Source organism: Mobula birostris, chromosome 6 (assembly GCF_030028105.1).
Source record: "Mobula birostris isolate sMobBir1 chromosome 6, sMobBir1.hap1, whole genome shotgun sequence".
Lineage (NCBI taxonomy): Eukaryota > Metazoa > Chordata > Chondrichthyes > Myliobatiformes > Myliobatidae > Mobula > Mobula birostris.
This window is the reverse complement of record NC_092375.1, coordinates 45485503-45557591: the sequence shown is the minus strand read 5'-3', so window position 1 is coordinate 45557591 and position 72089 is coordinate 45485503. Positions and strand designations below refer to the sequence as shown.

Genomic DNA, 72089 nt, shown 5'->3' with positions numbered 1-72089 from the left:
CAATAACCTGGGATCTGCAAAACAAGCTGACCTCTGGTGCCAATGTACAAATGTTAATTTATTTCTCCACTTGCTTGCTTTATTTATCACCTTTTCTCTGAAGAGTATTGACTCAGAATGAGAATCAAAATCAGGTTTAATATCACCAGCATATGTCGTGCAATTCGTTGTCAGCAGTACGATGCAATAGCTATTAAAAGTTAAAGTCTGTCCCGAGCCTTGTGGAATAATAGAGATAAAGAACCTGAATTACAGTAAATATATATTAAATAAGCAATGCAAAAATAGAAATAAATAGTGAGGTCGTACTGATGGGTTCAATGTCCATTCAGAAATCGGGTGGCAGAGGGAAAGATGTTATTCTGAATCACTGAGTGTGCATCTTCGGGTTCCTGCCTCCTGTACCTCCTTCCTGATGGTAGCAATGAGAATAGGGCATGTCCCGGGAAATGGGATGCTGTCTTTTTGAGGCTATGTCCTGGATACTCTGGAGAATAGTGCCCAGTGAAGGAGCTGACTAAGTTTACACGTTTCTGCAGCTTATCTGATCCTGTGTGGTAGCACCACCCCCTCCCCAACCCCAAATACCAGACACTAATGCAGCCAGTTAGAATGCTCTTGATGGTACATCTGTAGAAATTTGTGAGTGTCTCAGGTGACATAATGGATATGGGTTTGCAAGTGGTGTCACTGTGATTACAGTGGTAGAGAGGTGAAGATTTGAGTGTTACTTAACGCACATTATGACCTTGAAGGAGATCTTGTCTAATTGAGTCTATTGCCATCTCACAACACATTTCCATTTCTCCATTACTTTTTTATACAAATCTCTTTTACGGTCCTTTGCTTGAGAATAGGAAAAGGGACATTATGTTGCAACTGTATAAGGCATTGGCCTGGCCATAGCTGGAGAATTTGCCTCCAACCTGATGGCATGAACATCGACTTCTCTAACTTCCGCTAATGCCCCACCTCCCCCTCGTACCCCATCTGTTATTTATTTTTATACACACATTCTTTCTCTCACTCTCCTTTTTCTCCCTCTGTCCCTCTGACTATACCCCTTGCCCATCCTCTGGTTTCCCCCCCCCCCCCACTTGTCTTTCTTCCCGGACCTCCTGTCCCATGATCGTCTCATATCCCCCTTGCCAATCACCTGTCCAGCTCTTGGCTCCATCCCTCCCCCTCCTGTCTTCTCCTATCATTTTGGATCTCCCCCTCCCCCTCCCACTTTCAAATCTCTTACTAACTCTTCCTTCAGTTAGTCCTGACGAAGGGTCTCGGCCTGAAACGTCGACTGCACCTCTTCCTAGAGATGCTGCCTGGCCTGCTGCGTTCACCAGCAACTTTGATGTGTGTTGCTGGAGAATTGTGTACCGTTTTGGCCACGCACCCCATTATAGGAAAGATGTCATTCAGCTGAAAAGTGCGCAAAGAACAGTCAGAAGAGAGTTTGCCGAAGCTGAAAATCCTGAGTAACACACACGGATTGCTGGAGGAACTCAGCAGCAGAGTCAGCATGTAGAGGTTCATGAGAATTTTGCCGGAATGTGACGGTCTGAATTATAAGGAGAGTTGGACAGGCAAAGACTTTACCTTTTGGAGTAGAGGAGATTGCGGAGTGACCACCTAGAGGTGTGTAAAATAACAAGGGTGAATGGACATTGTCTCTTTCCCAGGGAAAGGAAATCAAAAACTAAAGGGTTGAAGTTTAAAAGATTTAAAAGTGAACTGAGGGGGCAACTTCTTAAAATAGATGGTGGTACGTACATGGAAAAGCTGACAAAGGAAATGGCTGAGGCAGGTACATTAATAAGATTTACAGTAAAAGACACTTGGACACCAAGTACATTAGATAGGAACAGTTTAGAGGGATAGGGTACAAACTTAGTTGGGCATCTTGGTCAGCATGGACGAGTTGGGTAGAAGGGCCTGTTTCTGTGCTGTATTACTCTATAATTTTTTGTGGATCTTTTCTTCCCCTATCTCCACCAGCCCACCCCCCCCCCCCACTGGATTCTACTGACTATTTACATACTAGGGCAACTTCCAGTGGCTATTTAACCTAACAACATCCGTATCTGTAGGACATGGGAGAAAACTGCGGCACCCTGAGGAAACCCACACAGTCATGAACAGCACCATAGCTCAGGACTGAACCTGGTTTTTTTTAAATATGAAGCTGCAGCTCCACTAGCTGAATCACTGTGCTGCCCCTTGAAGCAATGCTACTGAAACTGATGCAGTCTCCCTAGAACCCATATGTCTTCAATTTCTAGCAAGGGCCAATGAATTCAATATGCTCTGCACTGGAGAATTTCAATCTATCTGAATTAGGCCCAGAATGGATTGAAGATTCAGTCCTTAATTTATTCTGTGTGTCTATTTAGTGATACAGCACAGCCTTTCTTGCCCAAATGAGTCAACGCTGCCCAATACGCCCATGTGACCAATTAACTTACTAACCTGTACATCATTAGAACGTGGGAGGAAACCGGAGCACCCGAAGGAAATCAACGTGTTCAAGGGGAGAACGTGCAAACTCCTTTCAGACAGCAGCGGGAATTGAACTGGGGTCTATGTGGTAGTGTTACCCTAACCTGTACACTGTCATGCTGCCCCATTTGTTAACTACTTCTACAGAACTAGGCAGCTGTTGCTGCATTAACATAAACGCAATCAACTGAAAAGCTGACTCCATCGTTTTTCTACCCATGTGCCTTTCACCTGATCTGTTCGCCAAGTCTCTGGTGATTTTCATACAAATATAACTGTAACACCACCCAATCATTCTGCAGTGGCCTTCTGCAACCACAAGGCTTTCTCTTTTCCCTAGGAAACACCAGCTGATATATTTGTCACGGCACAGCCTCATTTGAGACATGTATGCAAGAGATTATCAGCCCGAATGCATTTATCAGGTAATTGATTCACTTTAAAGGTGGTGTGAGGTATTCATATCCAATAAATTTAGCAGCAAGATATGCACCTCTCATTGGTTTCTGGTATTCCCAGGCTCTATGGCCTAATGAAGTCATTCACATTACCTTGAAAGCTCTGGTAGAAAATCTCATCAACTAGTTCAAGAGCAACTGTTCTGCTCACACACACTAAATGTACAGTTCAGACTGTACTTTCCTGGAATGCTCTTCCTCCAAGGACAATGAGCTGATTTTGTGGAAATGGTTGTTTGTGCTCTAAAAATAAATGATGACACTGCATATTCACACCCTAAGTGACTTTTTTTTTTGAATTGCAGCTTGCTTTTCATGAGTCAGTTAAATGTTTTCCTACTGCTGTAAAAATTGTGTAACACCACATATGGAAATTATAATCCATGTTCACCTAAAATGGTTTAGAAATGCGAGAAACACAGAAAGTTCACTCTGCACGACTTCTGGGTCGATTTTCAGCCACGTCTGAAGAGTCTAATCCAATCAACATGAACTTATTTCTGACCTACTTCCATTGCTTTCATGTTTCATGTGTTAAACCCCGATTGTGTACTGCAAAGAATGAATAAACACATATTTCTACTTATATTAAACAATTATAGGAAGAAGCCTTTCTCCAAACATTGGTGAAGCCGTTTGACATAGTGTACAAACATAATACCTCAGGAAGTTTCTTGCATGTCAATATTTTGTGGTTAATAATTAATGATTGGAATGTACATAAAACTTGACATCCTGCATTAAAAGTCCAGCCCTTACCTACAAAGTATCCAAGTAGTTATTGTTCTGAAATTCACGTTTAACGAGTGTAAAATCAGCAATTGTTCACCTGAAGGAAAACAAAAGTTGTCTCCTATGCAATAAGATCATACATGGAACAGCCAGACATTTCTGAGTGCTGTCACTGATTTCAGTATCTGCTGCGCACTGGAAGGCAAGCAATCAGCTTTAAATTGAGTCAAACGAGACTGCAGGTGCAGTAGTCTGGAGCCCAAGCAAAACTTCTGGAGGAATGCATCAGAACGGGTAGCATCTGTGGATGAGAGGGTTGGTCAGGTTAAGACCATGATGTTTCGTGTCAAGATACTCCATTAGAACTTCATGTTGATATTTGTTCCAATGTTTTCAATCTTCTTTCGAGTTCTATTCATATATCAATAGTTCTGTGTTTCTTTACATGGGTCCTGCTTTACATTTTTGAGGACCTCAGTGTACGCTAACATATCAGACATTTTTGCAGACTAGACCATAAGACATAGGAACAGAATTATGCCATTCAGCCCATTCAGTCTGCCCCAAGCATTCGATCATGGCTGATCTATTTTCCCTCTCAGCCCAGTACTCCTGCCTTCTCTCCTTTGATAGCCTTACTAATCAAGAACCTATCAACTTCTACTTTAAACTATTACTTGGCCTCTACAGCTGTCCGTGGGAATGAATTGCAGAGTTTCACCACATGTTGACTAAAGTAATTCCTCCTCATCTCTGTTCTAAAGGGAAGTCCTTGTGCCCTCTAGTCCTAGACTCTCCGACTATAAGAAATAACCTCTCAATGTCCTCTGTGAATAGTCTTTTAGATATTCTGTAGGTTTGAAAGAAATCCCTTCTCATTCTTCCAAACTCCAGCAAGTAGAGGCCCAGAGTCATCAAACACTTCTGATACATTCTCGTATCTTTCCTGCAAAAACCATGGACTCTTATTTTGTTTGGTCGCCTTATGTGTGGCACCTTGTCAAAGGCCTTCTGAAAATCCAAGTGAACAGCATCCTCTGGAAAAAGATCTAGTGCTTTCCCGGTATACCTGACAAATAATCTCTTCTCAGGCTTCCAGCAGGGTACAAGTATTGACTATAACCAACATTTCAATGACAAAATCTGCCATCTTCATCAGGAATGATGCCTAGGTACGTCTAAGTCTAGTGGTATTTATACCCCTGTAGTCCGTCCCTTCTGATTGGTTAGACCTCATCCCACCAGGTTTCCGCTCTCGTTTGCAATTGAATTTCAGTTCTTACTTAGAACGAGACCTTCATTTTTGTCGAACTTCTTTTCCTCTAGTTTTATTCCGATGGCTTTCTTTACCAGGTGGTCCCAAAAGCCATTGGCATGGCACAGTAGTTTTGTGCCAAAGTCAACCCTATAGCCATTGCAAGTGCAGTGTTCTGCTACTGCTGATTTCTCTGAGTAACCCACACACTTCCTGTGCTCCTTGATGCAGGTTTCCACCATACGTCCCGCCTGGCCGATATATGCTGCTCCACATTCACAGAGAATCCTGTAAGCATCATCCAGCCCAAGTCCCAGGACTAACCAATTAGGGGGGATGGACTACAGCGGTATAAATACCACTGGAGCAGACATACACAGGCTTCATCCCTGAAGAAGATGGCAGAGTTTGTCAAAGATACCTGTATCTGGCTGGAAGGCCAAGAAGAGTTTATTTAAAACCCACTATATCTATACTGTCTGTTATTTCATCAAACAATTCAAACAGATTTATCAGCCAAGATTTCTGCTTAACGAAGCTATGCTGACTTTAACCTATTTTAGGGTGCCTCCAAGTACCCTAAAACCTCATTCTCAATAATGGACTCCAACATCTTCCAAACCACTGATGTCAGGCTTATTGGCTGATCTTTTTCCTCCCTTTCTTCTGAAAGAGTGGAGCCACATTTGCAATTTTCCAGTCCTTCAGAACCATTCCAGAATTTAGCAATTCTTGAAAGATCATTATTTATACCTCCACAATCTCTTCAGCTACCTTTTTCAGAACTCTGGGGTGGAGTCCATCTGGTCCAAGTGACTTATTTACCTTCAGACCTTTGAGCTTCTCCTTAGTAATACCAACTACATTCACTTCTGCCCCACGAAACTCAAATTTCTGGCATGCTGCTGGTGTCTTCCACAATGAAGACTGATACAATATTTGTTGAGTTCATCCAATATTCCTTTGTCCCCCATTACTACCTCTCCAGTGGTATTTTTCAGCAGTCCAATATCCACTCTTGCCTCTCTTTCACTCTCTATATATGTGAAAAATTATAGCAGGAAATACAGTATTTACTAACCTTCCATCTTTCGATAGTTGGGCTCAATGAGATGCTGGTTTGTTGTCAGAAATTGCTAAAAGGAGTGAAAGTGAGATGCCAGAAACACATGGCATGGCAGTGACAGTGCTTAAATTTTTACAGTTGCAAGGTTGAGACATCTGTCAGAGTTACTTGTTTCCATTGAGAAAGTGGATAGATTGATGGAACAGACTGTCAGTCACCATGCCAAACCCCTTCCAGGTCCCATGCATTGCTATGGAAGCTGGAACCTTTGCATTGAAAGTGGTACAACAACTGAGTGGAGTGAGAACAAGGATTTCCTAGGCTCTGGAAGTGGGTCTGTCTCCCCGGCTGGGGTAATTGGCAATGCACTTTATTTGTATTATTTTACTCATATGACTCTCTTCTCAAATACCAGTTAACTAGGCAGATATATTTCATTAAAGTTAGTGGGTTAAAAAAAAGTGGCCAGAAAACTTTATTTTTTTGGAGTCCTCATACAGGATTCCCTAGAGGCTGCAGGTTAAGTCGGCAGTAAGGAAGGTAAATGTAATTTTAGCATTCATTTCAAGAGGTCTAGAATATAAAATCAGGTACTTAACATTGAGGCTTTATAAGGGATTAGTCAGACCGCACGTTGAGTATTGTGAGCTGTTTTGGGCTACGTTGGCATTGGAGAGATTCCAGAAGAGGTTCAGAAGAATGATTTCAGGAAAGATAGGTTCTTGATTAGTAAGCATGTCAAAGATTCTGGAGAGAACTCAAGAGAGTGGGGTTGAGAGAAATAATAAATCAGCCATGATGGAGTGGCAGAGCAGACCCAATAGGCTGATTGGATTAATTTCCTTTCTATGTCTTAAAAATATATTTTTATGATGGTTCAAAATCATGCTCCTGCCAGATGATTGATGTGAAACTCTAGTGACTCTTCTCAGCTGGGTTCCTTTCTCGTGACGCACGTGGGGAGTGGGTGTCTAGCTCCATCCTCTCCCGGTAGACGGGTTTGGGGAGTGGGTTCACAGCTCCATCCTCCCCCAGTAGACGGGTTTGGGGAGTGGGTGTCTAGCTTCATCCTCTCCCAGTAGACGGGTTTGGGGAGTGGGTGTCTAGCTTCATCCTCTCCCAGTAGACTGGTTTGGGGAGTGGGTGTCTGGCTTCATCCTCTCCCGTTAGGCGACATAGGCAAGTAATGATATCGGAATCAGAATCACGTTTACTCTCACTAACCATAGTCATGAAATATTTTGTTTGTGACCGTAGTGCAGTGCAGTGCAGGCATAAAAAGTTACGCTAAGTTACATACAGAGAGCATAAAGAGGGATAGTGAGGAAGTGTTCATGGACTGTTGACGTTAACTGCCTATGAGACTACAGGCTCGGCGAGTCACTCCATGACCTGAATGCACCAGTGATCATTTAGGAGCCTGGGATTTGACAGGTAATCTCAACCTGTCAGCATGATTCCCATTGTTTCTCTGGTAGCACTTGCTACTATGACGTGTGTGTAAGGTGAGAAATTCAGCCCATAATCTGTGCACACAGAGTAGAGGGATCATGATTAAAGGACAATAAAGCCAAATTCAATGCTGTCTAAGCATACAGTTCCTGACAGCTGAAACTGGGCACCATGAAGAGAAACACTGAGGTCATTGACTATTTCCATTCCTGGCATTTTCCCAAAGTAGCTACAAATTAAACTAATTTAGCAGAGATCAGATCTGAAAGACCAGACTTGTTGAGTTTCTTAGTTTCTCTCAACAAGGTCCACACCATCTGGTGCACACATCTATTGAGCAAAATACAGAGAAATATCATGTGACTTCTTGAGACATCTGAGTGTAGCCACTGAACCTCATCTTACATTCCACGCCCACTTTGTGATGGTTCATTTAAGGCCTTTGTAAACTTCTCTCCAACATCTGTCCTTTGTGCAACCTACACACTAGTGCAGTGGGTGGTATGGTTGTCTCATTACTTCATTCATCACCAAGCCCCTCCACCCACTTCGATTCCTACCTCGGGTGTTCTGGCTGGAACTTGCCCTTTCTCCCTGTCACTGGCTTCCCATGGGTCTTCCTGGGTCTACTCACATCCCAGAGGTAAATGGCTGCTGCTGCAAGTAGTTATCATAGAGTCATATAAACAATGCAGCACAGAAACAGACCAATCAGACAATCTAGTCCATACCTAACCATTAATCTGCCTGCCTAGTTCTATCCACCTGCGCCCAGACCATAGACCTACATAGCCTTCCCATCCATGTACCTACCCAAATCTATCTTAAATGTTGAAATTGAACCCACATCCACCACTTGTGCTGGCAGCTCATTCCATCCTCTGAGTGAACATGTTCCCTTAAATATTTCACCTTTCACTCTTAACTCATGACCTCTATTTGCAGTCTCATTCAACTTCAGTGGAGAAAGCCTGCTCGCATTTACCCTAATCTTTGTATGACATACTGCTCACAAAGCCATGTTGACTGTACCTAATCAGTCCCTGTCTATATCCTTTCCCTTAGAATATCTTCCCACAACGTTCCCACTACTGATGCCAGGCTCACTGGCTGATAATTCCCCAGCTTACTCTTAGAGCATTTCTTAAGTAACAGAACAACGTTATCTATCCTCCAATCCTCCGGTATCTCAATCATGGCTAAGGATGTTTAAAATATCTCTGCTACAGCCCTTGCAATTTCTGCACCAGCCACTGACTGGGTCAGAGGGAACACCTTGTTAGGCCCTGGAGATTTACCTACCCTAATTTGTCTCAAGACAGCAAACACTTCCTCCTCTGAAATCTGCATAGGGTTCATTCCCTTGCTGCTGCTCTGCCTCACTTCAATAGACTGTCTTCTGAGTAAATACAGATGCAAAAAATCCATTTAACATCTCCCCCATCTCTTTTGGCTCCACATAACAGAATCACTCCGATCTTCCATTTTTGTCCCTTATTATCTTTTTGCTCAATATATCTGTGGAAGCCCTTAGGATTCTCCTTCACCTTGTCTGCCAGAGCAAGTTCATGTCTTTTTTTTTAGCCCTCCTGATTTCCTTCTGAAGTGTTCTCCCGCATTTCTTATGCTCAACTGTTCCTGCCTGCCCACACCTGCTCTGCACTTCCTTCTTTTTCTAAACCAGTGCCTCAGTATCTCTCAAAGACCAAGGTTCCCTAAACCTGCCTTTTATTCTGACAGAATGTACAAACTTTTGAAAGCCTCCCACTTACGAAGTACCCACACTTTCCAGGTCATTTCTGATACCATCAGAAAGGCTGCTCTCCAATTCAGAATCTCAACCTGAGGATCAGACTTATCCTTTTCCATAACTACCTTGAAACCAATAACATTAGGATCACTAGATGCAAAGTGTTCCCCTACACAAACTTCTGTTACCTGTCCTGTCTCATTCCCTAATTGGAGATCAAATGATTCACACTCTCTCATCATTAGGACTTCTATTTATTGATTAAGAAAACTTTCCTGTAAACATTTGACAACCTAGTCATCTTATAGCATCGGAGTCCCAGTCAATATGTGGAATGTTAAAATAACCAACCATCACAATCTTATGTTTCTTGCGACAGTCTGTGATCACTCTACAAATTTGCTCCTCTAAGTCGCACGGACTGTTGGGTGGTCTATAATAATATCCCATTAAAGTGGTCATACCTTTCTGTATCTTCATTTCTACCCATAAAGCCTCACTACACAAGCTCCCATGTCCAAGCACTGCCATGACATTTTCTCTGACTAGTAATGCCACCCTTCTCCCATTAATGCCTCCCGCTCTATCATGTCTAAAACAACTGGACCCCAAAACTGCCAGTCCTGCCCTTCCTGCAACTAAGTCTCACTAATGGCTACAATGTTACAAGTCTGTGAACTCTTTGCAATTGCAGTATCTGGTTTTCTACATTCATTACTCATAAAATGTAATCTGATCTTCATCTAAGTCACAATAATAGACAAACACAATCTGCCTAAGCTAATAACACACAAACAATTATACTTCTCATCAATACTAAGTACATCATTTAAACAATCACAGTCTAGGTTCAAAAAAAATAGTATGTGAACCTCTGGGGTAATGGTTTCTACAAAATCTATTTGGAGTCAGGTGTTCCAATCAATGAGATGAGTTTGGAGGTGTGGGGGCTGTAGAGGTGTCATGTTCTGTGAAAAAGGAACACAAAGTCAGGTTACTGACAAAGCCTGCTCCTCTCAAGAAAGATCTGTTTATGTGAACTATGCTTTGATCAAAACAACTTTCAAAGGACCTTAATAGAATTATAGAGGTGCATGAATCTGGAAAAGGCTACAAGATCATTTCCAAAGACCTGAGTGCTCATTAGAGCACTGCAAGAGAAATTGTCTACAAATGGAGGAAATTCAGTACAGTACTGTTGCTACTCTCCCTAGAAGTGGGTGTTCTGCAAAGATCACAGCCAGAGCACAACATGCAATGCTAAGGGTGGTGATAAAGAACCCAAGGGTAACAGCAAAAGACCTACAAAAATCTCTAGAACTTGCTAAAGTCTCTGTCCGTGTGTCCACTACAAGAGAAACACTGAACAAGAATGATGTTCATGGAAGGACATGGAGGAAACCACTGCCCTCCAAAAAAAAACAATGCTGCAAGTCTCAAGTTTCCAACAGACTACCTGGATATTTCACAATGCTTCTGGGAATATGTTCTGTGGTCAGGTAGGACAAGAGTTGAAATTATTGGCAGAAATGCACACCGCTACATCTGAAGGAAAAAAGGGCACTGCACATCAACACAAAAACCACATCTCAACTGTAAAGCACGGTGGAAGGATTATCATGATTTGGGGCTGCTTTGCTGTCTCAGGGCCTGGTCAGCTTGCAATCATTGAGGGAACAATGAATTCAAAATTATATCAAGACATTTTACAGGAAATTATATCAAGACATTTTCCAGTCTGTCACCAGAAGCTAAATAGAAGTTGGATGAAGTTGGAGAATAATGGAAAACACAAGAGTAAATCAGCAACAGAATGGCTTAAAAAGAAGCAAATTTGTGTTTTGGAATGGCCAAGTTGGAGTCCAGACCTTAACCCAATTGAGATTTTGTGGCATGACCTAAAGAGGGCTGTTCATGCAAGGTATCCCAGAAATATTGATGAGCTGGAGGAATGGCCCAAAACTCCTGTTTGCTATTATGCAAGTCTGATTCACAGTTGATTCCTTTCAGACTTCTGAATACAGGTAAAATTTTATGCATGTTTAAAGGCAGTAGGACACTTGAATAGGAAGGTGGCAAAGAAGCATCTTATTTTGGAAATTTTAATGGAAGGGCTAAGCTAACAGAAGATAACATATATTGTGCGCTGAGCCCATAATCTCCCAATCTTTCTAATAGTTTCTAATAGCATCTTTGGAGATGCTCCTAGTCATCCTCACCAGTAACAATGATGTCATCCAGGTAACAGTGAGTGCCTGGCCAGCCTTGCAACACCTGGTCCACAGTTTTTTTGCCAGAGTGCAGGTGATACTCCAAGAATAGGCCTATTATAGTGATAAACTCCTTTGTGAGTGTTTATGACTCTTTCACCTTCGTCTGTAGGTAGACCTCAGCTAAGTTCACTTTGTTGAAGTGTTTCCCTTCCCTTGCAAAGATACCATCTATCCTGAGCAGGGAGTATTGATTTACTTTCAGTACTGGGTTTACGGTGACCTTAAAATCACCACAGATCCTGACAGATCAATCCTTCTTGGCTACTGGGACCACTGCCATTGTTCATGGGCTCTATTGAACCTTGGAAAGAATTCCTTCAGCCTCCATGTGATCAGCTCTCTGGCTACTTTACCACGCATGGCACAAGGAACTGGACAGTGGCATTTTCATTTAACACTATTTTCCCCTTGATATGTTTTGAGTTTTCCAGTGCCACCCATACTGTGGTATCATCCAGTACCTTTCTTGATTCACTTTCAGTTGTCTACTGCAGGGAATGTGGCATACAAATGGAGGATGGATCTCCAATTAAGTTGTCGAGCCATTCATGGCCCCACAATGCTGGTCCTCCTGTTTTTACTACATACAAGTCCACTGTGGCTTGTTGGTTAAGTATTACACTGTACAGATGTCATTTCCACACAAGCTGCCTTTTCTCCAATATACAGTAACTTCTTAGTTGGCTATCTGAAGGCTTCAGTTCAGTGTCTCTGAAAAGCCATTTAAACTCATTTTGTGGTACGAGTGAGCCAGTGTCCAATCCATTTTAATTAATTTGCCATTCAAATTGGGTGTAAGTTATGTTGCTTGTCTCCTGTTATTTTTATATTGTAAACCCTCAAGGCTTCCAATCCTGTGTCACTCTCATTATCAGACTTTTTAGCATGCAGAATAGTGCTCTTTTTGGAAGTGTCAGCTATTTTTGCTTTTTTTTTAATTTATCACCACCCAGTACTCATTGTTTAGGAACCCATGAATTTTATGTTTTAAGCATGACTGTCTTTCTCCTCTTGAAAAGAAATATGTGCTGCACTTTAAAAAAAACTCAACCACCTCTCATCCATTGCAAAGAAAAAACTATGCTGAGATTTGTCTTTCCCAGTCACAAAGCAAAAAAACCTGTCAAAGAAAAACATCAAATCCCATCCCATGTGCAAACAAAACATGCAAACAGCAAGAAAAAGAGCAAAAACAGTCTTAGCATATTAAGTTTAGCTTATCTGCAGACTGCCTCAATCAAAATTGCCCAAAACAGTAAAAAGGAGCGACCATGAACCAGAAACACATCATAATGTGAACTACAAAGTCCAGTCCATAAACAATCGACATGATCTTCTCCCTTCAACAGCAACAAGAGAAATGCAGAGAGCAAAGACAACCACTCTACGTCACTTTCATTGACCTTACGAAGGCCTTCGACCTTGTGAGCAGAGACAGCCTGTTCAAAATCCTTGCCAGGATTGATTGTCCCCTGAGGCTCCTCAGGATAGTTCAGTTATTCCACACAGACATGAAGAGCATCATTCAGTTCGACGGCTCTTCTTCGGAGGCCTTCAACATCTGCAGCAGTGTGAAGCAGGGCTGTGTGCTTGTCCCCACCCTGTTTGGCATCTTCTTCGCAGTCATGCTGAAGCACGCCTTTGGAACATCAACTGATGGTGTCTACCTCCACACCAGATCGGACAAGAGGCTGTTCAGTCTGTCCCGGCTGAGGGTAAAATCCAAGGTTTGTGAAGTACTCATTAGGGACATGTTGTTTGCAGACGATGTGGCACTGGCAACACACTCTGAAGAGCAACTGCAACGCCTCATGGACAGCTTCTCAAGAGCCTGCCAGGACTTCAGCTTGACCATCAGCCTGAAGAAAACCAACATGTTGGGCCAAGGTGTTGAGCACTACCCTGCCATTACCATCAACAACTACGAGCTGGAAGTAGTTCACGACTTTACATACCTTGGCTCCACCATCATGGACAGCCTCTCCCTAGACCCCAAGCTCGACAGAGCGGATGAGCAGCCTCAACATTCGCCAGGCTGACGAAGAGAGTCTGGGAGAACAGAAAGCTGACGACGCACACCAAAGTTGCAGTCTACAGGGCCTGCATCCTCAGCACACTGCTTTACGGCAGTGAGACCAGGAACCTCTACTACAGACAAGAGTGGCGTCTCAACGCCTTCTACCTTCACAGCCTGAGACGCATCCTGGACATCATGTGGACTGACCGAGTCACCAACAACGAGGTCCTGGCCCACACCTAGATACCCAGCCTCTTCACCCTGTTCCAACAACGCCGTCTCCGCTGGCTGGGCCACATACACCGTATGTCAGACAGGAGGATCCCGAAAGACCTGCTGTATGGGGAACTGGCCTCCGGCAAGAGAGCACAAGGGCGGCCCCATCTTCGTTTCAAAGACGTTTGCAAGAGAGACATGAAGTCACTGAAAATGAACTTCGAGAGGTGGAAGGACATCGCAAACGATCGCTCTCACTGGAGGCTGGAACCACGCAGAGGTCTAAAAAGAGAAGAGAAGCTGAGGCTTGCTGCTGAAGAAAAGCGCACTTGCCGGAAAAACAGCACCAAGATAACACTGGAGGACAGTGCCTTCAAGTGCAGTCGTTGCAGCCAAGACTGTCACTCCCATGTGGGACTCTACAGCCACAACAGACGCTGCTCTAACACAGACTGAAGCAAGACTTTCCAGGCACAGATCCATGGTCTCGCGAGACTAACGGATGCCACCACCAGTCCATAAACTGCAAATAAACCTTATCCAAGACCCAGAAATTCAGCACCATCCTCCAAAATCATTGAGGGAGAGGGAGAGAGAGATTATTTGAACACAGGGACCTTCCTTCGTGAGTAGCGCGTTGAGAGACAGTTACACACCTTCCTTTGGCAGGATCGAGGAGGCTGGTAGGCAGTGCTGCATACCCCCCTGCCTTCCATACACCTCGATGATTTCAATCTTCCTTGGCACTTTAAACGGCAAGAAATGGAGTCAATCATGGCCTCACCAGGCTTCTTGGCCTTGATACCACACATCTCATCAAACCCCTTGAAAACAGCAAAGCCCAGATCGCTCAATAGGCTCGAAAACACACCACCTAAATGTAGATCACAGGCTCCAACAACAGCAAAAGCACATTTGAAATAAACAGAAGACACAAGAGGAGTGAAAGGAGTAGTTTCGTGAATTATCTGGAGGAAGTTGCCCTCCGTCGCTGGCACCATCTTCTTTTGGATATTGCACAGCAAATATAATCATTTCTCCATTAAAAATTCACAACTGCACATCTGTGAGTAAAAAATTCAGACAATGGTTTAGGAGTCTCTCTTAGCTGGAGGGGACTGAAGCCAATTACAATGCAGACGGTTTAGTAGTTACATCTAATGAAGCAATTAGATAAACATTTAGCTCTATGGCTACATTTCTATTCAACTAGGACACTCCTACACTATATATTTTGGTTTCTGCAGGGATTATTTGCATAAACGAATCATAGAATTAGATATAACAGTGGATACATTGATAGCAAATCACAATGCCAGTATAAATGCCACTACACTGTTTATATATTCTTATATGAAATGTTTCTTTGTGAGAAATGCATCAGGAGACAGGAAGTAATCAGACAATCCTTACAAAGAACTTATTCAAAGAGGCAGTGCATATGTGTGACAAGAAGAGAATGGCAGGAATATTGTTTACAGCGTGTCTGGGAAATGCATACAATCATAGTGCTTTAACAATAATATGAGTAAAGCAGATTCCTTTTGAACAATGGTGCCAGTTATAAAGAAATGCCAAGACATGTTTTCAAGGTTTCAGTGTTACATCTTTGCTCCTAGTAACTGAAAACTTCATTAAAACGACATTATTTTCTCAGATTTCAGCATTTGTAAATACTCAGTAAATTAGATGTATTAAATTAGACTTGTTATACGAATGATATCAGATCTTGGATTAACATTATTGGTAGAGATCACTGAGTGAAAACAGCATGACAAAGCATATCTCTGTAAAAAAAAGACTTGGTAGCACATATACGGATGACAACTTTCCAATACTATATTCCCTTCTCCCCACACCCAAGTTGTCTTCCTTGCAGAAATGTACTGAACTCAGATCAGCAAAGTAATTTGAGCTGCTCTGCATAAAGCTGTTTTAATCTTCTGCTTGTGTAAGACAAAGTTCCCTCAAGGGATTTTGCATGGCAGATAAATTACACAACCCCATAACTATATTTCATTGTGGTCTTCTAGAAGACAAGAATTCTGGGACTTTAGTGATGTTCCCTTAAACCTGACTGTAGAATGGTCAGCAGGTCACAGAACAGTTTTGAAAGCAGTTAATACTTCATCTTAAGGAATCTTTGTTCGAAATAGGAAAGAGAAAACAAGTTAGCTTGAAGCTGCAGAGGGTTGGAGAAGGATGTTTGCGACAAAAAAATGATTCTGATAGGATGAGGAAAGGTTCTGAAGGGTAATACTAGTTAATTCATGAAGGCAGCTATGAGAGCAAGAGATGGAACACAAGCTAACTACCCTCATCTTACAGAGTGAGAACACAAAGGAATGTGAAATACATTTGTATGATATACCAAACAGGCTGTGCTAGTGGAGGGAAAATCTGAGACATCAATGTCAAAAATGGGTAGCAAAACTGATCACTTCTGGCCTGGACAGAGAAAATGAGTCACCTAAAGAGGTCTGATTCAATAGTCCAGCAATAGCTTCGACACAAGATGAGGTATTGTCCTTTATGCCCACTCTGGGCTTATTTTTAAACAGCACACATAGTGAGGAGTAGCATGAAAAATCAAAGTGGCAAGTAATAGGAAGCCGAGCCAGACCTGCAGACAGACTGCCACGTGGTCACCTGCATTTGACCTCTCCGATGAAGTGGCAATCATATGGTGAATACAGAATTGAGTACACCTTCACACTCTGAACCCTGGCATAGATTTATGTTTACCTACTGTTCTATCCCCTAATGAATTTCTCTCCTGACAACATTTGGCAATTTCATCATTCCTAAAGCACTCAACAGTGAAGAGTCTTTAAAGCTACTAGGGTTTTCACCTTGCTTTCAAAAATCCACTGTGTATCCTCCTGCTTAACTGTGGTGCCTGGGGGGGGGGGGGGGAAGAGGAGAGGGAGCAGAGGGGAGGAGACAGGGTCACGGGGGGAAGAGGGGGAATTGCTACTAAGAATGCTCAGCTGTGACTTCCTGAGAATGATTCACATGTTATGTCGGGCACCATTCAAAATTATAATTTAATTCTCCAAGATTTGCCCAAAATTTGCAATTCCTTTTTCTCTTTTGACAGGGATACATTAAGGTATGCAGCTGAAAGATTGAAAAAAAATCTTGTATTTCATAATCATAACCAGGTTTATTATCACTGGCATATGCCCTGAAATTCATCAACTTAGCAGCAGCAGTTCAATGCAATACATAATATACCAGCCAAACACCATGTTCTTGCTTTATCTTATATATTTGATTGGTCATTCGATTTTGAAAGCATTTTTCATCTTTTGTCCCTATCAATATTCAGTGATCCATAATTAAAGAACAATAGTTGTGGAATTTAGTCTGATGCTGAACACAAAATGCAAGTTTATTCCTCCTTTCTGAGAAACTCAACCCTGGAAAGCCACTGCTCATCAATCCTTATCCAATTGCTGTTTAAGAGATTAAACTGATAGTTTAGCTTAAGACAGATCTTGATGCACTGTTTGTTCAGCCACTTAAATTTAAAACATTATCCAAGGTGAAGTGATTAAGACAGCAAGTTAAACACAATGTGAGGGACGATTTGAATCCTTTGCTTCCTATAAATTAATGACTTTAGTAAGTTTAGGCTTATTGAAGGGTTCCTTGTAAAAGTGACCCAATCAGGAATTGACCAACTGTAACATTACCATTCTCCCAGCAGAAACTAATAGCACCAAAGAAAATAAGGAATGCATAAACAGATTCTGCAGGCGCTGTAAATCTTTGGCAATACTAAATGCTGGAGGAATATATACACTTACACATACATATATAGACATTCATATAGACACATAAAGGGGAATAAAGAGATAACGTTTAGGGCTTAGACTTTTTCAGGACCAAATCAGAGGGAGATGGTCAAGTGAGAAGACAAAGGGTAATCAGAAATAGGAATGGAAAATGAGAGATGGGGGCAAAAATTACTAAAATTTAGAGAAATCAATGATCATACCATCAGATTGGAGGCTAGCCAGACAGAATGAGGTGTTCTCTTCCAATCTGAGTTTGGCTTCGTTATGGCAGAAGAGGCAGGAGGGACAGGCATGTCAAAATGGGAATGGGAAGTTGAATTGAAATGGGTAGCCACCAGGAGAAACTGCTGTTTGTAGCAGACAGAGCGAAGATGCTCGACCAAGCAGACCACTAGTCTGTGTCTGTGATGTGGGGGAGGCTGCACCAGAAGCAATAATGAACCTGACAGATTCACAGGTGAAGTGTCGCCTCACCTGGACAGACTGGGGCCCTGACTGGTGGCTGAGGGAGGTGTAGCACCTGTCATGCTTCAGGGATAAGTGCCAGGAAAGAGAAATGGACAAGAGAGTCACAGAGTGATTCCTATGGAACGCAGGGTGGGAGGACAGATATGTTTAGAGTTCTGTTGGAGAAAGCAGAAGTCATGGAGAATGATATGTGAGAAATGGGGGCTTGTGGGGTGGTAGGCAAGGACAAGGGAAACTGTATCCCAGACGGCAAGAGGCTAGAGCAAGGTCAAACGTAGAGGAAATGGAGATGTGGGCGAGGGCAGCATCAATGGTGGTGGAAGAGAAACCTCATTCTTTGGGGGGGGAAAAAAAAGACATCTCAGATCATCCTATACATGTCAGTGCATTCCTCCAAGAATGCATTAATCTTTTAAGAGGCATGATTTGACACTTGCAGAGCCTAGAAATAAATGCTTGCTAAAAGCTGCATCAAGTGCACCAACAAATAATTACTCACAAGGTGAACAAAACTTGAGACAAAGAAAAACCTGGCTCATATCTATAATCATTCAATGCTTTGGCAACCTGTATACAGGCTCAGCATTCTTTCCAAACTCCAAGTCAAATTAATTTGCTTTTATAAACCTTATTATGAGTTTTAAAATATTTTAATCACATCACCTAAAGTCTCTACTTGCCTAAAAGACAGCCAGCATTTTTTTTTATATATAAGATGAGGTATTATTCTCATAACTGTACTCTGAATTATACTGGGCCTGATGATCTTTATTTTACACTGGATCATGCGAGCCATATGTATACATCAATGATTTGCCATGGTTATGAACCTGAGTGCTTTTTCTACCTTCCAAGAAACCTGAACTAGCGTTCAACCAGTATCCTACCCACAATTAGTCTACATTTCTAAACAATGAATGTCAGGTACTAGGGTTACTTCCTCATTGTTTCTAAACCAGCTGGTACATGCAACACATTAAGCAAATACTCGAATGTGTGTAATTAAAGCTTACATTTCTATCAGGTGCTGAAATCACTTCCTGGTTGAAGTCAAAGGTGATACAAAGTTAGCTTGTAAAGCACCAATAAAAGAATGCACAAAATGTGCACAATTATTACTTTATTTGAGATACAGTGCAGAATAGGCCCTTTGAGCCACACTGCCCAGTAATTCCACCCCCCAACCCCACTTTAATACCAGCATAATCAGGGGACAGTTTACAAAGACCTATAAGCCGACCGACTTGTAGGTGTTTGGACTGTGGGAGGAAACTGGAGCACCTGCGGGAAACACACATGGTCACTGAGAATACAAACTCCTTCAGGCAGTGGCAGGAACTGAACTCGGGGTCACTGGTACTGTAAGGAGTTGCGCTAAACACTGCTACCACGCTGTCCTCATTTAGCACTGATTATTAGTGTTGGAACAGGCAAAATATTTGAGTGTAACAAGCACTGCTAGCAAATATTAAATGTAATGACATGAAATACAAAAAACAGCAGATAAATTGACAATTCAATTTATTTAAGTTATACTTGTAAAAAGTTTATATAAAACTACTGACTTTTGTTCTGTTTCTTACAAAACAGTTCATCTCCACTCACAATTAGCACTTTAGTAATGTTTAACAGTTAAGGCAGACAAACTTGTTGAAATGTATTAGCATTTGTTCTTCTAGTAATACGTTTCTTGCTCCACCCAACCTAGTAATAATAAAAAGGAAGATTAAGTTAGGCAATGTAATTTCAAAGTGTAAATTTCAAGAAAATAATCGTTTGCAAATTCCCTTCAACCAAAGTATTCTGACCCTACAGATGCTGTTTATGTTATCTTATTCCCAAAACAATACATTTCAAAGGCTATTCTATTATGGTTGAATTTAAACACGTTTTTACCCAAAACCCAAACACATTGCTATCAATGAAGCCTGCTTGGAAATCAATTGGGAGTAGGGATTCTTCTTCATTTCCAACTCCCTTGATACCGTTATCTTGTTTGATGTGTTGCTTACACCCCTACCAAAAGCAAGTTTGAGACACCCTGGTCAAATTTGGTTTGTATAGAACAGCACAAAGATACCAACTTTGTACGCCCCACACAATTTGCAGCACTGCACCTGCCAACATGACCAGCTGGAATTTAACCTTAAAAACATCAGGAGTATGAGAAGTTAAGCTCTCGGGAAAATGAGGCAGTGTAAACTGACAGGAGAAATATTGCATCCAAATACAGCAAAGCTTCTACAAAGGTCATTACAGCTTGATTACTTGTATTAATTACTTTTGGCAAAAAATGACAAAGATTACCTCCAGGGTTCCTACGGAGGAGAAATCTTCGTGCTTCATCATAAAGAAATATTATAAGACTGTATGGAAATGCACAGAACCACCAGCTGGGTCTGAAAGGAAACAATAACTGCATTACAAAATGAAAAAGACCAAAAATTAAAAAGGTGCTACAATATGAGCACTACAGAGTTGCTTACTATTAACCGTTATTCCAGGAACCAAATGCATGAACAAAAGCAGGAACCTCTTACTTGAGTGGGAACATCCTGAGTGCTACATCAGTGCCAGGAGTGTATGAAAGAAAAGCAGCAAGTGCTGTCTCTTCAAACAAACCGAAGATTAGAATCTTGTTCCTGTGAAAAAGAATCATTATTAAATGCAACTGGTCACCCAATAGACCCAACAGAATCTTTCATCTTTACATCAATCTGCTCTATGGTAGTTTTACTAGAGCCAGCAACATTCAGCAGATCTAATGACCTCCATGTATTTAGAACTCAAGGCAACAGACTGATCAATCATACAAATATGACACTATTCTGTAACTATGATCAATTCTTTGGATTTCAGGGAAGGAAGTGGTAACAATAAAACCACATGTTATGTGGTGGGGGACAGTTGGCTGATAACACTCCCAACACCAAAATGCAGAAGCCAATATTACAGCAACATGGATTACACAACTTGGCATAATCCAGGGACAATAGATGAAATGACTAAGTGCATTTAGCTACAGAATAATTGAGGACATTTACAAGATATTTAAGTTTATTCTCCCCTTATCCTGGTTCATGCTCATGGTAGGCTCACATGCACTCCATTAGGATTCCACCCCAATCAGCTAATGCAAAAAGCAAATTTTATTCTTCAGTAAATTGATTTGTTACATATCCCATAATGACTATTTTAAGTGCTTAATTGATAGACACTATTTCTTCTAAGCATAATGATAAAATATTTACTTCATTCCCTGTTGAAAGATGGAGTTTCTTCTGGTCTTACAGATGATCAAGTCAGCCCACTGCACTATCACAATGCTGACAAAGAATGATGTGTGACAGGTATACTCCACAATTTTCCGCTGATCATAAGTCTGAAAAATAACAAAAGTTTAAATTAGGCAAGGATAAATCAGCTTGAATTTAAAAAACTTCTTAGACAGCAAGAAGGAAAAAGTGCATTATGAAAGTATTAATTTTGTATTATTGAATCATAATAATGATACTCCTGTCTAACAGTGGAAATTCTGACAGAATGAATAAATATCCCAATCCCTTGAAATAAAGGAAGAAATTCACCCGTTGTAATTACTCCTTTGTGTCAAACTTTACCTTCCTCCTATTTGATTCGTAAACCTTCTCAAATTATAGTGAAACCATCAGTACTCTCTTGAAGAATGCTCCTATTAGAAGTCCATTTTAGATCGATTCATCAGCAATCAAAAGATTTCCACTTGAAAAGAGGAACTGGGTCTAGAGATGCATACATTTTTGATTGTCTGCCATTTTTTGAGTAAGCTTGGTGCAGACTTCCTCATTTATATATTACAATTCTGAAGTCAAGACTCTGGAACAAGTCTATGGTTGTACCAAAATTATCCTAAGCCAAGGTGCTGGATGTATTCTAGTTCCAGACCCTCCGTTTTATCAGGGATGCCTGGTGCATATTATTCAACTTGTTTGGATAGGGTCAACTACTTTAAATGGGAAAATACAGAGTTATTTATACCCCTGCATCTTACTTGATTGTTTTAAAAGATTTTTTCGCATTTTCAAAGGTGATTACATGACATTTTTGACTAAATCTAAAAATCTATTTGAACAATTCTCAAATGTATCTACATAGTCAAAGGCATTTAAAAGAATGTTTAAAAAGCCAGGTATCAAGAATGTTTTACGGCTAATAGTACAGTCATTGACGGGGCTTTGGGTTCTATGGCTAGGCATCTAACCATTAAATCTACTCCATGTCAAGAGTGATTTCCTAGTGAGGAACTGCATTTTCAGTCATTTTTACTTGGAAATCCAAACAACCACTCGCACTGAAGATATAAATTATACTTCAAAATAATAAGTAATTGCATTTTTCCATGAATCCAATGAAATTTATGGGCAACAAGTACTACTCAGAATTTATTTTTCTGGTAAGATATTCCAGTTGACAGTTCAAGTTGCTGTTTATTGTAAAGTTTAAATTTCCTCAAGGTGCTGAACTTTTGCAATCATCAGCTTTCTGCATCATTCCCAGTAAATATGTCTAGAAGCAACTAGGTCACAGTAAACTGAAAATAGTTTTCATCAATACACTGCATTATACATACCCATTGTTGGCCATAACTGTCTTCTACGTCATCTACCCATAGCTCATCCCAACGTTCACGTAATCCAATTAGATCAAGTGGGAGAAATCCATTCTCAGCCAAGATCACAAAATATGTGAAAAATCCAGCCAAGGCTTGGATCATTCCTGGATCAAAAGCAATTCTTAGTTTCAATTGTTGCTATTGCTTGCACAAATAACACTTCTTTCTAAATACGTAAGAGCTATTAATGCACCAGCTCACAGAATTTGAAAACTTCTGTGGAGTTTTATCTATTGCTTGCCAAAAAAGACAAGCAATAGATAAAATGAAAATTAACAGCAGCTGAAAAATGGCAACATGTACAGTATACATGAAGCGCTCAGGATAAAATTAGAATAAAAAAGAATGCAAAACCTATGTGGGTAGTCCATAAATGCACATGACAGTGAGGTTACAGCTTGAGGTGCATATATTGCAACAAGTGCAATAAAAATCTTGAAAACTAGAAGGACTAGAACATTACAACTTATAAAAGAGATCAACTTTCTACTGGGGATTAGGGACAGTGTTCTGAATCAATATTTTAGGGCCAACAAGGGAATAACGTAGTTTAAATGTTTATTATAACCCTTAGTTAACAGTCTAACTGTAAGGAAGATTATACAATTTAAGTTGAAAATCATGCATCAAAACTGTGGGCACCACAGTAGCGCAGCAGTTAGCCTGATGCTGTTATAGTTTGGAGTTCAATCCCAGCATCCTCTGTAAGGAGTCTGTATGTCCTCCCAGTGGAATGCATGGGTTTCCCTTGGGTGCTCCAATTTCTTCCTGCAGTTCAAAGACGTACAAGGTAGGTGAAATGGTTGTTGTAAATTGTCCCATGATTAGGTTAGGGTTAAATCGGAGTTGTCAGGGGTTGCTGGGACAATGCTGCTCAAAGGGCTGGAAGGATCTACTCTGCAGTGAATTGCATATGTACAGTGCTTAACAAACTGTAAGAGGCATTTGGAACACCATATTACATACACCAGAAACAAAATCACAGGCAAGGTCCCAGAAAAACTAATGCAACAAATGGAAAGCTATCTGAAATATATTAACAGGACACAAAGAAAAATTAAAAACTGTTTGAATCCATGAGAAAAAATTAAAATTGATATGGCCAAATGGAAAAAAAAAGTGCACAAATTGTGGGGAAAGGTGACAATGGAAAATCTGGTTCATTAAAAAGACAGGTAAGAGTCAATACTGATTAATAACAAAGCTTAGATTTGTATTGAATTATGCAATATTTCATTTTAAATCTTGTATGCATTATGTATAAACTGTGCTTTTCAAACATAGTGGTAAGCAAACAATAGAACAATAAGCAGTCCTCACCTATCTGTCCATATGCCATACTGATCAATCTCTCATTCACCAACTTGTCTGTCTTGGGATTACGTGGCTGTCTCTTCATTATATCACTTTCAGCCTGCTCATAAGCAAGTGAGATGGCAGGAACCTGAAAAGAATAAAATTTAGTAAATCCATGATACAGTAACAGCTTGACATTACAGAATGCTTGGGAGTTACAGTGCCAGAGTGGCAGTTCCTGGACTGTTTTTCCAGCAGTATTCCAAAATACTTTTAATTCACTTTTCTTTCACCAGGGAACTCAGTGAACTCGCAGTCTGTCCCGGTGAGCCAGATGCTGAATGATCAATTTGTCAAAGTATTATCACACCTTCTCTGAAACACCAAATCCGAAAATCTCAGTCTGAAATTTTTTTGTATGCTGACATGTCACAAATGGAAAATTTGTGTAAGGTTCCCATGCGATGCACAGGTCTCAGCACATGGCAGACAGTTCTGAGAAGTGACCTCACATTTGTAATGAAGAGAAGTTAATGAAAAATAGAAAAACAGCATAAAGTGAAAAGTGAAGATCTCAATTGTGTATTGAAAAAATGGATTTGTCAGCAGAGTGAATATACACCACTTAATGGTATGCTGATCTTGAAACAAGATTTATCACGACAATGTGAAAATTGAATGAAATTGTGAATATTTGGGTTGAGTGCAGAAATTCAAGGCACAGCATAACATTCTTGAAGATGTGTGGTGATAAAATGTCTGATCACAAAGCAATGGAGAAATTCTTTGATGAGTTTGCTAAGATCGTGGCCGTTGAAAAACTAACATCCTGAACAGCTGCATCAGTACGTGATGAACAAATGCAAGACAAAAACTGCTTACCAGCAACACAAATTGAGAGTCAGCTTGGGACCACCATTTCCACCTCATTATATATTTCAATTCAGAAAAAACCTGAAACACTTCTGGCCCCAGATTTTAGATCAGGGGTACTCAAACTGTACTAGAAAGCATCTACTAGTTCATATAAAATGAGTCGTCAAAGTTCAAAGTAAACTTGTTATCAAAGTACATATATATCACCATATGCAACCTTGAGATTCGTTTTCTTGAGGGCATATATAAAAAAAAATGAAGAAACACTACAGTCAATAAAAGGCCACATCCAACCAAACGGACAAACAACCAATGTGCAAAAGACAACACTGCAAATACAAAAGAGAAAGAATAATAAATAAATCGAGAACATGAGATAAAGGGTCCTTGAAAGTGAGTCCATAGTTCATGGGAACAGTTGAGTGACGAGGCGAGTGAAATTCAGTGAAGTTATCCCCACTGGGTCAACAGCCTGACGCTTGAAGGGTACTAACTGTTCCTGAACCTGGTGGTGGGGGTCCTGAGGCTCCTGTACCTTCTTCCTGATGGTAGCAGCAAGTATGGCCTGGCTGGTGGGGGTCCTTGACGGAAGCTGATTTCCTGCAACAGTATGTAGATGTGCTCAACGGCGGGGAAGGCTTCACCTGTGACGTACTGGGCGATATCCGCTACTTTTTGTAGGACTTTACGCTCAAGGGCAAACTGTGATGCAACCAATATATACTCTCCACCACACACCCACAGAAGTGTGTCAAAGTTTTAGGTGTCATGCTGAATCTGTGCAAACTTCCAGGTAGAGGCAGTGCTGTGCTTTCTTCAGAATTACACTTGTGCACTGGGCTCAGGATAGGTCCTCTGAAATGATAACGAGCAATTTAAATTTCCACTTCTGATCCTCTGATGGTGACTGGCTCATGGACCTCTGGTTTCCTCCTCCTAAAGTCAAGAATCAGCTCCTTGATCTTGGTGACATTAAACGAGACTTTGTTGTTATGGTATCACTCAACTCAACCTTCACCTTCCCTCACCAGCTTTGATTCAGCCAACTACAGTGACAACTTAAATATGGCATTAGAGTTCTGCCTAACCTCCTAGTCAAAAATATAAAGCAAGTGGAGCAGAGGACTAAGCATTCAGCCTTGTAGTGTATCTGTGCCTATGGAGACTAGTGGAGATGTTGGCACCAATCTGAATGGACTGGTATTACATTTTATTTAAAGAGCAAGGCAAAGAACAATGCCAAATATAGGTTTAAACCCATCAACAGTGGTAGCAAAATACCTAATGTTGCCAGTTTCAATCACAGGCTCACATTCACAGTAAGTCTGAAACAAGCTTTCATGCTACAGGAATATGCCATCAACCACTGATTTACACTAACCCTATAATAACCCCATAGTGACAATTTACAAGCTACCAATTAATTATCAAGCCAGCATAGCATTGGGACGTTGGAGGAGCTGGAGGTGCAACCATAGAGAGCACACAAACACCACGCAGACAGAAGTCAGGATTGAAATTGAGTCACTGGAGTTGAGGCAACAGCTTTCTCAGCTGCCATCAGTAAAACACCCACAATTTCAAGAGCTTTAACATTTCACCAATTTTGTAATTCAAAGAACTGCAAAGGGAACCAACTATTAACTTACCATGTCAGTACCCAGATCAATGCAGAGGATGGTAACTGTTCCAAGTGGCAGTGGGATGTTTGCGAGGATGAATACCAGGAAGGGTGTGATTTCAGGGATGTTACTGGTTAACGTGTAAGCAATTGATTTCTTAAGATTATCAAAAATCAGACGACCTAAAAACAACCAGGAAATTTGAAGTTATAAAAAAAAATTCTTAAATTTCAGTGAAGCAATGGAAGTAAAACATTTGGTTAAACGTAACATAGTATGCGATAAAAGTCTGTATTAGCATCAAAAATTGCTAATTTCCTTTCACTCTAACATTCTGCCCTCCCCCTTTTCCATATGCAATAGGTTTGCTGTGATCCATGCTTGGTCAGCATAGACAGCAGAATATCATGAGGATTACAGATGGGCATTTTTATTAAAGAGCTGCAAGCATTCTCTGATTAGAAAAAGAATGGCAACACTACCACAATTTCAATCCTGACCTTCACCCATTAAGTCTAGAAGTAATCATAAGCCAGAAAAACCAAAGCTGCTAATAGGGTAGAATTTCCTGTTTTTCATTTAAGTAATACTTAGAACAATGGACATGCATACATGTTAACAGCAAGCTAAAAATACTATTGTAATACAGAAATAAAAATCAGAAAATGCCAAACTAATTAACTTTTTCCACTGCTGGTGAAAACTAATTGTGAAAAGATTGCAGCTACCTTCTTCCACACCAGTAACAATAGAAGCAAAGTTATCATCCAGCAGTATCATGTCAGCAGCTTGCTTGGAAACATCAGAGCCAGCAATGCCCATAGCAACACCAATATCAGCCTTCTTCAGAGCAGGAGAGTCATTCACTCCATCACCTGTGACAGCTACAATGGCACCCTACATAAAAGTCAGTCAAAATGTTAGCCATAGAAAATTGTCAGTTTAATTTCTATTTAGACCTGCCTTTCACAATAGCAAGCTCCACCTCTTCACCAACCACCCCCCCCCCCCCCCCCACCAACCAATATCCTTCCCTCACAATTATTTCCCTTAATAAAGACTTAGCAATTTAGGATGTTCAGGCTGTCACCAACAAGCAGGTTCCGTGTTTTCAGACAGCCTTAAGCTGATTCTGTTCACTAGCCATAAAATCCACAAAAATCACATCATATGCATACCTCAACAATATTGCATTGAATGGCATCAATAGCACATACCGATTTAAAAGAACAATTATTTATTGCGGAGAAGCAGAAGATAGTTCTGCCATTTATAGGAAAGAATGTTAGTATGCAAGTCAAACTTCTGCATTTAATAATAATGTGGAAGCTTGTGTGTACATGCAAGTGGCCACAAGTCAAGTGATTGCAATCATATTGAACTTGGAACTATCCTTGCACAGAATGGTGCAGCAAAGTACTGTTCAGGCCTTCCTGCTTTACTAAGCAATTAATAGATACTGCGCACACAAAATGTGCCAGCATACAAGCCTGTGCAGAGCCTTATCTGCATGACAGTAAAAAGTCCTGCTGCACTCAAAATATGGCTCGGGCACAAAATGCTGCATTTACCATATAGTAAATTAATGGCAAAGTTTACATGGGGAAAATTTATGTCAAAAAGTTTAATTATCTGCACCCACAAAATCCTCTAAACTGAGCCAAAAAACTGACGAAATTAGACAATTTTTAAATGAGTAACAGGTAACAGGGGTGCAGTATTTTATTCCTTCATGGAACAGTTTCTTACCTGTCGCTGACAGCCCTCCACAATAATCAGCTTCTGCTGAGGTGAAGTTCGAGCAAAGACTATCTCAGTATGATGGCGTAAAATATCATCCAATTGCTCAGGGGTCAAATCTTTAAGTTCTGTACCATGGACTACACAGGCTTTGGCATCCCTGTGAAAAAGGGCAACAATATCATCAAAATTTGCTGTCATTCACTTCTGAACTAGGTTGATTTTTTTTTTTTAAAAAAGCCATTCAAAACATTATCAACACAAGACAAGAACAAGAAAAAGAAAATACAGGAGATAGCAGGTGGTGGTAGCATCTGGAAAGAAATGGAGGTAATGTTTCAAATCAAAGACCCTTGTCAGATTAGCCTAGAGTATATCCTCAAATTTGGAGGATCTATTGGCTAGCACTTGCAATAAAAAGTTGAGAAATTTTACATTCTGCATCATCCATCTTGCTTTAAGGGAAATATCCAATCTTAACTTCAGTCCTGTTGTTCAGAGATCAGTGAACCTCATGATTGTGTTACTATATGGGCTGAATGACTTATTAGTTATTAGGTGAGTCAAGGGAATTTTCAGATGATATAACACTTGCAGCACTCTTGTCCAGTAGCGCACAGGAATAAAAAAAAAATGGTTTCTAGCTCATCCAACACTTAGATGACCTCAAAGATAGCAAAGATATTACAATTGTTCTTAGAAGATTGATGGATTGTTTACCTGGGATTAACCTGATTGAGGGGAATGTTCAGGCGAGCAGCAATATCTTCTACAGTCTCATTTCCTTCGGAGATGATCCCGACACCCTTTGCAATGGCTTTGGCAGTGATTGGATGGTCACCTGTTACCATTATCACCTATAAAGTTCAAATTCAAAATGGGAATCAGCTGCTGCCATTTTAATACATACCATCTCAGAGGATCCTTATTACACATGTGCTCATTTAAGTCTCTAAACATATTTGACAAATCTCTTGAAAAGGTGCCACAATTATATAAACTGGGGTCCAGAAGGATTATAATAGATTTAAAGTTGATTGAGGAAATGACTGCATTCCTATAAAAAGGTAGCAGTGATAGTTATATGCAAATTAGTTACTAAGAAAGTTTTGCAGGATTGGCTTGAATATTTTAGTCTTCATTAGCAATCTAGTAATAACTAGGAAGACATGTCCAAAGTCCCCCAATGATAGATTCTTAGAACAACTAAAGTTAGGTCCTGATTTTAAGAGGAAATGGGCAGAAATTCAATTTCCTCATTAAAAAGGCACAGTATTGATCACTTCAGACCTACTCCAATACATTTTAACTGTCAGTCTCCATGACTGCATTTAACCACTTACAGACGCATCTTAGGAATCAGCTTTAATGGTTTCTATTACCACACCCCACAGCTTGAGTATAAAAAGTGCAAGAAAATACTTAAGGAAATCAGGAAGGCTAAAAGAAGACAAGAGGTTGCCTTGGCAGTCAAGGTGAAGGATAATCCAAAGAGCTTTTACAGGTATATTAAGAGTAAAAGGATTGTAAGGGATAAAATTGGTCCTCTTGAAGATCAGAGTGGTCGGCTATGTGCGGAACCAAAAGAAATGGGGGAGATCTTAAGTGGGCTTTTTGCGTCTGTATTTACTAAGGAAACTGGCATGAACTCTATGGAATTAAGGGAAACAAGTAGTGAGATCATGGAAACTGTACAGATTGAAAAGGAGGAAGTGCTTGCTATCTTGAGGCAAATTAAAGTGGTTAGGATATTTCCTCGGACCTTGAAGGAGACTAGTGTTGAAATTGCAGGGGCCCTGGCAAATACGTTTAAAATGTCGGTGTCTACGGGTCAGGTGCCGGAAGATTGGAGAATGGCTCATGTTGTTCCGTTGTTTAAAAAAGGATTGAAAAGTAATCCGGGAAATTATAGGCCGGTAAATTTGACGTCAATAGTGGGTAAATTATTGGAGAGAGTACCAAGAGACAGAATCTACAAGCATTTGGATAGACAGGGACTTATAGGGAGAGTCAACATGGCTTTGTGTGTGGCAGGTCATGTTTCACCAATCTATTGGAGTTTTTCAAGGAGGTTACCAGGAAAGTGGATGAAGGGAAGGCAGTGGATGTTGTCTACGTGGACTTCAGTAAGGCCTTTGACAAGTTCCCACATGGGAGGTTAGATAGGAAAATTCAGTCGCTAGGTATACATGGAGAGGTGGTAAATTGGATTAGACATTGGCTCAATGGAAGAAGCCAAAGAGTGGTAGTAGAGGATTGCTTCTCAGAGTGGAGGCCTGTGACTAGTGGTGTGCCACAGGGATCGGTGCTGGGTCCATTGTTATTTGTCATCTATATCAATGATCTGAATGATAATGTGGTAAATTGGATCAGCAAATTTGCTGATGATACAAAGATTGGAGGTGTAGTGGACAGTAAGGAAGGTTTTCAAAGCTTGCAGAGGGATTTGGACCAGCTGGGAAAATAGGCTGAGAAAGGGCAGATGGAGTTAATACAGACAAGTCTGAGGTATTGCACTTTGGAAGGACAAACCAAGGTAGAACATACAGGGTAAATGGTAAGGCACTGAGGAGTGCAGTAGAACAGAGGGATCTGGGAATACAGATACAAAATTCCCTAAAAGTGGAGTAACAGGTAGATAGGGTCGTAAAGAGAGCTTTTGGTACATTGGCCTTTATTAATTAAAGTATTGAGTATAAGAGCTGGAATGTTATGATGAGGTTGTAGAAGGCATTGGTGAGGCCGAATCTGGAGTACTGTAAAAAACAAGAATTCTGCAGATGCTGGAAATTCAAGCAACACACATCAAGGTTGGTGGTGAACGCAGCAGGCCAGGCAGCATCTCTAGGAAGAGGTACAGTGGACGTTTCAGGCCGAGACCCTTCGTCAGGACTAACTGAAGGAAGAGTTAGTAAGAGATTTGAAAGTGGGAGGGGGAGGGAGAGATCCAAAATTATAGGAGAAGACAGGAGGGGGAGGGATGGAGCCAAGAGCTGGACAGGTGATTGGCAAAAGGGATACGAGAGGAGCATGGGACAGGAGGTCCGGGAAGAAAGACCGGGGGGGGGGGGGGGTGACCCAGAGGATGGGCAAGGGGTATATTCAGAGGGACAGAGGGAGAAAAAGGAGAGTGAGAGAAGGAATGTGTGTATAAAAATAAATAACAGATGGGGTACGAGGGGGAGGTGGGGCATTAGCAGAAGTTAGAGAAGTCGATGTTCATGCCATCAGGTTGGAGACTACCCAGACGGAATATAAGGTGTTGTTCCTCAAACCTGAGTGTGGCTTCATCTTTACAGTAGAGGAGGTCGTGGATAGACATGTCAGAATGGGAATGGGATGTGGAATTAAAATGTATGGCCACTGGGAGATCCTGCTTTCTCTGGCGGACAGAGTGTAGGTGTTCAGCAAAGCGGTCTCCCAGTCTGCGTTGGGTCTCGCCAATATATAAAAGGCCACATTAGGAGCACCGGGCATGTTCAGTTTTGGTCACCAAATTACAGGAAAGATATTAACAAGGTTGAAAGAGTACAGAGAAGGTTTACAAGGATATTGCCGGGACTTGAGAAACTCAGTTACAGAGAAAGGTTGAATAGGTTAGGACTTTATTCCCTGGAGCGTAGAAGAATGAGGGGAGATTTGATAGAGGTATATAAAATTATGATGGGTATGGATAGAGTGAATGCAAGCAGGGTTTTTTCACAGGCAAGGGGAGAAAAAAAACCAGAGGTCATGGGTTAAGGGTGAAGGGGAAAAAGTTTAAAGGGAACATTAGGGGGGGGCTTCTTCACACAGAGAGTGGTGGGAGTATGGAATGAGCTGCCAGACAAGGTGGTAAATGCGGGTTCTTTTTTAATATTTAAGAATAAATTGGACAGATACATGGATGGGAGGTGTATGGAGGGATATGGTCCGTGTACAGGTCAGTGGGACTAGGCAGAAAATGGTTCAGCACAGCCAAGGGCCAAAAGACCTGTTTCTGTGCTGTAGTTTTTCTATGGTTTCCTTTCAGATGTTTTCCATGCATTTATCCTCGTCCTTTGAAGACAGCTCTACTTTCCACTTTTATACTGATAACGACTAGCACGATCTCACCACAACCTTCTTTGACCCATTGGTCCAAAACATCACTTGTTTACTTGTTCCATAGATGCTGCCTGGCCAGCTGAGTTCCTCCAACAAGACTGCTTGTTCAGCATGCATAATTACACTGAATTCTTCAACCCTTTTGCCCTACACTTCATTCCACTCAAGGATTTTTTTTTTAGTGCTGGTGGTCTTAGTGTCATTAGGGTTGGAATACACACATATTACACCGTTTCAAATGCTTAGGAGGCCAAATTTCCAACCTTGCCTCTTCATTTGTTAAGATCCACTTCTGAACTCTTATTACCTCTTGATTTCACCAACCCATTAAGTTTCTGTCTGGCTTCAGTATAACATCCGTCAATGTGTTATTTCTTGAAATTAGTGCCCTTATCCTAAACCATTTTGACCATCTTCCAGTAACAGTGTTCAAGCTAAGCAACATTAACTTTAAAAATTTGCACATTTGAAAGGCCACATTAAGCCCCTTAATTTTCAGAACCAGCATGTTAACAAAATTCAACCAATGACCAAAACAATGAACTGAGGCTTCACACAATGCACTTTATAGAATAAGCATTTGAATTTTATGTGGTGGAGCAATAGTGAAATTTGATAGAAATTATTCAAGGCAACAAATAACTTGAAGTTTTCTATTTTTGTCACAAGGTAATTGACTGTTGAAACAAATTATTAGTATGCCAGGGACAGTGGCCCGGAGTGCTAATATTCAAAGGGATTGAAGTTCCTGGATGTGGCCAGCTTCATGCTATCCTTTCGAATGAGTCCATTTCTTCAAGAATTTTGCAACATGCAAAATTTGAACCTGTTATCAAAGCTCTTTCACTAATGTGCAATTATCACATATCTAACCTTGAGCAGAGCAAAATGCTACAACCCCACAATTAGTGATCTTACCTTGATCCCAGCGCTCCTGCACTTGCCAACAGCATCTGGTACAGCAGCACGGGGCGGATCAATCATAGACATCAGTCCAATAAAGCAGAGATCATCTGTAGGGAAATTGAGCTCCTCCACATCAAACTGATACCCTTCAGTAAACTTGCTATCAGGTAGGTTTAAATGACAGAATCCTAGAAGGAAATAAAGGAAGTTAACATGGTCAAACGCCTTTGGATGAGCTTAAGTTATCTTCCCAGAAAAGTGGCTCATTTAAATGTATGTCTCGGAAAATGGGTACATTGCCTTCCACTCTATTAAATACCATGGTATATGCAGTGGTATGAAAATCTATTCTGCCAGCAGTTAGATGTTACATCCATTCTACTTTAGCCTAGATCTAACCACTGCCAACCCACACCAAGTTCCCTTCAATTAGCCTGCTGATCAATTATCTTCTGGTTAAGCAACAAATGTGTTCATTTATTGATATCTGTGGAGTGAATCAAACTGCTAACTGCCTTCAAGTAGGAAGGAGAAACAGAACATCTACAGATCCACTTGTTTTGAAGTTGCCAATGCTTCAAGCCTGTTCTTTAGCATTCAGGTGCTCCATCCTCAATGTGGATAGAGATGTTCTTGTAACTGCTAGCTCATTAGCTTCAGTAGAAAGTGAAAACGGCAAGATTAGTCACCTTGCCACAAGATAATTCAGCTCAGACTTTCAAATGGACCCATTTGGAATTCAGCGCACATGCAAACCCTGTGCTGATCTGTGGTTGGATCCATGACTTTATATTGATGGTGATAAGTATTCCAGGCTATGTAGTACATTTTACAATGATATATAATTCCATTGTTGCTGTTAGACCTTATCCAGAGTACATTCCATTCCAAATTTCAGTGGCTCTTCCAAATTTGATTCAAAATGGAACAGAACTGATTGCTTAGCCGAGAAGGGGGATGGTGCTTCCTGTATTTGACTTGATGCTAGAATTGTGGCGTATGGCATCTTAGGAGTTGAATTCCTTCTGACTGTGTACTAGATAGTACTAAGTCTGTTCCGTCTGCCTTGCTTGTGGAAGTAGTACTTAAGAAACGTGATGGAAGGAATGAGGACATTAGCTGCAAGTTAGTTCTATAAAAATGGTTACATTAAACCATTATATGGCTAGTGCGTATGATATCAATTTAGATGCTCTTATAGAGTGGAGTGGGCTGGAAGTAATCAGACACTGAACTCAGTGCATCTGATTCATCCATTTTCATTCTTATAATTTAATGGAAAAGTTTTTATCCAACCAAATGGTTAGCCCCGAGTAGAGGGTCTATACTCATACACAGGCTAGATCAGATAAGGGCAGCAGATTTCATACCCCGAGGCAATATTTGTGAACCAAATACATTCTATGAAAATCACTGTTTCTGGATCAGATAATCTAAATCCCTTAGTTGGCCAGGTTTCATCATCCTTTCCCCCAGACTGAGATTTCAATGCTCACCTAGCACTCTCTCTCCCAAGCCACCCAGCTCCAAGTAGGCATTCTGGAAAGCGTCCTTCATTTCCTCAGTCAATGGTTTATCTTCGCCATTTAGAAGGATAGTGGAGCAGCGGTCTAGAATCCGTTCTGGTGCTCCCTTCATCACCAACAGGTAGCGGCTGTCTCCTTTTTCATTCTCATGTATAGATAACTGAAGACAAAATTATCAGAACAAACAGTCTCAATGACAGTGGGAAGCAAAGCCGGGTCAATGTTTCAGGTTGAAGCGCTTCACCAGAACTGACAAGGAGACTGTCAAGCTCTAGGGTCAGCAATGTCTCTGATAGGTTGTAACTGGGGTAACCAGATGGGTGAGGGGTAAACAGCGTTAGCTGATCAATGAGTGCATGGGAACAACTGTAGGACAGAACAAAGGAATGTAGGATTGTTAAACAGGATTACTGGCCTACCAAGTCAGAACTGTTCCCATTCACTCATGGACAAAATCTCTTTTATAACTTTATCTCAATATAAACATACCCTTTTCCTCCCAATCTGCAACCTTACCAGCTCTTTTGCCTCCATTCCAGTTCTGATGAAGACTTTTTGACCAAAATGTTATGCATTTCTTTTCACATGGATGCTGCCTGTCTTGCTTATATTTTCCAGCATCTCTTTCTATTCAATAATAGTTTCCAGATCAGAAAAGAATTTAAACCAGAAGTAGTCTCTTAAATAATGCTTATGGAATTATCCAGAAAGAACCAGAGGTAGACTATTATGATAAAAACATTTTATTCTTAAATTGCTGCATTGTGCTTTTGTAAACTATTACCAGATTGGAATTTTTTTTTAATTATTCATCTAAAGTTGAACCTATATAGACACCACATCCCAATCACACCCAGCAATGATTTGTCAAGGATTTATCATTTGGAGATGCTCTTCTCAATTAGATCTTCAAAGATGCTAACAAAATGGCATCACATCTTGCTCTTAAAAAGTAAAAAATACTGATTCTGTGCAGATCCAGTCTCAAACTGTTACTGGCCTCCTTTCAATTAGCATCCTACTAGTTTTCTTGTGCTCAGCTTTGTAGCTCCATTTACCTGATATTTATTGGTGGAGTTGAATGGTATTTCCACAATTTTCGGGTTGCGTGACCTTATTTGCTCAACTGATCCACAACACAATTCAATACACTTCAAGAGAGCAGATTCAGAAGCATCTCCAGCAACACTTCTCTGATTGAAAACAATAATTAAAATTAATAATGACTGGTTTAGTTACAATATATATTGGTATTCAACAGCGATTAGCAAAACTAACTGAAGTACTCAGATGCTCCAAGATCAGCATTAGTCTTGGAGTGAAATGTAATAAATAATTTCAGGATATAGTTATTACCTCAAGACTTCGATATTTAACTATCTCCAAAAACCCTTGTACAGCATAGAAAACATAAACATGCATTATTATTTTGTCTGTTGTGGGTGTAGTGACCAAGGACATAACATTATATCTTAATTTAGATCCTGGCATTTCTTTTCCCAAATTTAATTCTGCTTCTTCCAAATAAGTTTCTGACTAAGCTTTGGATAGAAACTACCATGGTTTAATTCTGCAGTCAATACCACAAAATTTCTATCACCATTTTCGCAAGACCAATCTGATTGGAGTCCACGCACAAAATTGAGCTTACCTTCAAGATTGGCACATTTTCTTGTCCTGCCTGGAAGACTGCCCTGTTGCACAGTGCAGCAATGCGGGAAAGGGCAGCCCAAGTTGGAGAAGTCTTGTCAAAAGAAACACCTATGAAGGTCAAACATAGGTAAGGTGGTTTCTGTGCCTTCACATTTCCCCAAGTGTTCAAACTGTACAGTATAGTGTAAAAGTCTGGGTATATATATATATATTTAATACACAAATTTTATATACATAATATATAAAGTGAGCATGCCCAAGACTTTTGCAGTGCTGTACCCTTTTAATTTCTATAACTTTAAAAATGTTATCTGAATAAAGGTTTTGGCAAGGAGGCTAGTCAAAATGAATCAAAGTCTCTCTATGGGTGGTACTGTACAGCAGTCATTTGTTATACTTCCTTATTCTGCCGGAACTCCAAGTTCCATCCTGTTAGTGAAAATACATCTTCCCTGTGACTGTCTGGATTTTCTCCCACAAGTCTAAGACATGCTAGTTGGGAGATAATTTGGGAACTGCAAATTGCCCCCATCATATGTGAGTGGCATTAGAATCAATGTTGTGGAGGATAGGATACAGGCAATACAGTTGATGGGAATGCAAAAGGTAAAATTATGATTGTAGATGGATATCTGACTGCAGCATAGGCACAGTGAACCTGTTTATATGCAGTACGAGTCCAATTCCTGTCCCTATATCTGCAAGTTAAGCTAGTTCACATGAATACCAAAAAATTGAAAGAGGTAAAGGGGGTGGGGAGAAAAATTAATTCATCTGTCATGAACAGTAGATGTTGGTAAACTGCATAACCTAATTGCCTTACTGATATCTCAGGGTAGCTAAAGCAGTATCTGCAAGCTTCTCCTCACCTTCCTTTACCAAATTCTCTAATTGTGCTTTTGTATAATCAATTACAACAGTATATTTCAAACTTGCCAAAAATTTATCTATATAACTGGCTAGATTTGACAGAAAGGGGCAGCCAAGACTTTTTTTCCTCCAAACTACAGATTTCCCAAACTAAACACTTGTACCTATGTCTCATGAATATTTAAGCAATAAAAGTCACAAGGAAATATTATAAAGGTCTCCTTTATAATATTCAGCCAAAAGAGGTAGTTTCATCCACCCAAAAAAGAATTGTTTACCACTCTGGTTTTCAGTTGTATCAGCTTCATGAACCTGGTTGTCAAACCACATGTGAGCAACAGTCATTCGATTTTGTGTTAATGTTCCAGTTTTGTCTGAGCAGATGGTAGAGGTGGATCCCAGTGTCTCAACAGCTTCAAGATTCTTCACCAGGCAGTTTTTCCGTGCCATACGTTTAGCTGTCAGGGTTAGACATACCTGGAAACAAGACAAAATTGATTATTTGACAATTGCAGTGGCTAGCAATATGATAATCTATCAAGTACAGTACTTGTTGATCAATTTCACTATTAAAATATGACAGAATTATTATAAATTGCTCAGTCTTCAAAGACATTTTCCTTCAAATAACATAGTACCATGCCAATCACATTTCCCTGGAATCACTGGTGTATTGTCCAATTTCTTCTACATGCAGAATGATGAAAGAGATGTAAATAGCCAGATTCCACAATAGGTTAACCAAAAATCCAGCTGAACAAAAATGAAAATGCAATGCCATCACATACCGTCACAGTAGCAAGTAATCCCTCTGGTACATTAGCGACAATGATTCCAATCAAGAAGATGACTGCTTCCAGCGAGCTGTATCCCAAGATGAGTGAGAGAATGAAGAAGGTCACACCAAGGAAGACTGCTACTCCAGTGATGATGTGGATGAAATGCTCAATCTCAATAGCAATTGGAGTCCGTCCAACCTCCAGCCCAGATGCTAAAGTCGCAATTCTGCCCATAACAGTATGGTCACCCGTATTGACAACAACACCTCGAGCAGTACCTAAATTAACAAAAGTGACATCATTGCTTTATGGAAAAAAATTCCCATTTATGCAATGCCTTTCGAGAAACAGTCAGCATAGACGAGATAGGCCTGGGACCAGTTTCCATGCTGCCCAAGTCTTTGTGCAAAGCTTTTAAAGACAATGTCAGACTCGTGCTCCTGAAGTTCAAAAGCACAAGCTCCTATGATTATCAATGGTGATAAATTATCACGTTAATTTGACTGGTTAGTGGAAAGATGAGTTTTGGTCAGTGCAAATAGAAACAGAGCAAGGCTTTTTTTTTTTGTTTACAACCATCTTGAAGAACCCCCATAAGTACATGCTGTAATCATGCTGCTTTCTATAGCATTAAACCAGATTGTGTTTACATTTCAGTGTGGCTTGAACCTATAATGATCAACTCAAATCTAACACAGTTCATCCAAATCCAATAAGAAATTTTGAAGTCACTCAATAACATTCAGTTATACCTTCAACACAATTAGTAGAAAAGAATGCAATGTTTCGAGTCTCCAGGGGATTATCACTGGAACATTCAGGAGATCTCGTCTGAGGTTCAGATTCTCCTGTTAATGAAGAATTGTCCACCTAAAAGAAAATTTTTTTAAAAGAGTCTTAGTTTTGGACAGGATTATATCTGGTTTTATGCAACAGGATTGTTAGTTTGAACCCAAATTTCTGTTGTTTACCAAACTCAGTATGCTGGGTTTTTTTTTTGACAGGACAAATGCATAACATCTTTTGTTGCACATTCCTTAACCAACCAGAACATATATAGTTTATAAGTTACCATAATCAGAAGTACAGTTGGAAAAGGTAATACAATGATCTACACTGTCAATCACTTTATGGGCTAAATTTACCACATACTCCTGCCACGAGCAAGTAAAATCTATCTTCAAAAGGTAGGGGAACAAAGCAAAAATTGCTTCTACACACAGGTCCATGACTAATGTTCAATCTTGATCTTTAGCGCTATTTGTGGAGTTAGTACATTCCTACGGCTGCGCACATTTCCTCTGGATAGAAGGGAGGAACCTGGAGTTCAATACAGAAATCCTACATTTTGAACTCAGTCAGTTTGAAGCCTGCTTGATTAATGGTTTGTCCATTCTAAAGAATACCATTGACTCAGCACATTAGGAATAAAGCAAATAATACTTAGTCCTTTGAACCTGATATGTTATGGACTGATCATCTCCGCAAATCAAAATCAATCATGAGCTTTTCTATTTATGGCATTTCCCATGCAAAATTTAGATAATCTAAGTTTGATTAAAGGATCAATTAGATCATTGACAAAATTTTCATTTTATTCTTTCCTCCCTTATCCAATTGTTTCCTGCTCCTCTCCAAATTCCTGAGGGCAGATTAATACACACAAATGCTGGAGGAACTCAGCAGGCCAGGCAGCATCTATAGATGTCTATAACTACAGTATTTTGTGTGTACTACTTTGATTTCCAACATCAGCAGATTTTCTCTTGTTCTGAGGCCAGATACTTTCTCCAAAGTTTCACATCTCAGCAGTGCCATAATGATTGACATCCTCTTTGAAAAAGGGATCACAGAACTCAATCTTTTTAGACAGGTGAACAGTAGTAATTATTCTGGGCTCTGTCACATTATAAGCTTTTGGAAGGTATCATGCAACAGCTAGGTTACTCTGCAACATTTATTTTTGTGGATACTACTTTCTCTGCAGCTCTGAGCAAACACGCAAGATAATTATAACTGTATGAAAGGCAACCTGTCCCATTCAATCAAGGCAGTAAAACTTCACTGAAGAAAATTCTGCTAAAACCTTCACCAAGGAGACAGGGAACAGCATGTAATCAAAATCAACATAAATGTTGTGTCATCTATCAGTTAATTCATATAATTCATTAATTATACATACCTTGCAACCATGTGCAGAAATTATTCGCAAGTCTGCAGGAATACGGTCGCCACCTTTTACCTCTACCAGATCTCCAAGAACCACCTGCTCAGCATTAATAAGGCTCTTCTCTCCATCTCTGATGACCAGGGCTTGCTAGCAATGATAAACCAAACCAAAATATCATTGCAGGCACTAATTTGCTATATATTTTGTATCTACATTACTGCATTATGGCAAGACTCACCTGGGGTACCATGTTCTTGAAAGAATCCATGATTCTTGAGCTCTTAGCTTCTTGGTAGTATGAGAAGCAGCCAGTTATTATGACCACAGTAGACAACACAATTCCGAGGTATAACTGCAAAAGTCACCAAGTACATATAGAAATCACCAACTTAATAACCACAGGATAGTATCAACTTTAGTGATAAAAATAAAGCACAACTCACGTTATCATTTACTGGACTCTCCGTAGTTGCAGCCTGAATACCATAGGCTAGAAAGCAAAGAATTGCACCAATCCACAGAAGGATTGAGAAGCCACCAAAGAGCTGCTTACAGAACTTTACCCACTCAGGAGTTGTGGGAGGAGGCGTTAGTGCATTAGGGCCATCACGAGCAAGAATCTCCTTGGCACGAGCAGTACTGAGACCCTAAAATAAAAATGAACAGCAGTTGTCTTTCATATTTTAAACTTTTTAATGTTTAATACCTATTTCTTTCCATTGACTGTGACATACTGCTTTACTAGAATTTCAAATGCCCTCTAAATACTCAAGTAATCTTTTTTCATACAGCAACTCAGAAGGTTATGTCACCACAAATATATCCTGGAAAATCATCTGCAGAGAAAATTTCAAAATGATAAACAAAAAATTAAAAATATTAAAAAGTATGCAAATCCAATTCTTTAATAGATAATATTTTGACCTATTTTTAGAAACAGAAATACTACACATTTGTATGAGGTCCTATTTCTACACAGTTACAAATCCTGAGAATTGATTGCAACCTTAACTGTCTGAAAGTGGGAAAGGATCAAAAAGTACAGGAGATCACCATAAAAGCAGCTGCACAGGGAGATCAAATAAGAATGGGAAGAACTACCACCAGCTGGCTTCAGTGACTCAGTGGGTGAGCATGCTAAGCACTCCCAGCTCTGCTCGGGTGGGAAGGAAGAACAAAGCTCATGAAAACACCCTGTTGATATCTAGCAGAAGATACCTGTGCCAGCAAATGGCAGCCAGAAAATCCACCCTCATCCATCTCAATCTCCCAAAAGTTTGATTGTATGTACATGCAGTCTATAAGTCAGCCATTTGTATCTCAGGGAGAACTTGTGTCATACATTCTCCAAACACATGTCCAATCTTTATTTTTCAGACAATGAAATTTCAGATTCTTGTACTTTTCTATAAACCTACAGACAAATTGCCCCTATCATGCCTCTGAAATTTTCAAGATTCATTCTTTTCAATGCCAAGATGGAACAATAACATAAATCTAATATTGGCTACATAAAATCACTTCCTGGCTTGAGACACAAGGACAACTGCCCGTCCATGCAAGTGAACCAATAAAAATATGCACGGACACAAACACGAATCTGAGTGGTGTGTCAGTGAAAGCCGCAACAGTATTGACCGTGAGGTAGTAGCTGCCAGGATTCACCTCTAGAAAAACATCAAGTTGTCAGCACTGCTGCCTGAACAGAGGGACTTGGCTGGAATGGCTTTGTATTGTAAATCAGGACAGTGATGACAGGCAGTTCTAGAAACAGCTACACTATATCCTTCATGTTAAATGAGATAATGTGTGGTCATACAATTCATAAACAAGATTACATGGACACATAACCATATAATCCTCCAGGGTGTACCGGAGATTTCACAATCAATTACAACCATCGAGCATAACCACAATGACAAGTTGTGTGTGAGAATATCATAGGATGACCACCAAGAACAGAGGCCTTAGTCAAGTTGTGCAAACTCAAGTGATTTAGTGGTACAAATTTGCAACCTTGGGTTAGATTTGGGGCTTCTTGCTCTGCTGGCTGGCGGTAACAGAAAATTTTCTACAGGAGCTCCAGTGCTACAAAAAAGTAGCAGATGGAATAGTGTTGGGAAAAGTATGATAATGCATTTTGGTAAAAGGAACAATAATGCGGATTGTTATCTAAATGGGGAGAAGGTTTAAACATCAGAGGTGCAAGGGGACTTGGGACTTCTCATGCAAGACTCCCAAAAGGTTAATTCACAGTTTGAGTCTGTAGGAAAGAAGGCAAAAGCAATGTTGGCATTTCAAGGGAAACAATATAAAAACAAGGTGATAATGCTGAAGCTTTATAAGACACTGGTCAGGCCACTTGTATTGTCAACAGTGTTGGGCCCAGAAAGGATGTGTTGTCATTGGAGAGTCCAGAGGTACACAAGGATGATTCCAGGAATGAAGAGGTTAACATGTCAAGAGCATTTGGCAGCTTTGGGCCAGTACTCACTGGAGTTTAGAAGAATGCATGGGGATTTCATTGAAACCTACCATATATTGAAAGGACTACATAAGGTGGATGTGGAAAGGACATTTACTCTAGTGGGGGTACCAGGTCTAGAGGGCACAGACTCAAAACTGAGGGGCAATCTTTCAGAAGGAGGATTTTTTTTTTTTTTTTTTGTTTAGCCAGAGAGTGGTGAATAGGTGGAATGCTCTGCCACAGAATGCAGTTGAGGCCAAATCCGTGGGTATATTGAAAGCAGAAGTTGATTACTTCCTGATCGGTCAGGATATTAAGGGATCTAACAAGAAGGCAGGTGATTGGGGTTAAATGGGATCTGGGATCAGCCATGACGGAAAGATGCAGCTGACTCAATGGGCTGAAAGGCCTAATTCTGCTCTGATGTCTTACGGTCTTATACTGATACCTGCTTTAGCTTTCCCATGGCTAGTGACAGAAACACTGAATTTTCCAGTTTCAGTAAACTTTATGTACTGCATTTCTCTACACCCTCTCTGCCCCCTTCCGCTCCCCCGCTGCTCTCACTTTTGTTCCATTTCCCATAACCATGCCCCCCGATCAACCACTTTCTTTACCTACTTTTCAGTGCCCATCTGCCAACTACCCACACATTTCACCCAACTAAACCCCTCCTCCATCTGCCCCTCACCTCTCCTGTAATGGCTTTCGTCATCTTTACCAGATTCCAGCACCATGTTCCCACTTATCCATCAGCAGCTGTTTCTGCTTTCACCCTCCCCTCCCCCACCTGGGGTTATCTGTCCTCTTTTTGACATCACCTGCTTCCACCTATTACCTGGCTCTGACTCCCACCTCAATTCCTACCCTACATGGTCTATCAGTCCATCATCCTTCACTCCTCCTTCCACTAATCATACTGGCCCCAATCTCAACCTTCCCCCTCTCCTCTTTAATCTGGCCATACTTTTCTCTCAATCTTTTGTTCTAATTCTGGATTTAGACATGAAACATCAACAATTCTCATTCCACCCCCCCCCCCATATATTTCCACAGATGTTTGACCTGCTGAATCCCTCTAGCAGACTAGTTGTTCCCTCAGATTCCAGCATCTGTTTCCTTTTGTCTCCAGATAGGATTTGACTGACTGATAATAATCAGTACAACTAAGCCTAGTGCTGCAGAAAAGACATTTTTTCTCTATTGAGGTAGCTGAGGAGGGTTATGAAAACACTCGCAGCCTGTGTAGAAGACACTGAAGAATTTTCCCAACTGGATCCTAATGTAACTAAGTGAAGTGGTAATATTTGTGCTAGGTTATGAATCATATTTTAGAATACACTACAAAATTATGCCAAGACAATAGATTTGATAGCTGTGATACATTATCCTTTGTCCCTATTAATGCAGATCCATGCAAGATTTGCAATGATAAAAAACAAGTGAAAACAGCTACCATTTTACAAGTTAACAAAAGAAATCAGATTTTTTTTCTGGAAAAAAACTGCAGGATTGAGTAGGAAATCATTAGCAATATAGATTGTGAAATGTGAAAAATCATTAGATAGGAAGTGTTACTCAATACTGAAACTGTTGAAAGTTTGTTCTCCTGTCCAGTGTGGATCAAATTACCCTGAACTATGCCTTCACTGCATGAACAGCATTATCTGGACTAACTTCCTTGGGACTAAACAAAACAACTTTCTTTGACAATGAAGGCAAGTTTTGTTTTTATCCAACTCACGCAGAAATTACACCATCTAACAATCACAATGCCAGATCACCCAATTCAACTCGAGATAAAGGAATACTTTGAGGTAGATCTCTCCTATGTGAACACCACTTTGCTCAGACAACAACTGATTGTATGATAAATTTAATTAGCTCATCTGGGTAAGCTCAGCACACCAAACTGTCTTTAAAATACACAACACTCAGTCATAAGTACGGGAAAATACTACACAATGTCCTTCAATTAACAAGCCAATGTTGGAAAAAAGCATGTCTAATTATTAGGAAAGGCTGGCAAATGCCCAACTGATGGCTTTTCGTAATGAAACAAATTGATATTTGCACAAATGACACATGGGAAGAAATCAGAAGGTCATCAAGTTTTAGGTAATAAAACTTAGTTTTAGATCCTGACGAAGGGTTCCGGCCTGAAACGTCGACCAATCTTTTCCACGGATGCTGCCCGACCTGCTGGGTTCCTCCAGCGTGTTGTTTAGGTAATAGTAATCAGTAAAATCACATTTGCAAGACTGGATTATATATTCAGAAATATATTGCCTACAAGTTATACGACCTTTGAAAAGACTTATAGAACCAACCAAAAATGGCTTTTAAAATAAAAGTATACATACATACACATTTTTGTGAACCCTTTGCCTGGTTTTCTGTATTAATTACTCAAAATGTGGTCTGATTTTCATCTAAGTCAAAGGAAATGACAGATGAGTTGAACAGGTACTTTGGATATCTTCACTAGGGAAGACACAATCTCCCAGACGTAATAGTGGCCAGAGGACCAAGGGTAACGGAGGAACTGAAGGAGATTCACATTAGGCAGAAAATGGTGTTGGATAGACTGATGGGACTGAAGGCTGATAAATCCCCAGGGCCTGATGGTCTGCAACCCAGGGTACTTAAGGAGGTGGCTCTAGAAATCGTGGACACACTGGTAATCATTTTCCAATGTTCTATAGATTCAGGATCGGTTCCTAAGGACTGGACGGTAGCTAGTGTTATCCCACTTAAGAAAGGAAGGAGGGAGAGAGAAAACAGGGAATTTTAGACCAGTTAGCATCAGTGGTGGGGAAGATGCTGGAGTCAGTTATAAAGGATGAAATAGCGGCACATTTGGATAGCAGTAACAGGATCGGTCCGAGTCAGCATGGATTTACGAAGGGGAAATCATGCTTGACTAATCTTCTGGAATTTTTTTTTTTTTTTTTTTTGAGGATGTGACTGTGAAAATGGACAAGGGAGAGCCAGTGGATGTAGTGTACCTGGAGTTTCAGAAAGCCTTTGATAAGGTCCCACATAGGAGATTAGTGGGCAAAATTAGAGCACAAGGCATTAGGGGTAGGGTACTGACAGATAGAAAATTGATTGGCAGACAGGAAACAGAGTAGGGATTAATGGGTCCCTTTCAGAATGGCAGGCGGTGACTAGTGGGGTACCACAAGGTTCAGTGCTGGGACCACAGCTATTTGCAATATACATTAATGATTTAGATGAAGGGATTAAAAGTAATATTAGCAAATTTGCAGATAACACAAAGCTGGGTGGCAGTGTGAAATGTGTGGAGGATGTCATGATAATGCAGGGTGACTTTGACAGGTTGGGTGAGTGGGCAGATGCAGTTTAATGTGGATAAATGTGAGGTTATCCACTTTAGTGGCAAGCATATGAAGGCAGATTACTATTTGAATGGTGTCAAGTAAGGAAAAAGGGGAAGTACAGCGAAATCTAGGTGTTCTTGTTCATCAGTCACTGAAAGTAAGCATGCAGGTACAGCAGGCAGTGAAGAAAGCTAAAGGCATGTTGGCCTTCATAACAAGGGGAGTTGAGTATAGGAGCAAAGAGGTCCTTCTGCAGTTGTACAGGGCCCTGGTGCGACCACACCTGGAGTATTGTGTACAGTTTTGGTCTCCAAATTTGAGGAAGGACCTTCTTGCTATTGAGGGAGTGCAGCGTAGGTTCACGAGGTTAATTCCCAGGATGGCAGGACTGTCATATGTTGAAAAATTGGAGCGACTGGGCTTGTATACACTGGAATTTAGAAGGATGAGAGGGAATCTGATTGAAACAAGATTATTAAGGGATTGGACACGCTAGAGAGAGAAAACATGTTCCCGATGTTAGGGGAGTCCAGAACCAGAGGCCACAATTTGAGAATAAGGAGTAGGCCATTTAGAACGGAGTTGAGGAAAAACTTTTTCATCTAGAGAGTTGTGGATCTGTGGAATGCTCTGCCCCAGAAGGCAGTGGAGGCCAAATCTCTGGATGCTTTCAAGAAAGTTAGATAGAGTTCGTAATGATAGCCGCGTCAAGGGATATGGGGAGAAGGCAGGAACGGGGTACTGATTGTGGATGACCAGCCATAGCACAGTGAATGGCGGTGCTGGCTCAAAGGGCTGAATGGCCTACTCCTGCACCTAATGTCTATTGTCTAAGTCATAATAATAGACCAACACAATCTGCCTAAACTAATAATACAAACAATTGTACTTTTCATTTCTTTATTGAACACATTGTTTAATCATTCATAGTCCAGGTTGGAAAAAGTATGTGAACCCTTGTATTTAATAACTGGTAGAACTTCCTCTAGCAGCAATAACCTCCAGTAAGCACTTCGTGTAGCTATTAGACTTGCACAATGGTGGAGGAATTTTAGACCATTCCTCCATGCAAAACTGTTTCAGTTCATCAATATTTCTGGGATACCACACACGGTCAGGTCATGCCCCAGCATCTCAATTGGGTTAAGGTCTGGACTCCGACTTGGCCATTCTAAAACACAAATTTTCTTCTTTTTGAACCATTCTGTTGTTGATTTACTCGTCTTTCGGATCATTCTCTTGTTGCATGATCCAACTTCTATTAAGCTTCAGGTGACAGACCACTACCCTGACATTCTGCTGTAAGATGTGCTGATACAATTTTGAATTCATTCTTCCCTCAACAACTGCAAGCTACCCAGGCACTGAGACAGCAAAGCAGCCCCAAACTCTAATGCTCCTTTCACAGTTGAGATGTGGTTTTGGTGGGCAGTGCCCTTTATCCTCCAAATATAGTGGTGTGATTTCTGCCAAAAAGTTCAACTTTTGTCTCATCTATCCACGGAACATTGACCTAAAAGTGTTGTGGAATGCCCAAGTGGCTTTTTGCAAGCTTAAGACGTGCACCAATATCTTTTTACAGAGAGCAGTGGTTTCCTCTGTAATGTCCTTCCATGAATACCATTCTTGTTCAGTGTTTTTCCTTACAGTGGACACATGAGCAGAGACTTTAGCAAGTTCTAAAGATTTCTGCAGGTCTTTTGCTGTTACCCTAGGGTTCTTTTACACTTTCTTCAGCATTGCACATTATGCTCTTGGTGTGATCTTTGCAGGACACCCACTCCTGCAAAGCAACAGTACTGAATTTCCTCCATTTGTAGACAATTTCTCACTGTGGTCTGATGAACACCCAAGTCTTTAGAAATGCTTTCGTAGCTTTTTCCAGCTTCATGCATCACCAGAATTCTTCTTTTAAGGTCCTCTGAAAGTTGCTTTGATCAAGGCATGGTACACAAACAGATATTCTTGAGAAGTGTGGGCACTGTCAGTAACCTGATTTTGAATGTCTTTTTCTTAAATATAGGGCAGGACACCCCTGCAACCACACCTCCAATCTTATCCCATTGATTGGAATACCTGACTCCAAATAGGTTTTGTAGAAGGCATCACCCTACAGATTCACGTACTTTTTGAATCCAGCCTGTGATTGTTTAAATGGTATACTCAGTACTGATGAGAAGTACAATTGTGTGTGTATATGTATATTACACACTGGGCCTGCAATAACATGAATAAGTCCACCCACCCTGTTTTTGGATTGCGCCCCTCTCCCATCAAGGAAGAGATTATGTAGTAACCACACCAGGACCACTAGACTCAAACAGTTACCAACCCTCTCCCCAAGCAATCGGGTTGATCAACTCTATGCAATAAGCCACCCCCCCACCACTAAATATATAGTAATATATAATCAGCCTGTATAACTTTTTCCCCATTGTGCATGTTGTTTTAATGCTGCACTGGACCTGTAACAACAATCATGAATCTTGAATGAGCGCAACCTTTTGAGAAGCTTCAACATCAATCCACATAGAACGTTAAACATGCATGAAGGACAACACAGCTTTGTCAAAGATGTGAAAGAAAACAAAATACTTTACAAGATTGATAACAGATTCAAGTGTAGAAAAGTATACTAAAGCACTTCACAATTATAATTATAAATAGATTCACACAAGACAGTCACAAAGGAGTGATAATATCTTGAAATAAGTAGCAGCATTGGTTTTGTAGAAGGGACTTCTGGTAGTGGTAGTACAAAATTGGCAGAGAGCAGTGGACAAGAAGGGAAAAATAAGATACACAAAAAATAATAAGGATGTTTAGTAATGGAGAAGCTTACAGAGATCGAAGATAGGAGGTCAGGTAGAGAGATGAGACCACTTTAAACTGCAATTACTCGTTCGTTGCCTCAGAACCAATAAAGCACACTTACCCGTGTCAGGTCAGTCCCATATTTCTGGTGGAGGTCATCCAGGCTCAGTTTATGATCATCCTGGAACATGAAAACTGAGCATTAGATAATCCCAAGTATTTTTCAAATGAATCAAGGAACTCAAAAGTGGGCAAAGAAAAATATCTGTACCAATGCAACTTCTTTCTTAAGATCATCCATATCCACAGTCTTTGACTTCTTGTCTTTCTTTGTCCGCTTGGCATTTTCTGATGTTGCCGCAAGCTCGTATTTCTCACCTGCAGCCTGGAAAGTAAATAATTTTAATATATCAAATGGATTGACTAATACAGGTGAAAAATCTATCTGGCTAAAATACTTCCACTGGTTATCTCTAACAGTTGCTGAATTGTTACATTTTTCAATGTTTTCTAACTATGTACCATGCACAGGCCGAGGCCCACCTATCTCAAACAGATTCAGGAATATTTGCAAGACAAAGTAATGGCCACGACTTGGTATTGTGGCATGCTTGATTTTCAGCTTTAGAGATTGGGATTTATGGAAAAAGTTCTGGTTTATTCAAAACCAGACATCTGGTAGAAGCTTATTCTGCCTTGCCTCACCATGTATTAAGTTCATGAATGACCTAAAATGCCAGTTAAGGCTATATTCTAATGAAAGAACTACAGATGTTGCATGTCTGGGCATCTTCTGGCTCAGTCGGAGCTTATACTTTAAGGTATTATTTTCACAGAAAGGGAATTAACAAGTTTTGTCATCATAATTATTTATCTCCATTTACATGGCACAAACCCTCTGCTTAGAAAGATTTTCCCAAGTTTTCCAAAACCTGAAAAAAAAATGACATTGCAAGACTGAATAGTGGAGAACATTAACATGCAACACCAACTGTCAAACAATGTTTCTTAGAATTGCTCTTCAAAGGTCAAGGCAGCTTAACCAGAGATATAAGAGCAATCACAAATCGACAGCTACCTTACTTAAAAATGCTGATATTCCTTAGCTGACAGGTTCATTTTCTGTTCTCTTGCAGCACTGTTCTGTATCAGAATTTGCCATGTTCTCAATGTTTAGCAAATATTTACTATTCTTCATACCAAATTGCATAATCCCACCACTAGCTTGTCTACTTGTTTGAACTGCCTATAATGCGTTGCAGATTCTATCCTTCCAACAACTCACCTTTGCACCTAGCTTTTTATTATCAACAAATTCTGGCTAAAGTACAGCACATAACAAGTCCAGGCTATTAAAAGAAACAGCAAATAGCTAAGGGCTCAGGACTGATCCCCCATTAACTCCCTCACTGGTTTCAGACAGCCTGAAAATTAACCCTTTTTATTCCTTCTTTCCACATTGTCATACATTGGAGTCTGGTTAATTGGGACACATCTGGACCAGTATATTTTGGCCCAATTAAGCAGTTGTCCCAATTAGCCAAAGTTTCATGAAAATAGTTATGGTATAAAAGAGATAAACTACTATTTAACTGAATAACAATTTATGAATTAACAAAACATACAGGACAAATCAGAACACTATCAGAACCACTACACTATTATAAAACTAACAGTTATCAATGGAGGAATCCATACAGTGTATGTTCATTTGACTGCAAGTGAACAAAATCAGCACAACATCTCATGCAGATAATGGACTGCCTTCATACAATGTTTTAGATGATCGCATCATCCAAATCTTCATTTTTATTGTAGTATTCCAGGTGATTGTTGATACCTTCAAATTCTCCGTAGTTCCTGACTTGAAGCAGTGAAATAATTTCATTTTCATTCCCAGCTGTATCTGGCATCTTCAAAGCAGAACTCCTGAAACCATGCTGGCTCTGAAATGTCTTACCGATCATTTCTCCCCAATTATCAGTGACAAGATTCACTGCTTTTTGAATGGAACTGGCACTATTTAAAATCTGTTTGATCTAAGCACGATGAAGTGTCTACCGCCACACAAGTGCATGCATCTGACGCTAGTCAGAAACTGTTCAGCAACAGTGTCCTGCCCCAGTTAGGCAGCATAGTGTCCAAATAGAGTTCATACACAGTGACTGAAACATTTCCAGTCAGAAAATCAGCCTAAAGATCTATTTTTCTTAATATTGCATTTGCCTCAAGATAGCAAGGACTATCAAAACAACTTTTTCCTGTTAAAATTCACTTGAGAAATTAAACTTCATTAGAATATGTCAAGCTGTTCTTAATGCCATTAAGTCAGAATTTATCAAATTATGGCATGCCATTTCATTTTGAAGTTAATACATGAATCAAGACACGAAAGAAAGGTTACTTTCTTATTAGGCAGTTATATATATTTATTCCCATCAGTCTTAATTTGGGAATTACACAAAATTGAAGACTGTTTAAATGCTTGAAATCCAACATCTGGGTCCCAGGGTAATAATTAGAGAATAAATGAATTTACTGAAAAGGAAACTTTGACTAAAGCATAAAGGAATTTAGCAGAGTAAAATAATAACAAGACCACGTCACTACTGCACCTACCCCACCCTCTTGCGTGAAGAGCATCAGTGTTTTATGCAATTTTAGCCTGTTGCACTCAGCGAATATATTAGGGACAAAAAAATCATGTTAAGAATTAACCTGAGTTTTAAAATTTGTCCCCAAAGGCCATGTTAAACATCAACATAATTCCCTCCACTAAACCACCAATCCAATAATCTATTTCTTCTGACGTGTATGGAAGTTACAAACAAATGCGTGAATGTTGAAACATTCAGCCTGTCACGTACCTAAATAAATCATAATTGATTTCAGTCTGAGTGAGACTAGTCCATTTCAAATAATATTGTTCTTTGTTCCTCTTAATTGTTAGCACCAAATCATAAGAATGACCTGCCATAATGGATACACAGAAAAGACCAAATCCTGTCAAGAAGGCACCTGTGCACAACACTCCTTCAATCAACATCTGGTTGTTATATCTTTTACATTCGTTTTTTTCATCTTGAACGTGCTTCTGCAACTGTTGAAGCCTGTGATTTGCAGTTTGGGAGATCATTCGAGTGTCCCAGCACTCTGCAATCTCCGAGAGGCAGAGGTGGCAAACGTGGGCTGGCTGTGAACCCTTTAAGCGACAAGGGAGATTGAAACATCGAAGTGAGTGTGGAAGGTGAGTGCTGGTTACTTGCCTTTTGCTTGCTGGGGCTCACTCTGCGACCCGAGGGGACAGCCTGCCACTGGGCCTGGAGAATGTTACCCAGATTTTCTACATTTTGGATATGGACTTGGACTAAAGACACCCCCCTGCCCCCAAGTGTTAAAATTAAAAACTGTTCCCCCCCCCCCAATCTTTATCTTTTTTTGTATGGGGGGGGTGGGGGATTTTGGGGGCAGACATACTTATTCCATTTTTGTTTACTTTTTTGTGTGGCGAGTGAGGATTTGGGGGTTGATCATGCTGTTCTTTTCTTCTTTAGTCTCGGGGCTATACGGAGAACATTTTGATAATAAATGAATCTTTGAATCAGCAAAGGACCTTGTTTTGATACCACACAATAATGGAACTGCACATCTGAACGAACATGCCAATTTAGGAAAAGGAGCAGAGTGGTCCCTGAAGCAGCAAGTATGTGGGCAGATATCTCTGAAAGCGGATTCCTCAAACTTTTCAGCAGGTACCCAGATATGCTCAGACCCTTTAGATCAGAGGTTCCCAACCTGGGGCCCACAAACCCTCAGTGATGGCAAGGGACCATGGCATTAAAAAAGGTTGGGAATGCCTGCTTTATATGTCGAATCAGCTCTCTTGTTAAAATCTGTTTACAATCCAAGCTCATTTCACTTGTAGCCCAAATGAACAAAGTAGAATTTTATGCAAGTTATCATCAAATACCACGTACATCACTCTGCATCTCCTGTAGACTTTGTGCATGTGTATACAGTCGGCCCTCCTTATCTGCGAGTTCCGCATGCACGAATTCAACCAACCGCGAATCGAGAAAACCTGGAAGTGCTCTTCCAGCACTTGTTGTTCGAACATGTACAGACTTTTTTTTTCTTGTCATTATTCCCTAAACAATACAGTATAACAACTATTTTACATAGCATTTACATTGTATTAGGTATTATAAGTAATCTAGAGATGATTTAAAGTATACGGGAGGATGTGTGTAGGTTATCGTGGATCGGGATCGAAAAAAAACCGGAAGTTCTCTTACTAAGTCGGAACAGGTACATCTGGTATTATTTAGCGTCAGTAGTCAAATGTTTGTCTTAGTATATAGCATATATTTTACCTTTCTATGCATATAAAACACTTAAGAAATGTATGTATCAGCGCCTGGCTCGGGAACAAAAGTTCCCAAGGTCGATCCAGTAACAGATCGTTCCCGAGTTCAATCCAGTGACAGATTGCTCCCGAGTGCACTGTCCATCCCTGCCAGGTTGATGTGGAAGATCAAAAACCCAAAATCCAATAATTAAACCACTGCGTTGCTGCATAATAATTGTTGCTTTAATCGGGCAGGGCCTTTCTCATTTTATCCTTTAAAATTGTTTCAATCATTGAGCGACTGTAGCCTAATGCTTTTCCAATGACCGATGGCGTTTCACTTCTTTCTGATTGCTTTATTACTTCCACTTTATTTTAAATCGCAATCATGATTATTTTCATAAACAGAAACACTGCGCATTCAGAGCTCCGCCGCCGGTCCTAATGCCCACCACACTGAGACAGGTTAAATAAGGTCCGGGGTTCTGCTGGGTCCTAAGATCCACCACATTGAGACAGGTTGAATAAGGTACTTGAGCATCCGTGTTTTTTGGTATCCGCGAGGGGTCCTGGAACCAATCCCTCGCTGATAAGGAGGGCCGACTGTACTACACTTGTGGAAGTACATTCAGCACTCTACCAAAAGACCATTACTTTGAATATAATTTTACAATATTGAAAAGCCACACTTATTCAGTGTAAGTATAATGCACAAGTAATTGAGTGAATATGAAGCATTTTGAGACATTTAGGAAAATGTTAAAAATTTACTCTGCATCTGTATCAGATTACTTCTTATTACCTGCCTTTTCTGATCCAAAGCCATAAAAAATTCTTGTTATGTAGTATGGACACGAGTTGTCTTCTGGTACCTTACCTCAGCACCTAATCATTCCGGTCAACAACTGTCATTGCACCACTTCATTACTCCGTGCTCCATTTAACACCCATAATTACCATCACAACTGAGATTAACTAAAGAGTCACATCAGGTTCATTAATGCCCTTGAAGAAAGGGAATTCATTTTTCTTCTCCAGTTTGACCACATGCTACTTCAAACACAGCATGGCAGCTGCTCTTAATTCCCCTATCAAACAAACATCAAAATAGTGAAATGGCCAAGGAGCCACTAATGAAAGGTGGATGAAGGATGAGAGATGACCTGACGGAGGTGTATAAGATGACGAGGGGTATTGATCATGTGGGTAGTCAGAGGTTTTTTCCCCAGGGCTGAAGTGGCTAGCACAAGAGGGCACAGTTTTAAGGTGCTTGGAAGTAGGTACAGAGGAGATGTCAGGGGTAAGTTGTTGTTTTTTTTTAAAACACAAAGAGTGGTCAGTGTGTGGAGTGGGCTGCCGGTGACAGTGGTGGAGGTGGATATGATAGGGTCTTTTAAGAGACTCCTGGACAGGTACAAGAGCTCAGAAAAATAGAAGGTTCTGGGTAACCCTAGGTAATTTTTAAGTTAAAGACATGTTTGGCACGGCTTTGTGGGCCGAAAGGCCTATATTGTGCTGTAGGTTTCCTGTGTTTCTATGAAAAACCCAGTAAATACCTTACATGCTAACTATATGCACATAATTAAAGTAAAATTATTATTTTTCTTAAACACAGTGTCAGGTTACAGCTCTAGTTAAATACATAAAGCTACTTCTTCCATCTGGTTCTTTAGGCCATCACCAATGTGACCTTTCGATATTGACCCTCCTCCACCCTCCCCCCCCCCATTAAATAGTTGTCCTAACTTACCACAAAAACTTTGTTATTGAATGATTGTTTCTTTTTAAATTTATTTCACAAGAAAAACAAGCCTAACATCTCAAATCTCTTCACTACTGAAGCTCCAAATTCTTGTCAATTTCTGCATTCCCAAGGCTTTGTCACCCATTCCTGTTCACCCAAGTCTAGTCCTGGATGCTGGGGTGCATCTTCAAGGAGCAATGCCTCAAAGGCAGCATTCAACATTTCAGGACCCCACTCGCCCAGGACATGACCTCTTATTGCTACCATCGGGAAGGAGGTACAGGAGCCTAAAGGCACACACTCAACAATTCAGATATAGCTTCTTGACTTAGCCATCAGATTTCAGAATGGATATTGAACTCAAGGACACAAGCTCACTCCATTTTCCCCTCTTTTTGTACTAATTTAGCTTTAAACTGTACAGTTTTTATTATGTTTTGTAATGTACTGCTGCCGCTTAACAAATTCCATGACATATGCCTGCAATATTAAATCTGATTCTGATTATCTATGATTTTGTGCATCTAACAAGAGCCACTAGTAGACACCAAATTCATCTCATCCAAAATGTGAACATATCCACAATAGCTAAACTAGGAACAGGCATCCTACAAATATATTTGCTTGCCATCCATCAACATAAATAGCTATATGATTTATAAGATAAATGTTCTGACCTAGCACCAAGACTGTAGCTCTATAATATCTCCATGAAATTGGGAACACGTTACTCTCAGTCTCATTACTGGTTTCCACCCACATACTCAAACTCTCATCCATGCTTTGGTCAACTTCAGACTCAACTCTTCAAGTGCTTTCCTGACCTACACTCATCTGTAAACGAAGTACACCAGCCTGTATTTGATGACCTACTTTGCATCTCCACTCTCCAACTCCTACCCCCAGTCAGTTTTAAACTCTTTCCTGTCCTTTGCCGTGCATCTCTGCAACCTAAAGTCTCAAAATCTCATCAGAACTCCTCCAAATCTGGTTCAATATGTATTCCTCTATGTCTTTTAACACTCCAAGCCCCAAGTTCTACAGTTTTTTCCTCAAAACGTTGAGCTTTTCCCCTCAAGCTAACATTTCATATTTCAAATGCCTGATTACTACTTCTCATCTCTTCTACAGCTTATTTTTGTCTGGTATGTTCCAATTAAGGACTGTAGCTTGTTAATTATTTTAAACATTAGTGTTAAATACAAAGAGATTGTTAAGAAATTTCTTAAAATCCACAATATCCAAACATGGGAAAAGCTTCAAAACTAAATGACATTCAAAAGTTAAACTTTTTTATTATCACCAAAATTTTTCAATCTTTAAAATGTTTTTTTTCCTTGAGATATTGTAAGTGTTGTTTACTTTGATGTACTCGTGATATTTTTGAGTAATAAAAAGATTTGAAAAGAAAGACGAAAGTTAAACTAACCTCATCCTACCCATTTACCGACTTGCGCTAAGTTTAGAAATAACCCTTTACTATTGGCCTCAAGACAGCCCTGTCGTTGTTAATGGATTCAAAGCAGCACTGGGCTAATCAGTGTCAACCCTGCTCTGAATTGTTTACACTGCATGGACTTGTTCCTGTTCATTACACGCTCCACCCTATGGCTTGAACCCAAGTTGCTCCAGGAGTTAAATTCAATGAAACTACCTGAAAAGAAATTTGATTGGCATCAGAGTGTAAGAGAAAGAATTCAAATTCTTAAATGTTCTGATTTTTTCCTTAAAATGGCAAATCCAGACAAAAGGAATTATGCATTGTCAGATAAAAACAATAATTTTTTTTTAAACTTTAAAAGCAAAAGCAAATTAATGAGTAAACTAGTCCAATGTGTCAGTAAGTTGCAAATTGTAATATGATTTAGCTTTAGCCACAAGGAAATAGCTTTACATTATTAGAGCAAACAAGGCCTCAAATTGGAATAAAAACAAAAGTTGGAAACAGTCACAATGCATCTGGGAAAAAGAATTATTAGGGCTGGATAGACTTAATCAGACCTTTCATCTTTGACCTGAAAATCTGGTCCTCTTTAGGTGCTCTGACCTGTTGAACATTTCTAGAATTTTCTGTACCTTCCCCACCCCCACCTCCAGCATCTATTTTGCTTTTAGTTTCTAAAATATCACTGAGACGTTAGCCAAGCACAGCCTGTGGTGCATTTGTAAAATAAAGGTAACACCGAACACACACTTTCCCTTGAAGATTTTGGCTGCTTTAATGAATAAAAATAATGAGCCTATCAATAGAATGTTTGTAAATGGCTTCTGATTTCTTCCCCCATTGTCTAACTCAGACTTGTTAGCATCATATCCAGTCAAATTCTGAATAGACCAGAAGGAAACAACTCAATAAACCCCAGGTCAGTACAAGGTTACAATCAGCTTTAGCTGTAGCTCTAATTTGGCAAGTCCATGACTATGAAGTTTTATATTCTATCACTTACTCCCTGGGTAAGCCTCATTAAAATTAATCTCACAAATATCCAATTGTGAAGGATTAAGTATGAAGCAACAAAATCCAGTTCCTGCAGGAATGGAACAACCCTGTGGTTGGTAGTGTAAGAATTCAAGTTATTATTTTCTTTCATCACAAGCAAATTCACAGCAAACCCACTTTTGACTATCCTACCCACATTATCATGAACATTTTTTAAGCTAGTACCCTCAAGGTAGAAAGTATCTAAATCTCAACAAAAATCTTAAAAGCAGAGGTAAGTAACATTCCCTCCCTAGAATGTGCAGATTTTATCAAAAATATTTAGCAGCCATAGTTCTATACAGATCATTGAAGCAACGTAGTTTTCAAGGTCTAAATACTCTTGAATAAAGGTACCAAAGAGGAATTAATTTCAGTATCACACACCCTATTTCGCACGCTGTAAAGAATATACCACACATTAAGATTTTAAAAAGGATTTAGTAACCAAATATACCTTTTATCACAATTACTAAAAGTTGCCCAGAAAAAAAGCTGTACGCTTCCCTGTGCCTTATGTATAAACCACAATTTAAGTGAAAGTACATTTATCATTGCAAGAATTAACAAATATTTTTCAACATCTCCCAAAAGTATGCTCTTGATCATCCTGAATGATTCTTCCCAGTGTTGTCAGGATATTTTTAGAATTACCCTCCAGAAATGCACAGAAACAATGATTACAACTCATAGTCGAAAGCTAGCTCTCCACTGAGCCAGTCCAGTTCTGCTCTATCCACACAGTTCTGAAAATGGATTTCCTTTCAAATACCAATGCCCCATCTCCACCAGCCTTATGCGAAGAATTTCATTTTTCACACTGCTTTAGTGTTTATTTCTGAAACTTCCCATAACCTCTTATCACCATATCTTTTCCAGTAATTTTTGTACCAGTCACTGGGAACAGCTTACCATAGTCTTGTCAAGATCTTGTACATCTCTATCAAAACTTTCCTCATCTTTTGCTTTAGGGAGAACATAGCTAAATCCAGCTTCAAATTTTGCAGCCAAAGCCCATCATTTATTCTGGTAAACTTCCTCTACAGATGTCTTGTAGTGATCAGAAATGAGTGTCCTACTCCACTTGTGACTTAACCAGAACTTTAAAAGTGCAATATATATTAATCAAAATATATTCTTTGAAAATTATTCTATCAATATGCCTTGCTATGTTCACAGGTCCATGCATACAAATCCCTAGTCCCCTCCGTTCTTGTATGCTCTTAAGATTTATGCCTGCAGCAAAGAGTCATCGTGCTCTACGTCTGCCATCCCATCAAGTTTGATAAACATTTTAAAATTCACCAACATCTGTTTGAATACAGTAAAATATCACTCAAGTTATGCCCTGGCACTGATACTTGGGGAATGCCAGTAACCATTCTCTAAGATGATGAGAGGCATTGATTGTGTGGATAGTCAGAGGCTTTTTCCCAGGGTTGAAATAGCTAAAACGAGGGGGCACAGTTTTAAGGTGCTTGGATGTCAAGGGTAAGTTGTTGTTTTTACACACAGTGTGGTGAGTGCGTGAAATGGGCTGCCGGCAACTGTGGTGGAGGTGGGTACAATACGGTCTTCTGAGAGACTCCTGGATAGGTACATGGAGCTTAAAAAAATAGAGGGCTATGGATAACCCTAGGCAATTTCTAAAGTAAGTACACATTTGGCACAGGGCCTTGACTGTAGGATTTTCTATGTTTCTAATCACAATCCTCCACATTGAAAAAGAACCACTTTGCTGATTTGCTTGTTTTGTCCTTTTGATTATTACTTTTATCCAAACTATCACAGTCCTTCCATTCAATGAACCTTAGATTTTACTGACCAAAATACTATGTTAGAGGATGGTCAGATACTTCCTTAAAATGCATTAGAAGAGAACACAGGTGCGGCAGGCTTACTGGAATCCAAGCCTGAGGACCTGGCCCCCATGCTGCAATGCCACGTTTTACAGCCACCCAGAGCAGGAGGTGCCTGAGGTGCAGAGTGTGCTGGAATCAGTGTTGGGTTGGGTGCTAGCCCCTGCATACTGGCTCTCCTTCTCCTGTTGGTGCTGCTCTCTCGTACTTGTTCCCTGGAAGAAAAGCTGGATTGCCTTCAGCTGTGGGAGATGAGGAACTGCTCTATGCTTGTACTTGCAGGAACAAGGCTCAAAGGCAATATCCCCAAGTTTCAGGCCATGCCACTCGGACTTTGTGACTGCATGTGCCATAACTACTTGTACCGTGTTTTGCACCCTGGTCCCAGAGGAACACTGAGTTACAGGAGTTCCCCACCTTATGAAAGTACGCTTTACGCCACTTCGCTTTTACAAAAGACCTACATTAGTACCTGTTTTCGCTAACTGAAAGAAATCCGAAGAGGATTTTCGCTTTTACGAAAAAAGGCGCCCGTTTTAAACTTGGGTTTACCCTGAGAAAGACTACCATGACTGTGAAGCCTTGCGCAGGCAGGTGTGTGCGCAGGCATGTACTTGCAGATTTTTTTCTACAAATCGATGTTGGCTAAATCTTCCCAATTCTGATAAGTGAAACTACACTGTACATACATTATTACTACTTTATATAGGCTGTGTATTTATCACATTATTCCTGCTTTTACCATGTTAGTGTTACTTTAGGTTTTATGTGCTATTTGTTATGATTTGGTAGGTTATTTTTTGGGTCCAGGAACGCTCAAAAAATTTTCCCATATAAATTAATGGTAATTGCTTCTTCACTTTATGCCATTTTGGCTTACGAAAGCTTTCATAGGAACACTCTACTTTAGCAGGGGAAACGTAGTGGTATACACGTGTATGGTCAAGTGACAATTAAACTTCAACTTGGTTGACCAGATTCCAAACTCAAATGTCTAAGCAAGTGATAATATGGCAGGTAGCACACAAATGCTCTCAGTACTTTCAACATGCAGCTAAAGGATGCTGATAAATTCATAAACAACAGGAATTCTGCAGATGCTGGAAATTCAAGCAACACACCTCAAAGTTTCTGGTGAACACAGCAGGTCAGACAGCATCTCTAGGAAGAGGTACAGTCGACATGGTGAACGCAGCAGGCCAGCATGAACATCGACTTCTCTAACTTCCGCTAATGCCCCACCTCCCCCTTGTACCCCATCCGTTATTTATTTTTATACACACATTCTTTCTCTCACTCTCCTTTTTCTCCCTCTGTCCCTCTGACTGTACACCTTGCCCATCCTCTAGGTTCCCCCCCCCACTTTGTCTTTCTCCCCGGACCTCCTGTCTCATGATCCTCTCATATCCCCTTTGCCAATCAGCTGTCCAGCTCTTGGCTCCATCCCTCCCCCTCCTGTCTTCTCCTATCATTTTGGATCTCCCCCTCCCAAATCTCTTACTAGGTCTTCCTTCAGTTAGTCCTGACAAAGGGTCTCGGCCCGAAACGTCGACTGTACCTCTTCCTAGAGATGCTGTCTGGCCTGCTGCATTCACCAGCAACTTTGAGGTGTGTTGCTGATAAATTCATACTTTATAGTAGAAATATAAAGAATACACAGAACAGTACAAATTCATGAAAATAGTAGAAACAAGAAATTCTCAACAAAATTATAAGTAATTTTTGAAAGAAAGTCAAGAGTTGGATTAACAATTTTCACCAATTGGCAGGATGTGAAAAATGGCACTTACATGAAACCTATACCAGGCCCCATTAAGTCTGCATTAGAAAGCAAACAAGTTGTACATTTAACAAGATATGACAGGCAGAAAACCAAGTAGGAAAATAAACTTTCAATATAGGAAAGGGCAAGGTTATCCAATTTGGATTATTAAAAGACAAACTGAATGATATGAATGGGAAAGGGAACAAATCAGTGGAGGTGGTATAAAAGACACTTATACATACCCATCACTAAAAATCAATCATGAAATTGATCAGAACAACCCCCATCACCAAAAGAATAATACGAAGCATATGCAAGACATGAAATCCCAGCAAAGATATTGATTTTGGACTGTCACAAAGGAAACTGATCAAAATGACATCAAGATTTCAAGACTAAATTGATGAACATTAACTTTGTGAGAATACCCTGTCCTTGAAGGTCAAACTATTAAATTAATGCACTAAAATTAATAAAGAGGTTAAGTACTTAAACAGAACAATGTAGCTACAGCATCAATGCAAAAACACACAATGAGAAAGTATAATGGTAAAATTAAAATGAGTTAGAAATAAAAGGTGGCATTTTTAGTGTAAACATTATAAATCTGAAGTATTCATCACTCCCTGGATCCCCAATCAAAAATGGTTCTGAATGGAACATAGTACAGTACACCACAGTACGGGCCCTTCAGCCCACAATGTTGTGACAAAGTTTTAATCTGCTCCAAGATCCTTCCTTCCCTCCCACATGGCCCTCCATTTTCTTTCCTTCATATCCGTATCCAAGTATCTTAAATGCTCCTAATGTATCTGCTTCAACCTCTATCCCTAGAAATGTCAATGGACCTACCACTCTCAATGTAAAAAACCTACCAACACTCCAATACTTTCCTTCAATCACCTTAAAAATTATTCCCCCTCATATTACCCATTGCCAATCTTGAAAATGGCTCTGGCTGGTCACTCTATGCCTCTAATCACCTTTTACACTCACAAATATTGGTATTGGTTTATTATTGTCACATCTTGCAAACTGTTTATACAGATCAATTTATTACACAGTGCATTGAACCAGAACAAGGTTAAAAAAAATGCAGAAAAAGTGTAAACGCAACTGAAAGAGTGCTATGCAGGGAAACAATAAAATGCAAGATCATAGAAGATAGGTAGTGAAATCAAAAGTCCATCTTCCCATCAAGAGGCCTGTCCAAGACTCGGATAACAAGTTGTCCTGGCGACTGGTGATGCATGCTTTCAGGTTCCTGTGTTGTTTGCCTAATAGGGGATGAAAGGAGAATGTCCAGGATGGGTGTGGTCTTTGATATGCTGGCTGCTTTACTGAGGCAGTGAGAAATATAGACAGAATCCATGGAGGGAATGTTGGTTCCTGTGATACGCTGAGCTGCATCCACAGCATTCTTCAGAGCAGTTGCCATACCAAGCTATTACGCACCCAGAGTGCAGCAATAAAAACAGGTAAGAGACAACAGGAACATGCTGAATTTGTTTAATCTCCTGAGAAAGTAGAGGTGTTAGTGAGCTTTCGTGGCTGTGATGGGTCACCTTTCTTCCTCCTTTGCTCCAAAGAGAAAAGCCCAAGCTTGCTCAGGTCTTTCCTCTTAAGGGAAACAAATTCAAGTAAATCTCCTCTGCACCCTCATTAAAGCTTCCACATCCTTAACATGAGGCAACCAGAACTGAACACAACACTCTACATGTGAACTAATCATTGTTTTTTGAAAGTGCAACATTACCTTGCCACTCTTGAATTCAAGGCCCTAATGAAGGCCAATACATCATATGCCTTCTTAAAAACCCTATCAACTTGTGCTTTGACTTTGAGGGATCTATGGATGTGGACCCCAAGATTCCCCTGTTCATCCACACTGCTAAAGAATCCTCCGATTAACCCTGCGCTCTGCCTTCAACCTCAATCTTCCAAAGTGAATCACTTCACACTTTTCTGGATCGAACTCCATCTGTCATTTCCCAGCCTAGCTCTGCAACCTGACAATGTCCCGTTGTAACCTACAACAACCTCCTATACCATCCACAACACCACCAACCTTTGTGTCATCTGAAAACTTAACAAACCACCCTTCCACTTCCTAATCAAAGTTATTTATAAAAATCACAAAGAGAAGGGGTCCCAGAACAGATCCCCCAAGGAGTACCACTAGTGACTGAACTCCAGGCAGTTCCATCTACCACTCTCTGCCTTCAAGACTTTCTGAATGAGCCTACCAACAAGGGACCTTTGTCAAACAGCTCACCAAAATCATACGTACCATTACTCACTACTCTACCTTAACTTTTGTCAGTTTCTCAAAGTAGTCAATCATGCTGATGAAGCATGACCTGCCCCTCAAAGCCATGCTGACTATCCTAGACTATGCTTTGCCAATGTTTTTAAATCCTGTCTCCAAGAATCCTCTCCTATAGTTCATCTACCACTGATTTAAGACTCACTGGTCTACAATTCCCAGGATTATCCCCATCACTTTTCATGGAAAAGACGACATTTGCCAGCCTCCAATCTTCTGGCCCAAATCCTGTGGTAAGAGAATACTCAATCATCAAAGGCACAGCAGTCTTTTCCCTCACTTCCCTCTCAGAGGGTCAAATATCTTCCCCACCAAAAAAGCAATCAAGGAATAAGCAGCCAAGGCAATTGAATGAAACATTTCATCTCTGTCAATACCAAAATCATTTAAAGAATAATCCAAAGCGTGCAGTGACCCTCTCTTATTTCTATATTCCAGTGTCCATTTGATATGGTGAAGAAATTACAATATTGGCCACTCAGTTAGGTACACCTGCTCATTAATGCAAGTATGTGGCAGCACGGTCAAGAAGTTCGGTTGTGTCCAGACCAAAATTAGAATGGGGAAGAACTAATCTTTCTTTTTAAATCTTTTTATTAATTTTTCCAAAGTTATAAACAAAATAACAATGTTGATACAGAGATAGGAAGTCTTATTGTTAATAAACATATAGAGAAAAGATTTCAGATAACAGGTATAATAGACTTCCAAACTCATGATGTAATTAATCATAAAGAAAAAAGAAAAAATACAAAGAAAACCACCCAAAAAAAAAATACTAAGCCCAAAAAAGCAAACAGAACAAAACAAGGCTAGACCAATATCTTAAATGGAACATGTTCAGTAATGTTGTCAACTCCGTTCCTCTATTTATATATTTTAAGTTAATAAGGAGGATTCGGAAAGGTCAAATTACATCATATGAAAATGTTGAATAAATGGTTTCCAAATCTCTTCAAATTTAACTGAAGGATCAAAAATATCACCTAATTTTTTCTAAATTTAAACATAATATAGTTTGGGAAAACCATTGGAATGTAGTAGGAGGATTGGTCTCCTTCCAGTTCAATAAAATAGATCTTCTGGCCATTAAAGTAACAAATGCAATCATCCGACAGGCTGAAGAAGATAAAGATCTATGTTCTACTATTGGCAATCCAAAAATTACCGTAATAGGATGGGGTTGCAAATCAAAACACAGAACTGTAATCTGTAATATGGTGGAATTGTAAATCAAAACAGAACTGTAAACTGTAATATGGTGGAAATCTTAAGATGGAGAGTGACATAGCTAATTCAGAAACAAAGATTCTGAACTTAACAAAGGGTAACTTTGAAGGTATGAGATGTGAATTAAATAAGATAGGCTGGAAAATGATACTTAAAGGTTTGACAGTGGATATGCAATGGCAAGCATTTAAAGATCACATGGATGAACTACAATTGTTCATCCCAGTTTGGTAAAAGAATAAACCAGGGAAGGTAGTGCACCCGTGGCTGACCAGGGAAATTAGGGGTAGTATCATTCCAAAGAAGAAACATACAAATTAGCCAGAAAAAGCAGCACAACTGAGGACTGGGAGAAATTCAGAGTCCAGCAGAGGAGGACAAAGGGCTTAATTAGGAAAGGGAAAAAAGATTATGAGAGAAAGCTGGCAGGGAACATAAAAACTGACTGTAAAAGCTTTTATAGATATGTGAAAAGAAAAAGATTGGTTAAGACAAATGTAGGTCCCTTACAGTCAGAAACAAGTGAATTGATCATGGGGAACAAGGCCAATTGAATAACTACTTTGGTTCTGTCTTACTAAGGAGGACATAAATAATCTTCCGGAAATAGTAGGGGACTGAGGGTCTAGTGAGATGAAGGAACTGAGGGAAATACACGGTAGTAGGGAAGTGGTGTTAGGTAAATTGAAGGGATTAAAGGCAGATAAATCCCCAGGGCCAGATGGTCTGCATCCCTGAGTGCTTAAGGAAGTAGCCCAAGAAATAGTGGATGCATTAGTGATAATCTTTCAAAACTCTTTAGATTCTGGATTAGTTCCTGAGGATTGGAGGGTAGCTAATGTAAAAAAGGTGGGAGAGGGAAACTGGGGAATTATAGACCAGTTAGCCTGACATCTGTGGTGGGGAAAATGCTAGAGTCAGTTATCAAAGATGTGATTACAGCACATTTGGAAAGCGGTGAAATCATCGGACAAAGTCAGCATGGAATTGTGAAAGGAAAATCATGTCTGACAAATCTTATAGAATTTTTTGAGGATGTAACTAGTAGAGTGGATAGGGGAGAACCAGTGGATGTGGTATATTTGAATTTTCAAAAGGCTTTTGACAAGGTCCCACACAGGAGATTAGTGTGCAAACTTAAAGCACACGGTATTGGGGGTATGGTATTGATGTGGATAGAAAATTGGTTGGCAGACAGGAAACAAAGAGTGGGAATAAACGGGACCTTTTCAGAATGGCAGGCAGTGACTAGTGGGGTACCGCAAGGCTCAGTGCTGGGACCCCAGTTGTCTACAATATATATTAATGATTTAGACAAGGGAATTAAATGCAGCATCTCCAAGTCTGCGGATGACACGAAGCTGGGTGGGAGTGTTAGCTGTGAGGAGGATGCCAAGAGGATGCAGGGTGACTTGGACAGGTTAGGTGAGTGGGCAAATTCATGGCAGATGCAATTTAAAGTGGATAAATGTGAGGCTATCCACTTTGGTGGCAAGAACAAGAAAACAGATTATCTGAATGGTAGCCGACTGGAAAAGGGGAGGTGCAACGAGGCCTGGGTGTCATTGTACACCAGTCATTGGAAGAGGGCATGCAGGTACAGCAGGCGGTGAAAAAGGCAAATGGTATGCTGGCATTTATAGCAAGAGGATTTCAGTACAGGACCAGGGAGGTACTACTGCAGTTGTACAAGGCCTTGGTGAGACCACATCTGGAGTATTGTGTGCTGTTTTTGTCCCCTAATCTGAGGAAAGACATTCTTGCCACAGAGGGAATACAAAGAAGATTCACCAGATTGATTCCTGGGATGGCAGGACTTTCATATGAAGAAAGACTGGATCAACTAGGCTTATACTTGCTGGAATTTAGAAGATTGAGGGGGGATCTGATTGAAACGTATAAAATCCTAAAGGGATTGGACAGGCTAGACGCAGGAAGATTGTTCCCGATGTTGGGGAAGTCCAGAACGAGGGGTCACAGTTTAAGGATAAAAGGAAAGCCTTTTAGGACCGAGATGAGGAAAAACTTCTTAACACGGAGTGGTGAATCTGTGGAATTCTCTGCCACAGGAAACAGTTGAGGCCAGTTCATTGGCTATATTTAAGAGGAGTTAGATATGGCCCTTGTGGCTACAGGGATCAGGGGGTATGGAGGGAAGGCAGGTACAGGGTTCTGAGTTGGATGATCAGCCATGATCATACTGAATGGCTGTGCAGGCTCGAAGGGCCAAATGGCCTACTCCTGCACCTATTTTCTATGTTTCTATGTCTATGTTTCTAAGTGACTTTTATTGTGGAATGATCGTGGGTGCCAGATGGAGTGGTTCAAGTACCTCAAACTGCTGAACCCTCAGAATTTTCATGAACAGTCCCTAGAAAATGGTGCAATAAACAAAAAACAACATCCAGTGAGCTGCAGTTCTGTGGACGAAAATGCCTTGTTAATGAGAGAGGTCAGAGAATAATGGCCAGACTAGTTCAAGCTGACAGGAAGTTACAACAGAGATGTGCAGAGGAGCATCACTGGATGCACAACACATCCTACCTTGAAGTGGATGGGCTACAGCACAAGAGCACACCAGTTCCACTGCTGTAGCCAATGAAGATTCCACTGAGTGTATACTGACTGGCCCAATCTGTTATTTTATAGTGGTTTCATTTCCACTAATTTCAAATATTTACACTTTCTCCACTCAGCTACATCTCCTTACCTTTCATACTCTGACAGCCTCTAAATCTTGAGAATGCTTTAAGTCTTAAGCATAAAAATATATGTAGGTTAAAGTTTACAGGTTACCTGAGAAGTTTTCTTTTTGCATCTCCTCAGCTGAGTCACAGAAACATGACAGCCTTAAACAGCAAGATGTCAACCAGTTTGCAATTCACAATCTTGAACAAACTTCTGAAATTCCATTCAGGCTTACATACATTTATCACCTCAGTCATGTCAAATTTATAACATACACAAGATTTCTCTTCAATCTTTCAGCCCATATTCCTCCTACATGAAACTGTAGTCAATGGCACCATTATATAGATACTCAGAATGACTGAGGTTGTACAGGTCCATTCTTTGCAAACACAATTAAGCACTTCATATGAATTTTTTGGCCACAATTAAAGAGTGTACTGCTATAAAAATCAGGTTGACTTTATTTTTAAAGTGACTTTGCAAAAAAACTTCAATAAAGAGTACAATCAAGACTCCTTTGAAAGGTATGCTACTATATTATCCAAACAGTAGTAAATTTTAATTTTAGAATTGAAAGACTTAAAATTGTACTGAAAATAAATGGAATCCCTCCAACATTTTTGAAGCAAAGCATGCTTTAAGACAGCACTTCTCTAGCAACTTGAGTCATCAGATTTCTGGACAGTCTTCACTACCTCGTTATTCCTCTTTGGTGTACCTTTGTAATTTGCAGTAATTTGTATGTTTGGCTAAGTACTGCTACCAACAAACAGCAAATTTACAAGTTGGTAACAACAAACCTGATCCTAAAATTTACTACAGACTAAACTGCTGAGCAGGAATAAAACACCAGGCACTTCAAGCCAACCCAATAATTCAATGTGATCACAGTCAATCTGGTCTATGCAAAATTCAGCAACCCCAAAATAAAAAAAATCCAGTAAGTCACCACCTTCAAGGAAAATAAGTTCTTACAAGCCATCACTTTTAAATTACTTTACTATTCCATTGTAATCACGCTTCTACCCCCCCCCCCCAACTAAAGACTCTCCTACTAGTGGAAGTTTATCAAAAGATATTGTCTCTGTACTCTGAGGATGTTTCAGTAAAATCACCCTTTATTCTTCTAAACTCCAAAGAAAACAGATCATACTTTCACTGCTTGCAGTAAGTTAGCCATCTAACTTAACTGAATAGCCCAGTGAATCCCTTTTGAACTACTTCTATTTCTTTCTTCAATAAGGGGACCCTAGCTATGAACAATAGTTCAGTTGTGGCCTCAACACCTTATACACCTGTAATATACCTCTGCATTTCTCAACTCCAACTCCCTTGCAATAAAGATCAATGTATTATTTGCCTTTCTCAAAACCTGCTGCACCTGCCTGCTAATCTTCTGTGATTCATGCACGAAGAATACTTGCATCCCTCTGCACGCTGCTCATTTGTAATCTATATTTAGATGAGTCTGCCACTTAATTTCTCTTGGATATATTTGTGTGTATTTGGAACTCAAGCTGCTTCTACTACTAAAAGTGGTGTCACCTATTACGAATGTAGAAGAAATGTTGGATTTGTTGGAACCAAATTTAGAATGGTCTATTGATTAAAACTCATCAAAACTTTTGGCAGAGAGAAAGCCCATTCTCATTTACTCTGCAATTGCCTTCTACACTAACAAATATACTGTCAGACAGTAACCATGAGAGATTGCTTCCTTGAGTGCTTCACTTCTTATTAAAGTGAATTTTTACTTTCTCTTCACACTCTTCTTGAAGCAAATTTTACATTCTAATAGCTTCCAGGTAAAATGAGTTGTACTTAATTTCCCTTTTGCATTTAGAGTCAGTCATTATAGTCATTTGGCCCACTGAGTTCACTGATGTGGTGCAATGGTTGCATTCCCTGGTGTATCCCATGGCCCTGCAAATTTATTTCCAGTGAGTGCCAATTCAAACTCCTTGGTGCTGATAAATCAACAACTTCAAAGTTATGTTCTTAATTCTTGCCACAATATGCAAACGTTTCCTTTTTATCAACCCCATTGTTATTGCACTATCAATGGCTTTGCATTCTTTACAAAATCTCAGTTCAGTGGCAAGTTTCTATAAAGACTTAACACAACTTTTTCTGCTTTTAAAATGCTATACCTCCAGATACGAACCTTAATCCTTCATTTGTTTCCTCTTTTTTTAAAAAAGCCTTAAGGTCATTGGTCACATTTCTGCCAAAGGCAATGATTGCAAGTTCAACTCCCATATGGAAACTCCAAGCTGATACCATTGCTAGACTTTACAGTGTTGCTAGTGTTTCTCTGTATTGATGTATCAAACTCAAGTTTCTTCTGCCCTCCCTGGTGGATAGATCACAATGAAATACCTTTTGAAGAACAGCAATTTTAGCTGTCCGCTTAAAAGCTACTTATTAGGTATTAGTTAACACAATCATTTATGGGAGTTTGCTGGGCACAAATTGACAATTAGATTTCAAGTTGTCAGACATAGCACACGTATTTAATTGCCTGAGAGTATATTTAGAGAACGCTGTATTTGAGAAGTGCGCTATATAAACACTAGCTTTTCAATCTTGTAACGAGTTACACCAGCTTTAATGATACAAGTGTCTCAGATCCCGAGATATTCGTCGCACCGGTATCATTTTAATTACCTACGCAAGAACTCACGTGTATTTACATACCCACACGTTGAAATTCTTTCCAAGTTAACCGCTCCTTCAATAGTACTGCCCAAGTTAAATCTGCACAATCTTAAACCAGGAAACACACAGACACACAAGCAAAATTTTGTCCCGTGTGTCTCAATCAATGTTAACAATCTATTCACTGTATATTTCATTAGTGAGACATCTTTACTAAATCCAGGATTTGGCACAAATACCTATTTTTTTTCCATCCGGAAACAAATGCACACATTGTCACATCTCTTCTGACTCACGTTGTGGCAACCCACTTACATCCCAGTTGAGAAGTTGTCGTGACGATTTAAGCTTCAGGGGACGCTAGTGAACCCCGAAAAATCACGCAAGGGGCCGGAACCAGTAATTGTCAGACTATTCAGGTCACTTTAATTCAATTCCCTGACCTTTGAGATATGGTTGTTTCTACGTAACTTTCAGGGTAATGAGCTCTCGGAAACAGGCTGCTGAATTTCCAGTGAAGAATCCTCTGCCTCCCCTCCACTTGTCCGACACCTTCACCAGGACTTCAAGGCCTGCACCTTCCCTCCCTCTGCCTCTCCCTCACACCACCGACAACCGCCACCCCCCGCACCCCATCCTAGTCCCAGAAGGCCGTTGGAACCAACACCGTCCATCCTCGGCATCCAAACATCACCTTCACTTACCCCTTTCCCCATTTTTCCTTTGGAGTGCGATCAGACTATAAATAAAACTTTTAAAAAATTAAATAGGAAGGTGAAGCGGTCTGCCCCACGTGGCCCACTACTTTTAACGCCACCGGAACCGGATGAAAAGTGGCGAAAGCGCGGGTCGCCAGCTCTTAAATAATTTTACGCATAATAGTTCCGCCCACCGTCCCAGCTACAACCAATAGATATCCACAACCCCTCTGCCAATCATGATAGAAGTTGACTGACAGAGTTGTCCAATCAACTTTCAGTCTCTTGCCCAAGGCGAGGCGGAGGACTTGGTGATGTCTCTGTGTTGACCTTCGTGAGATTGTATCGTTGGCAAACACAGTTAAAAGTTATTTCACTAAGGGGTCAAGATTTTCTAAAGGCAATAAAGTTCATTTAACCTTAACTGCAGCTCAACTTATTCCAGTGGCTTCCAACCAAGCTGCGGGTTGGAGCTCTCACATTTTTAGAACATAAGACGATAATTGCATTGATTGGAATCTAAGAAGACGAATTAATAAACTGAGAGTTTAAAACTAAACTTGTATCTATGTGTCTTTACGCCACCTTGCAGTAAACCCATGGGTCATTCAAGAGAAAATTAGTGCTAATACCTAGTATAGTGAAGTCCTTCAAATGATTGTTGTATTTGTCAGCAATTCAGCAGGTACTTATTCAGAGTGGAAACAATTATATATACACATGATAGATACTGTGCGTACATAAGTATGATACATGTGCATATAGATATACTACGTAAACACAAGTATTTTAAGAAAAACTTTCTTGATACGTTGGTAATCGTCCTGCAAATTGAACCAGCCTAGAGAATAAATTCTTATGGAAATAATTGTCTTGGTTCGCCCTCTGCAGGAAAGAGGCCTTATTGGCTCTCGCATTTCCGAATCATTTAACAGCGATTGTGGTGTTATCAGTCCGGTACGACCAATAATTATCGCATTTAAGTAGTTCATTCATTGTTACAGGTGATCTGTAAAAAAAATTGACAGTTTGAAATCGAAATGAAATAGAGATTACCTGTGTCAGCATCGGGCAGTATCTGATGATTATTTAAAAATTTAGGAAATAAAAAGTTCAAAAGTTCGAAGCAAAATTTATTATCAGAGTAGGTACATGCCATCACATACAACCCTGAGATTCTTTTTTCCTGTGGGCATAGTCAGCCAGTCTATAGAATAGTAACTGAAAACAGAATCAAAGAAAACGCAAGAGCATGGAAGACAACAAATTGTGCAAATGCAATTATAAATAAGTAGCAATAAATAATGACAGGATGAAATAACGAAGAGAGGTCATTGGCTGTGGGAACATCTCAATAGATGAGTGCAGTTATCCTCTTTTGTTCAAGAGCCTGGTGGTTGAGGGGTAATAACTGTTATTGAACCTGGTGGTGCAAGTCCTGTGGCACCTGTACCTTTTACCTGATGGCAGCAGTGAGAAAAGGGCATGGCCTGGGTGGTGAGGAT

The 72089-nt window shown here is 40.1% G+C and overlaps 1 protein-coding gene across 3 annotated transcripts; it reads right to left on the bottom strand.

The window, feature by feature from the left end:
- Positions 1-19490: 19490 nt before the first annotated feature.
- Positions 19491-70728, bottom strand: LOC140199013 (sodium/potassium-transporting ATPase subunit alpha). Of its 3 annotated transcripts, none has more exons than XM_072260390.1 (24): positions 69393-69409; positions 52764-52934; positions 49058-49171; positions 48908-48967; positions 40605-40808; positions 40400-40513; positions 40174-40308; positions 38744-38861; positions 38001-38269; positions 37491-37689; positions 36341-36450; positions 35748-35882; positions 34660-34849; positions 33176-33351; positions 28892-29028; positions 28181-28331; positions 27160-27328; positions 26459-26613; positions 23958-24081; positions 22596-22741; positions 21238-21368; positions 20527-20628; positions 20294-20385; positions 19491-19690 (listed from the first exon to the last, which is right to left on the bottom strand). In XM_072260390.1, the coding sequence occupies exons 2-24, from the start codon at positions 52926-52928 to the stop codon at positions 19662-19664; spliced, it is 3225 nt and encodes a 1074-aa protein (XP_072116491.1). In that variant the 5' UTR covers positions 52929-52934; positions 69393-69409; the 3' UTR covers positions 19491-19661. The 3 variants fall into 3 exon arrangements, with proteins under 3 accessions (XP_072116491.1, XP_072116490.1, XP_072116492.1); XM_072260389.1 differs by lacking the exon at positions 69393-69409 and adding an exon at positions 53937-53975; XM_072260391.1 differs by lacking the exons at positions 52764-52934; positions 69393-69409 and adding an exon at positions 70591-70728.
- Between the last annotated feature and the right edge of the window lie 1361 nt (positions 70729-72089).

Bases quoted from the DNA above. Each gene is read 5' to 3' on its own strand.
- LOC140199013 (XM_072260389.1), bottom strand. From the start codon at position 53,960: ATGGCTTTGGATCAGAAAAGGCAG. The intron at 40,809-48,907 runs GTAAGTGTGCTT...TTTTTATTTTAG, and splicing joins ATGGGACTGACCTGACACGG to GGTCTCAGTACTGCTCGTGC. The intron at 26,614-27,159 runs GTAGCTGCAATC...GGTTGTTTTTAG, and splicing joins TGTTACTGGTGTGGAAGAAG to GTCGTCTGATTTTTGATAAT.